Source organism: Neltuma alba, unplaced genomic scaffold (assembly GCF_004799145.2).
Source record: "Neltuma alba isolate B1F8T4 unplaced genomic scaffold, ASM479914v2 tig00003558_pilon, whole genome shotgun sequence".
Lineage (NCBI taxonomy): Eukaryota > Viridiplantae > Streptophyta > Magnoliopsida > Fabales > Fabaceae > Neltuma > Neltuma alba.
In genome coordinates this window covers 4,515-76,603 of record NW_021633332.1, presented here as the reverse complement: position 1 = coordinate 76,603, position 72,089 = coordinate 4,515, and the positions used below count along the sequence as shown (strand labels likewise).

At 32.2% G+C, this 72,089-nt stretch overlaps 4 protein-coding genes across 6 annotated transcripts; 2 read left to right on the top strand and 2 right to left on the bottom strand.

Moving 5' to 3' along the window:
• Positions 1 to 6,225: 6,225 nt before the first annotated feature.
• Positions 6,226 to 8,223, top strand: LOC114741878 (uncharacterized). The gene is made up of 2 exons (XM_028930129.1): positions 6,226 to 7,744; positions 8,018 to 8,223. Exons 1-2 carry the CDS (start codon positions 6,226 to 6,228, stop codon positions 8,221 to 8,223), a joined length of 1,725 nt encoding a protein of 574 aa, XP_028785962.1.
• An 8,762-nt stretch (positions 8,224 to 16,985) lies between these two features.
• LOC114741882 (pentatricopeptide repeat-containing protein At2g36730-like) lies at positions 16,986 to 18,736 on the top strand. Its single transcript, XM_028930134.1, has one exon. The coding sequence runs from the start codon at positions 17,140 to 17,142 to the stop codon at positions 18,658 to 18,660; it is 1,521 nt and encodes a 506-aa protein (XP_028785967.1). The 5' UTR covers positions 16,986 to 17,139; the 3' UTR covers positions 18,661 to 18,736.
• Positions 18,737 to 23,052: 4,316 nt separating this feature from the next.
• Positions 23,053 to 27,124, bottom strand: LOC114741881 (transcription initiation factor TFIID subunit 9). The gene is made up of 4 exons (XM_028930133.1): positions 27,000 to 27,124; positions 24,979 to 25,262; positions 23,477 to 23,756; positions 23,053 to 23,297 (listed from the first exon to the last, which is right to left on the bottom strand). The coding sequence occupies exons 2-3, from the start codon at positions 25,234 to 25,236 to the stop codon at positions 23,487 to 23,489; spliced, it is 528 nt and encodes a 175-aa protein (XP_028785966.1). The 5' UTR covers positions 25,237 to 25,262; positions 27,000 to 27,124; the 3' UTR covers positions 23,053 to 23,297; positions 23,477 to 23,486.
• Positions 27,125 to 40,266: 13,142 nt separating this feature from the next.
• LOC114741879 (thioredoxin-like protein YLS8) lies at positions 40,267 to 42,292 on the bottom strand. Of its 3 annotated transcripts, none has more exons than XM_028930132.1 (3): positions 42,112 to 42,245; positions 41,851 to 41,943; positions 40,267 to 40,764 (listed from the first exon to the last, which is right to left on the bottom strand). In XM_028930132.1, the coding sequence occupies exon 3, from the start codon at positions 40,762 to 40,764 to the stop codon at positions 40,456 to 40,458; it is 309 nt and encodes a 102-aa protein (XP_028785965.1). In that variant the 5' UTR covers positions 41,851 to 41,943; positions 42,112 to 42,245; the 3' UTR covers positions 40,267 to 40,455. The 3 variants fall into 3 exon arrangements, with proteins under 3 accessions (XP_028785965.1, XP_028785964.1, XP_028785963.1); XM_028930131.1 differs by having other exon boundaries at positions 41,906 to 41,943; XM_028930130.1 differs by lacking the exon at positions 41,851 to 41,943 and having other exon boundaries at positions 42,112 to 42,292.
• Positions 42,293 to 72,089: the final 29,797 nt, after the last annotated feature.

Genomic DNA, 72,089 nt, shown 5'->3' with positions numbered 1-72,089 from the left:
CTATCCATAAATTTTTAGTACATATAATATATTGTTAATCCCACTAACTATCATCAAAATTTAATATTTTCAAATTTTCAAAATTTTCATTTTAACATTCAATTTTAGTAGATTGAATTTCAACTTTGGATAGCTCTCACCTAAATTAATAATCACCTAAATGTAATAAAATTTTTATATTTAACAATCTAATAGCCTAATAAGTAATTAAAATGATTTTCTATAATTTGAGTAAGAAATAAATAAACATGAAAATATTTATGGGGATGATGGTGGGATTATGAAAATATTAGTAATCACATAATTCAAATATTTATGTGGCCATTTTTTAATTGTTTTTGAAATTATGTGAAACTTCATTCACAATTTAATAAATAATGCATTAGCTAAATTTGGAAATATCTTTACTGATTTATTTGGAGAATATATTTTAAAAATTAAAGTTTTGTTTGGGTGGTTAGTTTTCTTGAGTGGATTCAATGAAGCTATTTTTTATTGTTTTTAAAATTACTTAAATACCTATTCACAATTTATTAAATAATATATTTCTACTTTTACACAGTGAAAAAAAGGGACCAAACCGGTCGGTTTAATGGGAAAACTAGTGAACCGGCCAATGTGCCAGTTCAGGGTTAAGTAATGAACAAGGCAAAAACTGAACCGGCATAAACCTGGTCAAACCGGTGTAAATCGGCAAAAACTGGTACAAACCAATGATGAACCAGTTTAGATGATTATTTTACTATTGATCCTATTTTTTCTCATGCAACTTCTAATATTTCAGTTACTATATATTTGAATAAATTTTAATAACGATTTTGGTATTAATGATTATTAATTTTAGTTATCGAGAAATCATAAAGATTAAAATTTTCACTGTTATTATATTTTGTTAATGTTACAATTAAATTATTGTTGTATTTTTGATATTTTGTTACTATTGATTATTAATGTTGTCATATTTTGTTATTTTTAATTCAATTTTATTATTTTAATGTAACCGGTTTGATTCTGATTTGACTTTGATTTGACCTATTAATATTTGAATCACTACCTCAACCAGTTTAGTATTCGGTTCAGTTTTTTGTTCCTTACTTTTATAACTGTATTTTTATGAATTAATTTTATAAATATATTTTAGAAATTAAAGTTTTGTCTGTTGGGTTATTTTTTTCCGGATGGATTTAAAATTTGAGGAAGAAACTTGAAATTTAAAATTCGAAAACTGGTAAAAGTAAAGAATTTAAAATTAAAAAAAACCTTCAATTTATCAACAAACTCTAGCGATTATTTGTTATAGATGCTATTGTTAGGTATGAATATTTTACTTATTATTACATAAATTTAAAGAAAATTAATATTTTAATCCTATAATTTTTAACGAATTTATAATTTAGTTTCACAAGTTTTGAATCGGTTATTACTCGGTGCCTCAACTTTTAATTTTTTTATGTTATTATCTATAAATCATCTTATGAGGTAAAGATTTGTGTCCAACTTACATGACATTGCTCTCTCCTCTCTCCTAAAAATCCTATGCCAGTTCACCTCCTCTTCTGATGCTCCCCAACTTGGCGTCAGCTTTCCCTTCAGCTTTGGCCCCGTTTGGGTGACACCCCAAACCATGGTTTGGGTGATAAGTCACCCAAACACCTACTGGTTTTGGGCAAACCGTGGTTTTGGGTCAAAACCATGGTTTTGACTCCAAAACTATGGTTTTGGAAAAAGCAGAAATTTTTTGCTTTTGGAGAAAAAAGGGAGAGTGTAAGAACCTATATGATATGTATCTTGTTATTTTTTTATAAACATATTTTTTATAAACATATTTTTTATAAACATATTTAATCTTATATTTTATAAATATATATACATATTAATTATATTATCTTATGTATTATTAATTATGTTGGTAAAAAATATATTATTAACAATTTTATTCCTTCAAATTAAAATATATCATAAAATCTATTTTTTCTGTAATTATCATATCAACTTATGTCTTTTTTTTAGTAATTTGTATATATAAAAAGTGCTTCTGATAACAACTATCCAAACACTCTCATTTCTCAGAATCACTTTTTTACAAAATCTATTCTTCACAGAATCTATTCTCCAGAATCACTTTTCCAAACTACGGTTTGGTTTCATCCAAACACACCCTTGTAGGGCGCGGTGACTCCGTTATTGATATGATAAGAAAATAATGCCCAAACTTTTAAAATGAAGGTGGTTTGGCCTTTATAAGTTTTAAAATCTCACTGAAGAATAGCATTTATTTTCATTTACAAATACTTTGGAATATATGTGAGAAATAAGGTGACATACAAGATTAGGTTAGCAAACAGAGGCAGGACATCTGAATGATGGAATTTTCTTTACAGAGAAAACAAGAAAAATATGTAGAAAGCCCAGACCGAAGATAAGAATTTAATAAAATAAAAAATATTTTCTATATATATTTATGATATGTTCTGAATAGTTGGAAAAAATAATATGTTTTAAATAAATTCTTTATTGATTTCATACATAAATATTAAAATAAAAATATCAACAAGTCAACACATAATTAATACAATTTATTAAACAAAGTGAATATCACATGTGTTAATAGTAGGCATTAAAAAAAAAAAGGAGATATGTTCATCTTCTCACTTAGTAAAAAAAATTCCTAAATACTTTTAAATGCAAGTTCATGATTATAACAATCAGGATATCTTTTAAAATAAGAAATATTTTCTATATATATATGATATGTTCTAAATAAATTTATGGACAAATTAATCTCTTAGTTCTTCAACTATTAAGGGAGTGTTTGGATAAAACCAAACTATGATTTGGAGAATAACTTTTGAGGAAAAAAAAGGTTATTTTTTAGAATAGATTTTGTGAAAAAGTGATTCTGATAAAGTGAGAGTATTTGAATAGTTGTGGTCAGAAGCACTTTTTATATATAGAAATTACTAAAAAAGACATAAGTTTATATGATAATTACATAAAAGATATATTTTATAATATATGTTTATTTGAAGTAATAAATTTGTTAATACTATATATTTTGCCAACATAATAAATAATATATAAATAATATAAATAATAAATAATTAATGTGTATATGTATTGATAAAATAATTAAATATGTTTTTAGAAAAAAGATTTTCAAAAATAACGACTACGACGGAATGGGAGAACAACCGAAGCTTGTGATAATTGTCATGAGTGTTTTTGTCAAATATACCGTTGGTAGCTTCTGACAAGAATAATTATTACTCCAACAACTAATATTTCACTTCCAAAAGCAAAAAATTCTAGCTTTTTTACAAACCAAGATTTCAGTAGGAAAACCTTGGTTTTGACTCAAACCAAGGTTTTGGGAGGGAAAAAAAGTGTTTGGATGTCAGTTGGCCCAAACCATGGTTTGACACTTAAAATCACTTTTCTCCAGATCGCCAAACACCCTCTACCACCATTATAATTTAAAATTTTAACTATAACTCAGTAACTTGATCCCTCAATGTTTCATTCGCCTATAACTGACTAGCTTTTTTATCCAGACACGACAAACAGTAAAAATATTTACTCAGATGCTATAAGATTAAAAATATTTACTCAGATACTACACTTGAAATTGTTCAGATAGTGAACGAGTTTAAATTTTTACAGAAGTTGTTCAGGCCAAAAACGACTTCAATGGGACCCACATGCAAAATATGAAAGTTGTTCTTGGTCTGAACAACTTCAGTGGGACCCACATCACAAAATGGAAGTTGTTTTTGGTCTGAACAACTTCAGTGGGACCCACTATTTGTCTTACACTCCATGCGTTTTCAGCTTTCATATTTTGACCATACTATTTCTGCCTTTAATTTGCGTGTAGCTTTCATATTTTGACCAGACTATTTCTGCCTTTTCCAGCCACACGCAAAGTGTTTCTTCCTTCCCCAAATATTCCCATCAATATAGAGTAGTCATTCAATGTCTCTCACGTGTGAATACTTTGTTTTTGCATGTGAGTGTATAGTATGAATTCTATTTATATAAGGTATTCGCCATTCCCACTCATCAGAAGGCTTCTCTTCACTTCTCACATTCTTCTTTCTCTATGTGTAAGGCATTCCGTGAAGTAGGTAAATACGTTTTATCTCAACTTCAATTCTTCATACAATTCAATTCTTCTTTCTCTATATATAAGGCATTTCGCGTGAAGAATTGAATTTTATCTGCAGGTCCTTCAGTTCTTCTTTCTCTTTCCACAATTTCACGTGAAGTTGGTGGTGTGTGTGGCCTTGCAAATATTGCATACGTTTTATCTCAACTTGAGGCTTAATTTTTCTTCTGATTAAGGTACATTCTCTTGATTAATTTTTTTTTTAAAATTTTGATATGTATTTTGCTAAATGATGGATAAGAATTTTATATTTAGTCATTTTTACATGTTGAGTTTGTTTTAATTAAAAAAATGTAGACATATAATTAATTGTCATATAAAATAAATTACAGTTTACTTTTTTATAATCTGATTAAATATATATCTTTTTTTTAGTAGATAGTGTTTGAGTAAATATGTAGTCAGATTAAATATGTATTTAGTTAGATAATATTTGGTTGTGAGCATGGTAATCAAACTTCTCCTATGCCAGTCAATACGTCATGAAAAATACTTGAATATTTAAAGAAAAATTGATGGAATAATATTCCCCACTCATAAAATTTTAATATACAATGATAAAATTATTTTTGTTAAAATTACGTAAATTTATATCAAAGCATGCGTAGAAGACAGTTAAATTATTTAACTATAAAAACCTTTAAAATATTGAAAATCCAAATCAGTGGTCCAAGTTATAATTTTTATTAAATTTATAATTATTTTATTATTTGATTATGCATAGTGACTTCATGTATGAATTTCATAAATTCGAGTTTACATACCTGTCACGAGTTTACTTAAACTCGTGAGTTTGACAACCCTGGTTGTGAGCTTAGTCTAGTCTTGTATCTAGCCAATGAAAGCTAGCACTAAATGGTGTCAAAATTTTCTAATAAAAAGAGTACTGATGGTGGGGTTAATAATAATGAAAGAAAGGAGTTTTTTTTTTTTGGAAAAATTAGAGAGGAGGACCTAGAGAAAGCAATATTTATTAAAGAGGATCTTAAAAATTATAATTATTTAGGCAGACCAAATAATAAACTATAAATTTAAAAAAATCACTCAACAGTAATAGCTAATTGTTTCGTCATATTAAGTAATTATAATTTTTAAATAACTAGTGTGAAATAGTTATTAACATTTATTTTTGTTTTCAATCATAAGGATTTTTTTTGGGGTCACTTAAACGGTACCTAATATAAAATTACACAAGTACATTTATTATAAGCTTATTATTATTTAATGTAAATTTACCTTTATGTGTTAACTAAAGTATATATCTCATCAAAAGCATTTATTCGCAATATAGAAATTAGAGGTTGAAAGGAATATAATTATTCTTTAATAATATAGATAAATTAAAATTGAACATTTGAAGTATGAAGTTGGGACCAGGAGAAAAATGAAGCAGAGGCAATTTTTTTGAATAAGAAATATTTTCAAATCAATTTATTTAATCAAATATTTATCTAATTTAGTCATTAAAAATATCCAATAATGGAACATAAGTTAGAAAAAAATTTAGGAATGTAGTTGTGGGAGAATTTAATGTTTTTAAATATATTTAATCCTTCTAAATATTTATAGTTTTTAAGATCCTTTTTGATAATAAAACAGAAGTAATGATTTTAGCTAATTTTTTAATAATATTTAATTATAATTTTTTTTGAATAAAATGGAATGAATAGAAAATTATTTATTTAATATATTTGAAATATGTAATTTATATTATTAATTTTATATTGATATATTAGAATTTATAATAAAATTTTAATATGTAACGTTTATTTTTAATTGAAATTAATTTTTAAGTTATTCTAAATATTTTTTATGATTGATGTTCCACAGTCGTTGTTGATTAAAAGATATTACAGGTTACTATCTTACTTAAAAATGTAAATAAGTTTCTTAATAAATAGCCTAATTTTTGTAACTATAAATAAATGATTATTCTACTACTTTATTTTAAAAAATATATACATAATTGAATTAAAAAATAATGATATTATGGAGTTAATTTAGTTTTACAATTCATTTTTGTTTAATTAATAATTATACTGTATTATTTAGGAAGCAGAATGGATCATAGAAAAGAGTTTGTGTGTATATTTGCAAATGGACGAATTTTTAATGGCCCGGTCGGTGCAACATTTGAGTGTGATAGAGCGAAAGTAGTGAAAGTTGATCCAAATATTACATTGGATAGATTGAAGGAAGTTATTGGACGAAAACTACAACTTCCTCCCAATGAAATTGTGACAAATCTAGTGTACAGATATCCTACGTGCATAAATCCACCACAATACCAAGCATGCAATCTAGAAGATGATTCGGATGTACAACAAATGTGGCAAGTGAACCGTCGATTCTCAACTCAGTTAACATGTGCAGAGTTGTATGCCAATATAGGTGACTTGGAAGATGTTGGTCATATTGAATCACAACTAATGGACAAAAATGCTGGAAATACTCTTCCATCAAGTAGCAATCAGCTGAACATTATAGAAGAAGAATCCATGTTTAGCGATCAGATGGAAAATCTTCACCCATTTGAACTTCCCCAAGATGGTATCAACAATGGGTCATCTTGCTCTGTTCCTCAAATGGAAGATACTATGGATGAATTTGAGGACGAAGATCAATATGATTCTTATTTAAATATTGGTGATGGGAATGATCATGATGACAATGATGAGCATGACGAGATCAACCAGGATAATGAGCTAGCATCTGCTTTCTTCTCGCATATTAATGTTGAGTCAGCTATGGCTCCTGAGTTCAGTGAATTAGAAGAAATTCCACCTTTCAGTCAAAATGAAGAGTTACATATCGGAAAGATGTTTAGCAATGTTCGTGTTTTGAGACGTGCGGTCAAGTTATACTCTGTTCGAGTTCATCACACATTCAAGGTCTATTATTCATGTAACAAGTATGAAGAATATCGATGCATTAACTATGGTGAAAGCTGCAATTGGAGAGTAAGAGCTTGTAAGAAGGAAAACAGAAACTTTTGGCAAATTACAAAATATGGGGGGCCCCACACATGCTTAAGCACATCACTAACTCAAGACCATCCAAAGTTAGATGCTGATGTTATATCATCTTGTATCATAGCAATGGTAACTGATAAGCCAAATGTGAAAGTATCTCAAATTATAGAGAGGATGCAATCCATGTTTGGTTATATAGTGTCATATAAGAAGGCTTGGAATGCAAAACAATTAGCCATTGCCGTTGCTTTCGGGAATTGGGAGATCTCATATTCCTTACTCCCAAGGTGGTTGGCCGCAGTACAACACTTCATGCCTGGATCATACGTACAATTTTCAAATAAACAGTGCTCTCAAGTCAATGCGAATGGGGAACCAGTTGAAATGTTTCGTGTGTTTTGGGCATTCAAGCCATGCATTGATGCCTTTCCACATTTGAAGCCCATTATACAAGTTGATGGAACATTTTTATATGGAAAGTATAAGGGCACGTTACTAATGGCTATATCACAAGATGGTGACAGAAATGTTGTGCCGCTTGCATTTGCGGTAGTTGAAGGGGAGACAAGATCAGCTTGGACATGGTTCTTATACCATGTGCGTCATTGTATTGTAAAAGATAGAATAGAAATTTGTTTAATTTCAGACAGACATCGTTCAATTTTGGCTGCAGTTTCTGATCCTCAACATGGATGGCAGCCACCACATGCACATCATGTTTTTTGTCTACGTCATGTGGCCTCTAATCTTCACAAAGCACATGGAACAAATTGGCTAAAAGAGAAATTTATAAATATTGGTGAGATTTCTTGTGTTTTTTAATGATACAATAACTTTATAATTTTATGATTATTTTTAACAAGTTAATAATTACTTGTAGGGTATGCGTATGAATGTCATGTTGTTGACCAACAATTAGCAGAGATAGTATTGCAACATGCATCTGCTGCTAGATGGATTGGAGCCATCCCCAAAGAAAAATGGTCACGTGCATATGACGTTGAAGGTCGACGTTATGGACACATGACAACTAACCTTGCAGAGTGCATGAATGGTGTATTCAAAGGTGTTGAAGTCTACCCATAACTGGTTTAGTTAAAGCGACCATGTATAGAGTTAACAACTATTTTGTAAAGCGTGTCCAACAAGTTCATGCGCAAATTGCAGCTGGTCAAGTGTTTTTTGAGACACTAACAAAGAAGTTAGACATAGTAACACAAGGTGCATCTGGATGTGTTGTTCGAGAGTTTGATAGAATATCAACATCATTTGAGGTTATGGAGCCATACAATATTCAACTTCGTCAATTTCGTCGTTGTTGCAAGGTTAACTTGATTGATAGAAAATGTGATTGTGGAGAATTTCAAGCAGAAAAGTTTCCATGTATGCATGCTGTTGCAGCTTGCTCACAAGTAGGCATTAACCATTTGCAATATGTTGATCTGTTTTTAGGTTAGAAACCATGCAAATGGCTTACAGTAACAACTTTCATCCAATAGGAGATGAGACTTACTGGCCGCAAATTGATTGCCCTACTCTAATACCTGATCCATCAATGATTAGAGATAAAGGCCGTCCTCGTTCAAGTCGCATACGTAATGAGATGGATTGGACCACACCCAACCCACCCAACAAATGTGGATTATGTAGACAAATTGGTCATAATCGCTCTACTTGTCCTCAAAGTGTGGCATCCAGACAATAAATTATGTATTTTGCTTATGTAAAAAGAAAATTATACATATGAAGATGAAATGTAAATGGTTTTTGTAATTTTTTATATTATGTGAATATTTATTTGTTATGTTGTGTTTAGATATTTGAAAATGGCACAATATCCAGAAGAAGTCATTAACCCTGGTCCAGAGGATAACTCACTTCTGTACTTACAAACTCAACATATTTCGCAACAAGTTTGGAATGAAAATGTAAGTAATCTCTCTTAACTACTACTTATTAATTCTATGCTTTAATACTAACTTTTTTTAAAAATTTTCTCTATAGGTTTCTCGAATCCTACACACTAGACGAGTCATGCATGCTAATCGAATGATTGAGCCACCCAATCAGATACTTGAATATCTTAGATTAGCTGGATTTTATGGTGTTGCGAGGGTAGGGCAATTTGATTACGACCGGAGTTTGGTCTCAGCCCTTGTTGAGAGGTGGCGTCCTGAGACTCACACATTTCATACTACACGTGGAGAGTGCACGATAACATTAGAAGATGTTGTTATACAGTTAGGCCTTCCTTGTGTAGGAATGCCTGTCATTGGGAAAACTGACTTTAATTGGCAAGATGTTTGTGAATGGCTTCTAGGGGTTAGACCACCTGCAGATAGAATACTTGGACAACGACTACTTATGAATTGGTTGGAAGAGCACTTTAATCACTTACCTGATGATGCAGACGATGTACAAGTTCAACAATTCACTCGTGCATATATTCTCAGGTTGATTGGAGGATATCTCATGCCAAATAGATCGTGTACTAGGGTGTATTTGATGTACCTTCCACTACTTTATAATCTAGAAGAAGTTGGAAATTTTAGTGGGGTTTCAGCAGTTTTAGCTCACCTGTATAGAGAATTATGTAATGCTACTAATCCAACTGAAGATGGGATTGGAGGGTGCTTATCATTATTACATTTATGGGCATGGGATCGTTTTCCTACGCTAGCATCACAACAACCTGTATCTCCAGATCCACAGTCTAATATCTACCCTCTCTTACCTCCTTTGGGTTTCAGGTATGCCAAAATCACACAACAAATATTTCATATGTACTTATTATTGAAATTTTACAAATTTTAACACTACTTTTTTGGGTTGTTGATAATGCTAGATGGAAAAATGTAGGACAAAATCCTCGTCCAAGTGTCACATCCTTACGCCAATATAGGAGTCTTCTTGATAGAATGACCGATGATGACATAATTTGGCAGCCATATGAATCTTCTGAAGTGCGCCAATTGATTCCAGAATACTGCTTGGCAACACCTGAAATTTGGCTTGCTTCAGTTCCTCTAATATGTTTTCATATTATAGAATGGCATCACCCTGATCGTGTACTAAGGCAATTCGGTCGTCAACAACCTATTCCTGTCATGCCTGTTCATTTAGGAAATTACCATACAATACAACTACGTGGCAGAATAAGCACAAATTGGACTGAAGAATACTCAAACTTCATTGAAGCATGGAATAGATGGCCACATGATGTTGTTGATGCTCCTCTGGCACTTGGTGAACTTGATCGAACATCTGAGTACATGCAATGGTATTGGAGACATACAAGACGATGGATCCAACGTGCTAGTGGTGATACTGGCTATGTGGTAAGGTTTTTTTTTAGTTTTTTCTATCAATATCATCATTTTCTTTTATATGAAATTTTTTTCAAACCTAATGTTTTATTTATTTCAGGCTGACATAGCAGAACAGTTATATAGGCTAACAATTAATTCTCGTTCAACATGCTCTGATTGCATTGATTATCGAGAAAGAGTTGCTCGAGACCAGCGTAACATCTTACTTGCAGTTAGAGAACAACGGTTTAATATGAATTCTCAACCAGCTCCACCACCAGTTGAGCTATCCCGTCCACAAATTCCTCGAGATAGACCAAGCAAACGGCGAGGCGGTTACTTGTCTACTCAGCCACCAATTGTAAATGAAAATTTAAGTGAACAAGAGCCTCAAAATTTTAGTCATTTTGATAACATACCAGTCTCATCAAGCCCTATCACCTCTTCCAATCCAACTCATTTTTACCCTCATCACATGCCATCATCATCAACATTATCCCATTCTGACTCACCCAATCCTCCTCAATTTCAGTTATTCATGTCCTTATTTGATGATCCTGCATTATTTATCGATCAATATAACACTTCTTCTTTTGAGCAAGGTGGTCCATCAAATGAAGCATTTGTCACCCCTCGACAATCAATTTCTTTAGCCGAATCACCTTGGTTTGATTTAAATACGTCAACTACGCAGACAAATGAGACATTAGATCAAACTCAAGAAGTAAATATACAACAACGGCCACAGCGTGCGCGGAGGAGACCAAGATGTGGCACGGGGAGTCATTATTTGTGAGGTAAATTAATTCTTATTTTTGTTCATGTCAATTTAATTGTTATTTGTTCTTAATTTTATAACATTTAATCATTACTTATTTTCTTTAATCACTTTTTAATTAATATAATATTAATTATTACTATTATCATTATATAATTATTAACTCATTATTCTAATGATATGACCATTATTAACATCCCTGTAGGAATATTTATGTGGTGAGAGATTGTGAAGAAGTTGTTAGATGCTGGTGAAATTTAAAAGTTGTTCACACCAAGATGAATTTCAGCTAGACGGAAGACAAGGTTTATTGGAGGAATTGCTCTTATAGAGATGAATTTTAAACGTTGTTCAAGCCAAGATGAAGTTCAGCTGCATGGGAACCAATGTTTATTGAAGAAATTGCTCTTATTAAGATGAACTTTTAAAGTTGTTTAAGCTAAGAACAACTTTGAGTGTAGTATTTGGGGAAATAATTCCCACTATGTAGTATTTGAAGAATTTTTTTCCCTTGTTTGCAGCGTTTTGCTAAAAATTCCCTAAGTAACACAAAGCTGAGTTTGATTGCAAAACCCAAAACATGCAAAACAAAAGCCCCTTTCACTCTGTTAAGTGAGGAGAAGGCTTATGATGAGTGGGAATACATTATTAGCTTTCGACTAGAAACTAAGGATCAAATAAAATGTGAATCTGACGGATTTTTTTCTAAAAATTCTTGGAGGAGATTATCATATTTCTACAATTCAATTAGATGTGAAATCTAGAAATTTCCTCAATATACTATTTATTTTTAATAAATCTATATTAATATCTAATAATTATTAATTAAATAGAATTAATTAAATATAAATAATATTAAATAAATTATAATATTCTATTTATAATTTTAGAATTTTAGTTATAATTTTGGAATAATTAAATAAAAAGAATGCCGAATGCCTTATATAAGTAGAATTCATACTATACACTCACATGCAAAAATAAAGTACTCACGCATGAGAGACAAGGAATGACTACTCTATATTGATGGGAATATTTGGGGAAGGAAGGAACACTTTGCGTGGGGCTGGAAAAGGCAGAAATAGTCTGGTCAAAATATGAAAGCTGAAAACGCATGGAGTGTAAGACAAATAGTAGGTCCCATTGAAGTTGTTCAGACCAAGAACAACTTCCATTTTGTGATGTGGGTCCCACTGAAGTTGTTCAGACCAAGAAAAACTTTCATATTTTGGATGTGGGTCCCACTGAAGTCGTTTTTTGCCTGAACAACTTCTGTACAAATTTAAACTCATTCACTGTTTGAACAATTTCAAATGTAGTATCTGAGTAAATATTTTTGATCTTATAGCATCTGAGTAAATATTTTTACTGTTTGTCGTGTCTGGATAAAAAAGCCATAACTGACTCTTTAGCTTTCAGTTCTTGTATTGCTCTCGGAACGTGTTTCTGCAAAGGTGGTCGCATCACTGGTTTTCTATGGTCATGATACCATCTTTCCAACTCCGGAGTCTCGCTCTTGTTGCTGGATCATCATTCTTCGGGGTTCTCAGGGCCTATATGATCGTTTGAGATGGTTTGCCAGTGACCTTCGTGCATCCTCTGCTCGTGTTTGCCTCCTACCTTGGCGTATTATGGTCCGAGTTATATGCTATCCCAAGCTCTTCTCAGTCTCTTTCTAGTATTTTTATTTTCCTCCTTCGTTTTAGTTTTGAGGTGGGCTCCCATGCTTTTACGAGATTTTGCTATATAAAGGGGTCCATAAGTTTGTGTCCGTTTACTTAGTTTTAATAAATTATCTTTTTATTTAAAAAAGGTCTTTTGTTATTTCAAGTAGATTTATAATTAAATAATATTAACTGTTAATATTTTAAAAATAAAACACATAATCATATGTGATTGGAGAATTTGACATAATAAATATAAACAACTTGATATATGTAATCCATCATCAATTTCATATTATTAATTATGTCAAATCCGATGAGTAGGTAATGCTCATTCCCAAAGGGCAACATTTGGGGGATGGGCCATGTAACCTTTTTTTTAATAAAAAAGTATTTTTTAATTAATTTTTTATTTGACTTAAGTTGGTCTAATAGTTATTTTTTTAATAGTAATCAATATCCTAAATTACTTAATTTTTCTTCCTCCGCCGTCTTAAATTGTTTTTCAGTACTATTCAATATTATAAACTAATTTTTTATATATCCTATGCTCTCACACTGGGGGTGTTTAGAAGCACTCCAAAGTGCTTCTTAGAAGTATTTTTCCGTAAAATGAGACAATCTCCTCCACATATTTATTTTGTATACCGTAAAAGCATTTTTAAAATCATAATTTTGATTCTATCCAAACACCCTCTCAATCACATTTTTCAACCACACCAAATTTCCAAGGTTTGGGCTTCTATGACCGCAAATTCTCGCCGCTCCCCATCGGAATCTGTTGAATCCAGTGTCGAAGGCCGAGATTTTGTGTGCATAGGCAATCCTTCCGTCATAAACATATCTAACAGCGCAAAGAAGCTGATGCGTAATTGCAATTTGTTTTTTTTGGGACTCCGATGTGCAATTGCAATAAAGTTAAAATATTAGATTTAAAAGAAACGGTTACTAGCCGTTAGTCATTTAGGATAGAGTTTCTGTTGTATTTCTGTCAAGTTAGTTAGAATAGAATGATAGGTAGGCCTATGGTATTATAAATAGACTACAAGGATATCCTATTGTACGTTATTGATTACTGGTCCTAATTATAAGAGCCAGTTGATTAATTTGAAGAGATTAAGAAAGTAAGTTGGGTTAGTTATTTGTCCTAAATAGGTACTCTTCCGGTCCTTATTATAAGACCCAATTTGACTTTTTATTTGGTCCTAATTATAAGACCCAATCCATTTTCTCTCTTATATTTATGTATTTTTTTTAAGATAATCCTTTTAATAATGATAGTTTTAGCTAATATACTTAATTAGCAAGGATATTTTAGGAATGACAACACTTATTTATTATAAATAACCAACTTAACTTACTTCCTTAATCTCCTCAAATAAGTCAATTGGGTCTTATAATTAGGACCGGAGGATTATTGTTTTTTTTTAAATATCCTTACTAATTAAGTGTATTGACTAAAACTATCATTGTTAGAAGGGTTATTTTGGGAAAAAATGTATAAATTGAGAGACAAAGTGGATGAGGGTCTTATATTTAGGACTAAAATAAAAGTCAAACATGGTCTTATATTAAGGACCAGAAATAGTACCTTATAAGGAAGTGCATTATTCAGTCTTCTCTCTGTTTTCCTCTGTTCCCCCTCTTGTTCTTCTACTCTCCCTAATCTGTCATGTTCTTCTTTGTTCTTTCTGATTCCCTTTCTCTAATTTCTACCTTCTCTTCTTCCCAAACCTTCCCATTTTATTCTCTTTTCTTACGCGAATACGTCAGAAGCTTGGTTAAGCCCCCTCGTTGTAGTTGGTTTGGGACTGAAATGTAAATTTTGTAATTTGGTGTTACAGATGGTAAAATGGGAACCGCGAGTGATTGCCATCTATTCTGAACTATTTGAACTTGTTTATATAGGAATCTGTTATTATTTTAAAAAAAAGTGCTGTTTATTTCATATATGCTTTTGTTTTCCCCTTAAATCTCCAACAGATTGCTGATAAATTTGATGATTTTTCTGGTGTGAGGCAAATGAAGAAGCAATCAAGTATGGTGGGAGCGTGATGAGGATGCATGCTGTAAAGTAAATCTACCTCGACTCACTGTTATTACGGCAAAAAATTCTTATTTATTTAATCGACCTTTTGTATCCATGTACTGCATTTGCCTGTGTTGTTTGTATTAATCTACTTTTACTATATCTTTCTACGCAAGAGCTGATTACAATGTGCATAAATGAATAAATTTCTTTATCCTTCTTATTTATCTTTTCTTAATCATGAGGTTCCAGTGTCCTAAGGATCTGCTATTTACTAAGAATTAAATAATGCTATCAAAATAAAAAAGAGAGAGATCCGTCTTAGTGAATAGGGATGGGAAAGGATTTTTGTTCCTGTCCCGTCCCGTCTTTCCCCCCCTTTTTTTAAAAAAAATTATAATTTTTTGTATGAATTTTTTTATATTCTAATGCTTATTTCTTATTGGGTTTAAAAAGATAAAAACATTATAAAAAAATATTATGTAACAGCTTAATTATAAAAATGTAAAAACAATACTGTAAAAAAAATACCGTAAAAGAAACACTATATAATGGCTTTATGAATTATTTCATTGAGGAAGGAGATTTTGTTGAGATAACATTACAACTTAAGAGCTAAAAATACTATAAAAATAATAATTATTGTTAATAAGTAAATTGAATAATCAAATAATAATTATTAATAAATATTTTTTTAAAAATACCCCAGGACGGGACGGAATGGGACGACTTTGTCTCGTACTTGTCCCGTCCCAAAATTTTTTCTGTCATATCCTATCTCGAACTCATCAGGATCAGGATGAGACGATTAAAACGGGAGAAATTGAATACCCCTATTTGTTAGTACAAAAATGCTACGGGAAAGATTGATAAATACCAAATAACATAACTTGTTAAGTGACTGTTTTGAACTGTTTTATGACAGAATGATGAGCAATCTTCATAAAAAATAGAGCCTACTTGGAGCACATAAGTTGAGAAGACATCAGAATCCCAGAAAGAACAAAATGATAAGCTTGCATGACCAAAAAGAGAGCAGCTCATCATAAGCTATATGCTGCAGAAATGAGCTAGATAACATAAGCTGAAATGGAGAATTTATGCAAGAGGATCTTCATGAAAGAGGATCTAAAAATATCCTTGAACCTGTTTTTGTAACATAGTGCCAACAGAATGTGGCAAGAGTCTTAAAATTGTCATCGTCTATTTTGATATAAGACAACTCTATGTTAAAAAAAAAATTAATAAAAGTGACTGATTTTTTTTCTCTGATTAATGATTATCATTATTCTTTACAGTTACTATCATTATATATTTGGCTAAAATCTAATGCTTCAAGCAAAGGATGTCACAATCAAGTGATGCCTACAATTAAAAAATAAATAGAATGTCTCAGTGTATACATGTTTTAGATAAAGAAACTAGTTTGATTCATGTTGAAGGCAAATTTGTAGTCATGGTAAAGACCTCTTGCAAAATTGGAATGTATATAACCAGTATAAATTGATTATAAAATGATTGACTATTTACTGCACTTTTATTATCTTTTTTTTTGGATAAAAAAACAATTTTATTAAAATCTAGATAAAACAATACATTAAAAAAGGTTCAACAAGTAACATACAATGGGGGGGCAGAAATGATTTCTTCTAAAATATTATCTAAACTTCGATCCACACAACTATTTTCTTTATTTCATTTTAATAACAAATGAATTTTCTTACAAATAGTTAGAATGAAATTAACAATGCATTTAGACCTTTGCGGCCAGTGAATGAAAACCCGTGTTGGAATTGTGTGTTGCGTCTATATACACAGAAACAAAAACAAAATCATGGCTAATTACTGGATCCAACATAAATTGATTCTTCGGCCAAAAAAAAAAAACATAAATTGATTCATTTTACCACTGTTATTAAATGGACGATCGAGATTGAGTGAGAAAATGGACGGATAAGATTGATTATTTGAAATGACGTCGTTTAGGGTAGTAGCAGCTTTCCTTCTGCTAACTCTTGGATGGGTTTGTGCACATCCCTTCGTCAATCGCAGCTGCCTCTGTGTATAACTTATGTACGTCTCGCCTGATGAGAATGCCCTTTGGGTTATTGTGCGTTTAGTTTTTGGATTTGTACAGGGGCGATTATTTCTTCTGAATCAGATTGCCAGTTCCTTAGACCAATGATAAATATTTTCTGAAAGTTGCTTTTAGAAAGCCTATGCATGATTCGACTCTCTCCAAAGCTCCCGAACCCCAACTCAAACTTCCTCTCTAAGAAGCACCAATGTCTCTCTCTACTGAACCTATGTGCTTCCACTAAACAACTCTCTCAAATTCAAGCTCAATTACAAGTTTCTGGTCTTTCCCAAGATCCTTTTTTGCTTAGAAAGCTCGTTTATTTTTATGCTTTGTCTTCCTTCAAAAACTTGAACTATGCACGAATACTTGTTTACTACTCTCCCAACCCACCACCCGTTGCCTGGAACATGCTCCTTAGGGGCTATGCCTCCAGCCATTCCCCTATTGAATCCATTTGGGTATTCCGTGAAATGCGGAATCGAGGAGTTACACGCACTAAGCTTACATTCCCGTTCCTCTTCAAGTCATGCGCTATGGTAGTAGCACTTGGAGAAGGAAGGCAAGTGCAGGCAGAAGTTGTCAAGTGTGGTTTGGATTCTGATGTTTACGTTCAAAATACTTTAATCAATTTCTATGCTTCTTGTAAGAAAATACTGGACGCTAAACAAGTATTTGATGAAATGTCTGAGAGAACTGTTGTTTCATGGAATTCAGTTATAGATGCTTGCGTTGAGAACCTTTGGTTCAAAGATGGAGTTGGGTATTTTGTGACAATGAGAGATTTTGGGTTTGAACCGGATGAAACCACCATGGTTGTCATGCTTTCTGCGTGTGCTGAGTTAGGAAACTTGAGCCTTGGGCGATGGGTACATTCCCAAGTAATAGTGAGAGGCATGGCGCTCAATTGTCAGTTAGGTACTGCTCTTGTTGACATGTATGCAAAGTCTGGAGCTGTAGGTTATGCTAAATTTGTATTCCATAGAATGGAAGAGAGAAATGTGTGGACATGGAGTGCAATGATTCTTGGACTAGCCCTACACGGGTTTGCCAAGGAAGCCCTTGCACTTTTCCCCAAAATAAATGACTATCCTACCATAACTCCAAATTATGTAACTTATCTTGGGGTTCTATGTGCTTGTAGTCATGCTGGGATGGTAAACGAAGGGTACCAATACTTCCGGGATATGGAACAAGTTCATGGGATCAAACCCATGATGATCCATTACGGAGCCATGGTTGATATCTTGTGTCGTGCTGGGTATCTCAAAGAAGCTTACGACTTCATACAGGGGATGCCTATTGTGCCAGATGCAATTGTATGGCGAACCTTGCTTAGTGCATGCACCATTCATGACGTTAATGACCATACTGGTATAGGGCATAAGGTGAGGAAGAGGTTGCTTCAGCTGGAGCCTAGGAGGGGAGGGAATTTTGTTATTGTTGCAAACATGTATGCTGAAATAGGGATGTGGGAGAACGCAGCAAATGCTAGGAAGGCTATGAAAGATAGGGGGCTAAAGAAGATGGCCGGAGAGAGTTGTATTGAGTTAGGTGGGTCCATGTATACTTTCTTCTCAGGATATGATTCTCGACCAGAATTGATGATTGTTTATCTCTTATTAGATGGATTGATTCTGCATTTAAAGATGGTTAATTATTTGTAGTAGCAATAACTTTTGATTAATACAACATTGTTGTTTATCTATTATATTTTTTATTGGAAATGGCCAACTTTTTTCCTTCTCTTCGATCCCTTGGCTAGTTTGCTTTGAAACTCCTGATCTGTTTCTGTTTTGAAATTAGTCTTCCACTTTAGCCGGCTCAAAAATGGCTCATATTTGGCTGTCACATTTCACTGTTGGAGAAACAATTATTGGACTTCATGTCACTCGGCTCTGGCATATGGCTTTGTAGTGAGACATCTCATCCACAAAGGCTGTCAAAGATGTTCCTTTTCTCATGTCATCCGTCACACGCCAGACAAAATGAGTGCAGAGATGAACTGTGGTGTTGCAACGGAATGGAGGGAGTTACATAATGCTTCAGACCTATAACTGCTCAAATTTGAAAATCAAAATCTACTCAGATCTCATGTCTCCCCTCACTGATGCACAAAAAGGTTTCATATCCTGTTAGTAACCAAGTTGAAGCATGCGGAAGGGTGACTTGGTGAAATATAGTCTTCATTTGTCTATATTTACAATGCTTTAATGAGGTCAGTTATTTTTTTGAATCATTTTTTTACGTATACTAAAGCTAAACAGAATAGAAAGTGCGAGCTCACATCTACACTGACTCTCCTGAGGCGTTTAACCTGTTGATGCGAGACAATGCAATAGATCACCCCTTGAGAAAAGTCCTAATTGACACAAGGGAACTCATGTATGCAGATTGGGAAGTTCTTTTCTTTCATCCAGGAAGAGAACACATTAAATGTGCAGATTTCATGGCAAGAGAGGGCCATACTTCTTTTGTAACAGAGTTAGTGCACAGTGTGCCGTCTAGGTGCTTGCCTGTTTTTGGATGACAAGCGTATGGCTTGCAACTAGAAAGCGAACTGGGCAATTTTTGCTGGTTGACTAGATACTAGATCTAGTCTGTTTTGTTTCTCAAGGCTCGTATTGCCCTTGTATGTTAGAAAAAGAATTGAAAGTGCCTGCTGGTTTCACATGGGTAAAGAAAGACATAGCACTTCTGTGTAGAGTAAAAATTCATGTTCATTTGAATGGTATAGAGGGAGGTCAATATTTGCACTTCTCTGAATCAAAGCTGTTTCCATTTGGAAACTGTGATCATTACAGGGCCAATATATTGCTTATGATGTCTGTATACCATAGATTTGATCAAATATTGTTTGCAACTGCTTTTGTGTAGTCGTACAAATTCCTTATGTTGTTTATTTGTATTATTTTCCATAACTGATGTAAATCTAAATTAAACGTTCTATCTCTTCCTTTAAGCCATCCGAAAGTGTAACTGTAAGATCTCTTCTAAAAATAAAAAAAGGGTTAAATAGCATTTTTGCCCTGGAAGTTTTTAAAAAGAAGCCGTGGGTATATGAAAGTTTTTTTGGATGCAAATTTGTCTTGCAAACACTAAGAACGTAGCAATTTTGCCCTGTCCCAACAGACCCAAACAGTCAATGCTAGTTGACCGAGTTAATAGAAAGACATTTTTGCCCTGGAAGTTTTTAAAAAAGATCTGAGTATCCACAAGTTCTTTTTTCTACAATTTTGCCCTAGAAGTAGTAAAAAATGTAGCAATTTCACCCTATCCTAAATTCTCACTTGACTCTTATATACCAATTTATAGGTTACTTGAATTAGTTTAAAAGAAAATGATAAATATGAGAAGCAAAATAGATTAAAATTTTATATTTAGGATCAAATCTAACTCTCAACTAACTCTTATATTAAGGATAAAGAGTATTCATCTATATTTTTATTAACTTTTCATCAATTATCATAGATATAACATTTTTCAATTCTATTTTTTTAATATAAAAACTAGACTTGTTTATTTTACATGTTGCATGGAGCTTTTGAAATGATCACTTAAGTAAATAATTTATTAAAAGAATAATGCTTATAAATTTTCTTATATTTTTGTTGATATATTATCTTATCCTAAGATGTCACATCATCATCACTCTGAAAAAAAAACAAAACAAAAGAAACCTCTTTTCCCTTTTATCATCATCATTGGTGTTCATGAAAACATGAACAACCAACAAAAATAACAATAAAGTCAGATTAACAATTGCCGAATTTGCAGATGAAAAAATTAGTCTGGAAAAAAAATAAAGCTTTCCCCCTTCATCATGATCAGCATATATGAACATTAAACCGAGAAAAAAAAAAGAAACAAATTAAATCAAACTAGAAATATCTTTAACTATTTGGTTGATAAAGGGTGCAAAAAATGATAAGAGAATATATCAACATAAAATATAAGAAAATTTGCAGGCAGTTCTTTTTTGATAAGTTATTATCTACTTGAGTGATGATTTCAAAAGCTCAATGCAATATGTTAAATAAACGTATGTCTAGTTTTTATATAATAAATACCATTGAAAAATGTTATATCTATGATAAAAAATAAACAAAAATATACATGAATAATTCTTATTCTTAATATAAGAGCTAGTTGAGAATTAGATTTGGTCTTAAATATGATATTTTAATCCACTTTGCTTTTTATATTTATTATTGTCTCTTAAACTAATTTAGGTAACCTATAAATTGATATATTATATAAAAGCCAAGTGAAATCTTAGAGTATGGTGAAATTGCTATGTTTTTTACTACATCCGAGGCAAAATTACACCTAAATAAATTCTGGATACCCATAGCTCTTTTCTGAAAACTTTCGGAGCAAAAATGCTTTTTTAACTGAGTCAACTAATGTTGACCATTTGGGTCTGTTAGAGCAGGGCAAAATTGCTACATTTTTAGTACTTCTATGGCAAAATTGTACTAAAAAAAACTTTCAATACCCATAACTTCTTTTCTGAAAATTCCCGGGACAAAAATGCTGTTTAACCCAATTAAAAAAAAAATCTTGTATTTTCGTTCCCCGGTATTCATTTATGTCTTTGACCGAAATGACCATTGCTGTTTCTATTATTTGATTCTATTTAAATTGTTCAATTTTAATTCTAGTAATCTCAATTAAATGGTCGAAATCTTTGGAAGATGCTTCAAACTGAAATTGTATTTTCTGCTGCGCAATTTCTACACTGGGTGATGGAAAATCCAGATTCAAAGATAACTATGGATCATGCAACTGTGCACGATTTTATCAAGATGTAATCATTGTATTTAATGTGATTTTAATTATAAGGTCCTCGAGCATTTTTTTTTAATCCCTCTCTCTATATGTCGTTTTTTGAATACAAAGGCACGAACAAGCTTGAAGATTAAAAAACAACAGGTTACAACCTGCAGAATCTGACGAAAAATAACTACGTGAAATAATGCAAGTCTACCAAAAGTAGGCCAACGCAGTAGTTTCGGGGAGTCTGGAAGATATTAAGCTCAGTGCTCACATCATGAGTTCTTCTGGCAAGACAGTTAGCACATTTTAACGCTTCTTTGTTTGAATGTATGATGTCAAAGTCCTAGTTTGAAAAAAATGAGGGATTTCACATCAATAATCTCGGTTCTTTACGCAAAATCAAATAATTATTTGTTCTTATTTCACGTGATTTAATTCAAGGGATTTCTATGAGTTTTAAAAATATCAATATATCAATATGCTGATTGGCAAAAAACAATCAATACAATAACAATGAGCCTTATTTCACAAAGTGATGTTGACTACATAAACTGAATGACACTATTGTGCTTTGTCAATAATTAAAACTTTGGATGTCAGCTTTGATTAAAATACAGCAAATAATTAAATTACATGCAGCTCAAAACGCTGACGCTATTTGTCCAAGCCAATTACTGTTCATTGAATAGTGAATGGACTGATAGTGTCCATTTTCTAAGTCAGTCTAATTTGTATAATACTCCTCCGATCCTAAATATAATACCTATTTTGTAGTGTAATTTACATTATAACTACAAAATAGGTCTTATATTTAGGACCGGACACTAGCAATATCATTTTGGCAAAATACAGAATTCTTACTCTGTAAATACTCCTTCCAGTCTCAATTATATTTTAAAAAACAAATGCTTCACAATATCTAAGAAAGTTTGCTATTCATCTTCATTATTTATGGAATTGAATTGTTTTTCTTAAAATGCCCCAACTGGCAGTGATCGTCGTTTTCTTGCAATAATTCCAACTACTCATCAAATTTTAATTGAAGGGCACAATTGAAAAATACGCATTACTCGGACTTTAAATTTAGCTTGTTTCACCTTATAATTAAGATCAAGAAAATATGGTAGTTTTTGTTGAGTGGTTTGATACAAAGCTCCAAAAAACAAATGAGAATCTAGAAATCTTCATCTTGGCTTGCCCATGGTTGTCTTCCCCAATGACATTATAAACCTCACAATGTGAAAGGTAAACTGGGTCAAACTTTAATTCCATGGAATTTGTTGCAATTCTTCACTCCATCCATTGGGCACTTTTTTAAGTTAACATTTTAAATATTTTTGTTCTAATAAGTACATAACATAAAAGGAGCATAATTTTTTCACTCTCATCTGAAGTTACACTAAGATGAGCGCAAAATTCATATCTGAGCTTCAACTCATTTGCCACCGGTATGTCAGGACCTACTTGACAATTTGTGCAAACACGTACATTTTTCAATCTTCTCATCTTCTAGTCTCCGTCCGTACTACATATATGAAAATTAATATTTATTACAAAGCCACAAGTTATAGCACTTCGTAACTACAATAATCATACATATTTAGTACCGAAGAAGCCACAATCTTCTTTACAGGTCAAAACAATGATATAGTTAATTGGGTTGCAAAGGATGAAGTTACTTGCAAGTGTCTGAGTCGGACTCACCATGAATGAGTTAGGTTTTAGCGCGTTTGCCGATGGGAAAGGACACCCTTTGTTGAGGATTTTGCTGCATATCTGTCTTGTCTTCCTGAGAGGGGTTGGGATCAGCAGCTTCTTCATCCTCAGTTTCCTCCATTGGTTGGGAAGGCCTTTTGTTTGGAATTGCCAGTTGGTAGTTAGGACTGATTAGTGTATCCTTATCAGGAGGGAGAGAAATGCCAGGACCTGCTATTGATTTCGGTAACGGTATCTTGTTACGGCTACGTGCCAACTCCAGAAGCACCTATTAAGATGTAACATCATCAAATATTTTATCCTTTTGGCAAACGGAAAAGATTGCCTCTTGAATATAGTGCATGATAGAACAAGTGGAAGTTCATGACATATTTAATATCAAACATTTTTTTGGTGAGACCAGAACTCCTCTTTTAACAGTAGAGACTAATCTCACTTTAGCCACCAAGGCAGAAAGTAGACTCTTCCCAACTAAATATGCTTCAAACACGAATTGCTAATCAAATCCCTAACAATTTGTTAAATGGATGCGAGCCTCTGCCACTCATATCAACCTGAATTGGCGGTTACTATCAAGTACTCTAATAAAATTATTACACATGAGCTTCTGCAACAACTCTAGCTTCATGCCCCTTGGACAGGGTCCCAACAAACAGCAAATCAGCCATGCCCAGGCAATTAGTAACAGAAAGTTTGGTCAGTAGATGTTTCAGCTAGCTAGGTACAATCCAATCTGAAAGGTTGCGGAACAAGGAAAGAGGGAAAAGACCAAATATCATATTCATAGGTAAGATTTTCTAAAACCTAGTAAATTCTTCTATTAACAAAATTCCTTTTCATGCTTAGTGAAGAAGCAAAAATGCTTTATCTGTGGAGCGTTATGATTCTGAGTCCAACATCAGCAGACTGCACAAGAATATTTTGTTTTATTTTATTGACTAGAAAGTGAATCAGCAAATTAATCTAGCAATCAGTTACCAATGTGACTATTTCAAAAAGAGGTAGACATAGCTTCCACGTTACTTGCTTATAGAAGTCATCACCCCAACACCCCCCCCCCCAAAAAAAAAAAAAAAAAAAAACCACCAACTTCGTTCGTCAATAGCGCACACTTGCTTAGCACCTGCACTGCAAACTTCAAAAACTGGCATTGAACGACAACAAAGGAATGCATCTCATCTTGTACTTCCATGGGGAAGGAAGGACACAATGAAATTCCAATTTCCAAATCAAGGGGAAGATTCCATAAAAATCCTCTTCTTTTCTGTTGTTCCTTATCCAAATGAACCGGGGTGTTTGTTTAGCTTATTTTAAGTAATTTTGCACTTTACAACGTAAATATGTAAAAAAAAAAAAAAAAACGTTTTGTCTCATAAAGAGCAAAAATATTATAAACTAGCTTCCCAGACAGGCACTAAGTAAGAGTACAGACACAATTTTACTTTTGATGATAACTTAAAAAAGCACAACATTTATAAATGCAGAATTACCTCTCTAGGTGGTGGCTGAGAGAAGCTAAAGTTAACCTTTGACTGAATAGCAAGCTTAACATCATCACAATCAATTGCAGATTTGCTAGCATGCTCAGAATATACTTGGGCATCCGTCAATACTTCAACAACATAGCGATACCACAACTCCAGAAACTTGTGTATGACACGAGGTTCATAGTCCTCCACTCCCATTGATTTCAAGAGGGACTTCACAATTTTCGCATCCCTGGGCAAATCCTCATCTTTATCCGCCATAGTCTCAACAAGTAATTTGATTGTTCCTGAAACAGAGCAGATCCAAATCAATACATATAGCAGGATGAGTTAACAAGTCCAGTCCTACAACTCAGCCAAACCATAAAATCAGAAAAATAGCAAGAATTTTATAGAAAGTAACATATACATCTGACACATACAAGGGTTTCTTAAAGATCAAGGCCTTCAAACAAAGATGATGATGATGCCCAAAAAAAAAAAAAAATCCTGAAATCCCTATATACCAAAGCAGGATTTCCTGAATTGTAATTAAATTTTAGATTCAACAGAGTACCACAACTGCTTCATCCTCTTTAAATAGAAAATTTATGACCCAGCATAAAGAATCCTGGAAATGAAATGACAATGAGATGACATTCACTCGACCCAACTTGATGTACAAACTGGGATGAAGCCTAAACCAACAAGCAGAATTTATAATCAGTTATTTTGAAAAAATAAATCCAGATCATGAAATTCAAGCAATAACAACCTGACTGAACTTTATCACCCAAATTCATATTCAGTTAAGGCAGGGAAAAAGGCTACAACATCCCAGCAAAGGTGTCAGAGACAGAGAGAAGTTTTATGACCAGACGTTATACTCAATTAAACTCACAAAACAAGGCAAGATCACGCTAAAAACAACAGAGCTATCAGCAAGTTTTATCACCAGAATCTATGGTTGAAGTTAGCTAGATAAGAAGGATATATCATACCAAAATCATCAGAGCCAGTGGCAAGCTTTACCATTTATAGACTCAAAATTAGCTAAAAACCATGCTTGATAAACCGATACAACAGCAAAGCTTTATCAGAACAATTTATACTCTGAATTAAACTGAAGACCATGGAAAGCATATACCAAAAAACACAGAAGTTGCATCATAATAATTTCATGTAAATTAAATATTAAATATCCTGACACAAAAAATCCACTAATCTAAATGATTCTATTCTTTTTTTTTTTTTTTATTAATTCAAGGGAGCACACTCTTCAGCATTGAATTGTAACCTACAAAGCAAGTAAAAGTAATGCAAAGAAGGTAGACACTATAGAAGAAGGGGGGATCTATAGCAGGAGTGATAAATTCTCCTTTTCTTTTTATTTCAAAACAACAAATGAACACGCCAAATTCCGAGATACATGCATATTCAAAGTTCTAAACTTCTTTGTTGGTTCGCCTTTCCATATGATAACGCTGTTCTTTCAAAGGATACCACGGTCCATTCCCACGGATAAAACTGACAGCCATAAATTTCCTCCTATCAAACTCAAGGTCTGTATAGAACAATCAAGGGCTATAAGCAAAATTGTGTTCACGATAGCAATGAGACAGCAGGCCACAGCAGCATAGAGTTAAAGCAACAAGACTTTAAGAAAAAATCCACATGAACAACCATAGGCGGACCTATATTACACTCACTGATATCCACGAAATATGCATAGTTCATATGATACCCTTTTAATTTTGATATCAGATGCATTAACGGAGAAGCCTTGGTATGCCAATCGATTCAGGCAAATCCTCCAAGCCACTGAAGAATGACAATGAAAATGCTTGCAATTTGTGCTCTTCCAATTAACTAAGATGAAAAACTTTAAAACAAAGCAACAATAAATGGTGAGCCGGCGTCCGACACAGGGTTGAGAATAAACAAATGACGTGGGGAACAAATTCAAATCTAGCTTCAAAGCCAGATTGAACAAATCAATCTCGCTGGAATTTGGGAGCAGACAGAGCCCAAGGGTTCGTTCGTACCTTCTTCAATACTAGACGCAGGGCTGACAACCGTGGGCGGTGTCTGACGGCGCGCTCGACGAGTGCGGAATGCCGGACCAAAAATGAATCTCCTCCGACCAGACGAGAGCGTTTCGTTGGGGCTATAAAGGGAAAAAGAGTAACGAATCTCTAAGGGTATGTTTGGCTCAATGAGAGGAAGGGGAGGGGAGGGATTTTAATGGAAGGAAGGGGAGGGAAGGGGAGTGAAAGGATTTTAATATTATCTTGTTTGGATTTATAAAAAAAGAGGGGAGGGGAGGGAAAAACATTTTAATATGGATAATTTTGCTCTTATTTTATTTAAGGTGTGGGCATAATGGTCACAACATGACAAAATATAGACATAATGGTTACAACATGACAAAATATGGGCATAATGGTCATAATATGACAAAATATTGCCCTTTCCCTCCAAATCCTCCCAATTTTGGAGGGGAGGTTAGGGAGGGGAGGGGAGGGGAAATTTTAAAAAATTTCCCCTCCCCTCTTAAAATTTGTGTGTTGCCAAACAAGGGAAAATGATTAAAATCCCTCCCCTTCCCTCCCCTCCCTCCCAAATCCCTCATACCAAACACACCATAAAGGACTTGGGTTCCGGTCCTTTGAAATATCCTTCTGGTAATACTTGTATGCTAAATTGGTGAGGGATATTGTGCCTATTTTAAAAATATTTTAAAATATTAGATGTACTAAAAATTATTTTAAGACAATAAATGATACTAAAAAAATTGTTTAAAATGTTAGATGCATAAAAAATTTAATTAATTTATGATGTTAAGTACTACTAAAAAAATTAAAAAATAATTCAAGATAATGAGTACAACTTAACCCAAATGAACAAGAAAAAAATATAAAATAATGATAGGAAACACAAAATTAAAAAAAAAAAAAGAAAAACAAGAAGATACGTTCCAAACGCATCATTTGAAGAATGAGCATCAGTGAGTTGGGAATATGAACCCAATAATTCAGAATATGAAAATAACAACATATGACATACAAGAATAAGAGGAAATTACATCATGATTACCTCAGCCCCAAACCTATAACAATCAAACCTTGTGAGCCGACAAGCCAACGCCACAATTTCCAATCAATCTGACATAATGACTCTTGCATTAAGGTTCACATAGCCATTCTTTCTAATTCTAAGATCTCGTTTGGTACGAAACATTAAAAATAAGGGATAGAGATTGATATTAAAAGTGTAAAACTATATTAAAAAGGTGTTTAGTATGAATAATTGTATGATACTTGGGATTAGACAAACTCATATATGTGGGATTGGAGAATACCGTAAAAGAAGGTGGTATTCTCCAATCCTATCTATATGGGATTGCCTAATTCCATGTGATAAAAAATCACCCATGCTAAGTATTCTTTTGGCATATATTTTTAACTCTAATCCCAATTCTTATCCTTCATTTTTAATACTCCGTGCCACACATGGCCGAAGGTCCTATTTGGTACATGACACTGAGGGGTTGAAATTGGTATTGAGTTAGGGAATGACTCAATTTGAAACGTCTGGCGTTGTGAGATCTTTGTCATTACATGGGATTGCCCAATGTCATACTCATGGGATTCACCAATGCCACCCTCTCCTTTGGTGTTGTAATTTTAGTCCTAGGATTAAAAATTTACTAACTAAAATATCTTCTAAAATTTGCTTAATGCCATACTCTATCTATTGTCTTTTTCGTTGTCCTTCATCTCCACTAGCAACCGTTGTCAGTCGACAACATCATCATCTTTCTCACTCCCGATTTCATCAAGCGACCTTCTTCTCCTGCAACATCTTACTCATGATTTTGTCATCTCCGTTTGTGGTGAGGTTGACGCCAACAATGTCTATATGATAAGAAATAAAAAACTAGACCAGACATAAAATCAGTTGAGGTAGTAATTCAAGGGCTAGTGGGTCAAATAAGGATCAAACTGGTCATTTTAAAATAATATTATTTAACTAAAAATAACAAAGTATAGTAACATTAATAATCACTAATAACAAAATACAAGAAAATATAATAATAGTTTGATTATAACAATAACAAAGTACAATAATATTGAGAATTTCAATCTTTATGATTCCTCAATAACTAAAATTAATAATTATTGATACCAAAATTAACTTTAAAATTTATTCAAATATATAACGACTAAGATATTAAAAGCTGAATGAGAAAAAATAGAACCAATAACAACATAATCATCCAAGCTGATGATCATAGCAGTTTTTACCGATTCACCCTCAGTTTGAATGGGTTGATGTCGATTCTGTTTTAGACTAAGCCATCACTCAAATCAGACCAACCAGCTAGTTTAGTCTGATTTTTTTTCCTTGTATGTATCTCGCGACGACATTCTCGGAATTTTTATCAATAGGCTACAATTGGTAAAAGAAAATCTGCAAATGCTACATAGTGAGAATTATTTTTCCCAATACTACAGTCAAAGTTGTTTTTGGCTTGAACAACTTTTAAAGTTCATCTAAGTAAAAACAATTTCTTCAATAAACATTGTTTACTATGTAATTGAACTTCATTTTGGTGTAAACCACTTTTAAACTTAATCAGCCTTTGAACAACTTCTTTACAATCTCTTACCACACAAATATCCCTACAAGGATTTTAATAACAATCATATCATTAGAATAATGAGTTAATCATTATACAATGATAATAGTAATAATTGATATTAAATTAATTAAAAAGTGATTAATGAAATAAGTAATGATTAAGTTTTATAAAATTAATAATAAATAATGATTAGATTGACTTGAACAAAAAATAAGAATTAATTTACCTCACAAATAATGACTTCAGGTGCCACATCTTGGTTTCCTCCGCATACGCTATGGTTGTTGTTGTATATTTACTTCTTGGATTTGATCTAATATCTCATTCATATGTGTAGTTGGTGTATTTAAATCAAACTAAGGTGATTCGACTAAAAAAATTGATTGCCGAGGGGTGACAAATGCTTCATTTGATGGATCACCTTGCTCAAAAGGAGAAATGTTATATTGATCCATCAATAATGCAAAATCATCAAATAAAGACATAAATGACTGAAATTAAGGAGGATTGGGTGAGTCAGAATGGGATAATGTCGATGATGATGGCATGTGTGTTAGGATTAAGGTTTTGATGATAACAAAATAAGTAATTTGTGTTTCAGTATGATTGATCGATCATCTAATCGATCAAGGACTTATCAATAAGCTGATAGATAATATCTCTGTACAATCAAGTAACTTAGTAGAAACTTTGATCGATAACTTGTTAGATAATGTGTTAATCGATCAATTGATTGATCATTGTTAACTTAGTTAGGTATAAAAAAATATGGAGTAAATTATCGATCACTCGATCGATAATCAAGATGATTGAACATCAGTCAGATAAAGGGACACAAATCTGATAGGCATTTATCGATAACCTGATCGATAAATAGATTATCGATGAGAAGACAGATAAATGGTAATGCGTTCTACTCATTCTATGTTTTGCTTTAGTCACCATTTATTGATCAGTCATTTATCGATAATATGATAAAACATTGCTTCATAACTCTACGTGCAGGTAATTATTTCAATAGCTTATCGATCACCTGATCAATCAACAAATTATCGATCACATGATCAATAATCAGCACATTGTTTTTAAATCATGATTCTTCGATCACAGGATCGATAATCACATTATCGATAATATGATTGATCACCGCACTTCATATTTGCTTGTTTTTTCACATAACGTGATCGATAAATCAGTTCTTTGATTTTACAAGAATAAACCTCTTTATCGATCACTTGATTGATCATTCATTAATCGATCACCTATTCGATCAACCTACATAGCCTGTGTTTTCACTTAATATACTTTTGTTTATTGTTTATCAATAAGGTTATCCATCATCCATTTATCGATAATATATTTGAAAAATTACTGCTTTAAATTCTGTTCTATAATACTTTGTTCATCGATAACCTGATCGATCAACAAGTATTCGATCACTTGTGCGATTATGAGGCGATTTCAGTTTAGACTTTAACTAGTCATGATGTTTCTCAAAATTTATCATCTATTTCATTCGAGCTTTTCTTAGCCTTCATGATTGTCTTAATTCTCTATTTAAAGAGATTCAAAATCAAAAGTGACCTTGATCTTCTTTTTCTATGCATACTAGTATGATGTCACTATTTCCTTTTATCGGTCACTTGATCGATAAATCATCGATCCATCACTTAATCGATAAACTTAGTTATTTGTTTTAAAAGCTCTTACTCTGAATAATTGATAACTTGATCGATCAAGCAGTAATCCATCATTACTTCGATCAAGCACGATTAGTTATTGCTTAGCACATTTAACAACTGATTGATTCTATCTGTAAACTATGAATATTCATTTTATCATTTGTTCGGTTCTGCTTTTGATCTTACTCTGCAAAGAAAAACTTATTGAATCAATGTATTATTGCAGATTACGAAGAAAAACCCAACAGCTCTCCAACGGTTGTCTAAGTAGCCTGTAACCTACCTTGTCAGAAGCATTAATGGCGAAAACCGTTGCAACTGGGAAAACACGCAACCGGACTCTCAACGGCTAGAAGCTCTTCCGTCTAACGGTTACTAAACTACCTCAACTATAAAAGGCACGAAGAAGCATTAAATGAATTGATTGAATGCGCGAGCTACCTTCTGTTGATCATTTACTGTTATATTCAATACTCTATTCTTCCATATACCGAACTTCAATGATTATCATTTATTCACTCTGTAAGAGAGTTTGTACCCTTCTTCATTAATCACGGTTTGTGTGAAACTCAAGAGTGTAGACTCTTAGTGGGATTGTAACCTTACGGGTAGTAAGGGGGAGTGATTGAGAGTATCAATTACTGTATTGAGGTGCCAAGAGCCTGATCAATCTTGAAACATAGTGGAATACTCAGAGGTGTTCTGAGGACTGGACGTAGGTCAAGTGGTTGAGACTGAACCAGTATAAATCCTGTGTCCACTTTTCTACGGTGAAATCTCTCTAACTTACACTTTTTGTTTCTGTTAGGTCATTGTTTTAATTTCACAAATTTTTTTATAACTCACCCAATTCACCCCCTCTTGGGTGAGACTGCCACTAACAATGTGATGAGGGTAAAAATGAGTTGGATTGGAAGAAGTGATAGGGCTTGATGATGAGACTGGTATGTTATCAAAATGACTAAAATTTTGAGGCTATTGTTCCCTTAAATTTTCATTTACAATTGGTGGTTGAGTAGACAAGTAACCGCTATGCTATTTGCTTGGTAACTCAACTATTAGTGGAGCTAGTTGAGGGTTCTTATTAAATCGTTGTTCTCTAATTGCAAGGAAGATGTTACACTAGTTTCAAACAATTCTTTCTCAATAATCAATGCAATCAGAGCATGTTGAACGAGATTTAATTGTTAACCTATATAACTGTTTTGCTATATCAGCCTAAAGTAAATAAAATATCATGTTGAAAATTTTTTCATATAAAAGAAAATGATGATATTGATTAAAAAAAACTAAAAAAAACCTTATCATATAGCCAGTATTACCACTAACTTGTTAGATCCATCGTCTTGTGTGTCTCTAATACCATTGCATATACTCAGATGTTCGATCAAGTTCACCAAGGGCCAAAGGAGCATCCGCAACAGCATGTGTCCATCCATTCCATGCTTCAATGAAGCTTGAGTATTATTGAGTCCAATTTGTAGTTATTTTGCCATGTAGCTGTATTGAATGGTAATTTTCTAAATGAACAAGCATGATAGGAATAGGTTGTTGACGATTGAATTGCCTTAGTACACTTTTGAATACACCATGATGCATTCTACAAGGTTAGTTGTCATGTGTCTATAACATCGACCTTCAATGTCATATGCATGTGACCATTTTTCTTTTGGAATGGCTCCAATCCATCTAGCAGTATATGCATATTGCAATGCTATCTCTGCTAATTATTAGTCAACGACGTAACGTTCACATGCATATCGTACAAGTAGTTACTAACTTGTTAAAAATAACCATAAAATCATAAAGTTATGATATCATAAAAAAACACAAAGAATCGCACCAATATTTATAAATTTCTCTTTCAGTCAATTTGTTCCATGTACTTTGTGAAAATTTAAGGCCACATGACGTAGACAAAAAACATGATGTGCATGTGGAAGTTGCCATCCATGTTAAGGATCAGAAACTACAGCCAAAATTGAACGATGTCAGTATGAAATTAAACAAATTTTTATTTTGTCTTTTACAATACAGTGACGCACATGGTATAAGAACCATGTCCAAACAGATCTTGTATCCTCTTCAACTACCGCAAATGCAAGCAGAACAACATTTTTATCACCATCCTGTGATATGGCCATAAGTAACATGCCCTTATACTTTTCATATAAAAGTGTCCCATCAACTTGTATAATGGGTTTTAGGTGTGGAAAGGCATCAATGCATGGCTTGAATGCCCAAAACACACAGTGAAACATTTCAACTGGTTTCCTATTTGCATTGACTTGAGAGCACTGTTTATTTAAAAATTGTACATATGATCCAGGCATGAAGTGTTGTATTGTAGCCAAACACCTTAGGAGTAAGGAATATGAGATCTTCCAATTCTTGAAATCAACAACAATGGCTAATTGTTTTGCATTCCATGCCTTCTTATATGACATTGTATAACTAAATATGGATTGCATCCTCTCTATAATTTGAGATACTTTCACTTTTGGCTTGTTAGTTACCATTATGATGATACAAGATGATATAACATCAACTTCTAACTTTGGATGGTTTTGAGTTAGTGATATGCTTAAGCATGCGTGGGCCCCCATATTTTGTAATTTGCCAAAAGTTTCTGTTTTCTTTCTTACAAGCTCTTACTCTCCAATTGCAGTTTTCACCATAGTTAATACATTGATATTCTTCATACTTTTTACATAAATAATAGACCTTGAATGTGTGATAAACTTGAACAGAGTATAACTTGACTGCTCGTCTCAAAACATGAACATTGTTAAATATTTTTCTGATATGTAACTCTTCATTATAACTGAAAGGTAGAATTTCTTCTAATTCACTGAACTCAAAAGCCATAGCTGGCTCAACATTAATATGCGAGAAGAAAGCAAATGCTAGCTCATTATCCTAGTTTACTTTGTCATGCTCATTATTGTCATCATTATCATTCCCATCACCAATATTTAAATAAGAATCATATCCATCTTCGTCCTCAAATTCATCCATAGTATCTTCCATTCGAGGAACAGAGCAAGATAGCCCATTGTTGCCACCATCTAGGGGAAATTTAAATGGGTGAAGATTTTCCATTTGATCGCTAAACATGGATTCTTCTTCTATAATGTTTAGCTAATTGCTACTTGATGGAAGAGTATTTTCAGCATTGTTGTCCATTAGTTGTAATTCAATATGACCATCATCTTCCAAGTCATCTATATTAGCCTACAACTCTACACATGTTAACTGAGTTGAGAATCGACAACTTACTTGCCACATTTGTTGTACATCTGAATCATCTTCTAGATTGCATGCTTGTATTGTGGTGGATTTATGCACGTAGGATATCTATATATTGGATTTGTCATAATTTCATTGAGAGGAAGTTGTAGCTTTCATCCAATAACTTCTTTTAATCTACCCAATATAATATTTGGATCAACTTTCATTACTTTCACTCTATTACACTCAAATGTTGCACCGATTGGGTCGTTAAAAACTTGTCCATTTGCAAATATATACACAAACTCTTTTTTATGATCCATTCTGCTTCCTAAATAATACGTTATAATTATTAATTAAGTAAAAAATAATTGTAAAAGTAAATTAACTCTATAATCTCTTTATTTTTTAATTCAATTATTTATATATTTTTCAAAAGAAAGTAGTAGAATAATCATTTACTTAGAGTTATAAAAATTAGGCTATTCTTTTATTAAGAAATCCATTTACATTTTTAAGTAAGATAGTAACTTGTAATATCTTTAAATGAACAATGACGGTGGAACATCTATTATAAAAATATATTTAGAATAAATATATTAATATGTTAAATTTAATAAATTAAAAAATTAACTTAAATTTAAAATAAACGTTATATATTAAAATTGTATTATAAATTCTAATATATAAATATAAAATTAATAATATAAATTACATATTTTAAATATATTAAATAAATAATTTTCTATTCATTATTTCATACATTCCATTTTATTCAAACAATATTATAATTAAATATTGTGAAAAAAAAAGAGCTAAAATAATTGTCTTTGCTTCATTATTGGAAAGGATCTTAAAAATTATAAGTGTTTGAAAGGATCAACTACATTTAAAAATATTAAATTACTCCTTAATTACAGTCCTAAATTTTCTCTAACTTATGCTTCATTATTGGATATTTTGAATGATTAAATTAGATAAATATTTGATTAAATAAATTAATTTGAAAATGTAAGTTTTTTATTCAAAAAATTGCCTCTGCTTCGTTTTTCTCCTAGTCCCAACTTCATATTTCAAACATTCAATTTTAATTTATCTATATTATTAAAGAATAATTATATTCCTTTCAACCTCTAATTGTTATACTATGAATAAAAGCTTTTGATGAGATATATACCTTAACTAGCATATAAAGATAAATTTACATTGAATAATGATAAGCTTATAATGAATGCACTTGTGTAATTTTATATTAGGTACTGTTTAAGTGACAAAAAAAAATCCTTATGATTGAAAACAAAAATAAATGTCAATAACTATTTCACGCTATTTATTTAAAAATTATAATTACTTAATATGACAAAACAATTAGTCATTACTATTGAGTATTTTTTTTTAAATTTATATTTTATTATTTGGTCTCCCTAAATAATTATAATTTTTAAGATCCTCTTTATTAAATATTACTTTTTTTAGGTCCTTCTCTCTAATTTTCCCAAAAAATTAAAAGAAAAACTCATTTCTTTCATTATTATTAATCCAACCATTAGTACTCTTTTTATCAGGAAAATTTTGGCACCATTTAGTGCTAGTTTTCATTGGTCAGATAGAAAACCAGACTAAGCTCACAACCAAACATTATCTAACTAGTGCATATTTAATCTCACTACATATTTACTCAAACACTATCTACTTAAAAAAAAGAAAGATATATATATTTAACCAGATTATAAAAAAGTAAGCTACAATTTATTTTATATGAAAATTAATTATATGTCTACATTTTTTTAATTAAAAGAAACTCAACATGTAAAAATGACTAAATATAAAATTCTTATCCATCATTTAGCAAAATACATACAAAATTTTAAAAAAAAATAATCATGAGAATGTAGCTTAGTCAGAAGAAAAATCAAGCTTCAGGTTGAGATAAAACGTGTACAATATTTGTAAAACAGCATATACCACTGATTTCGCTGAACAAAAGTGTGGAAGGAGCTGAAGAACTTTGAGAAGAATTTTAGAAGTAACAAGAAGAAAGGCAAATTTAAGTGGGAAATTGCATGCATTATATAAACAATAATAGAATGTACACTATGCACTCACATGCCAAAAAAATTACTTACTAAGCGTGAGCTGAAGACATTTGAATGACTACTCCCTAAGCCCCTATACTGATGGGAATATTTGGTGAAGAAAATCAACCAAGAACAGCTATGCATCTGTGGTTTGAAAAAAAAAAGCCTGTGGGTCTAGTCAAATAAGAAAGAAAGAATCACGTGGAGTGTATTAGGGTAGAAGACATAGATTGTGGGTCTCATTGAACTTGTTCAAATCAAGAACAAGTTTCATTTTGTGAGATGGGTTCCACTGAATTTGTTCTCCATCTGAACAAATTCTACACAAATTTAAACTCGATCATGGTCTAAACGATTTTCAGATATAACATGTCTGAAAATATTTTTGATCTTATTGTATACGAGTAAGTTTTTTCCCTGACTGTTTATCATATTTGGGTTTAAAAGCCCGACATTCTCTTCTTTTGTGACTACAAATCTGTTCGAGCCTGGAGTTGCGTCGAATATGGACCATATTTCCTAATCAAAATGACTAGGAACTAGATCTGTCTTCTCCGATTTGCCTCCTAATTCGTGAATCTGGTGTAATGAACCCTCGCCGCAAAATTACAAAATGCATGGACCCGGGAAATTAGTCAAAATTAATCCCATATCATACCAAACATAATTTTAAAATCTATTCCTAATCCCAATCCCATATGTCTAATGTTATTTTCAATCCCAATCCCAATAGTTTAGAATTTAATGCTTCATACAAAATAGGGCGTGAGGGTTAAACCTCACAAACCCTCACCTATTTGTTCCCTCTTATCATTCAAACATTTTGTGGCATATCAGAGCTTTACTTATCCTTCAACGACAATGGAAATCACCCAACACTTCATAATTCGCCAAAAAAAAAGAAGAAAAAATCTAATATCCAATCTAGAATTATATTTATTGTTACTACCCATCCTTGAACAACAACAATTAAGTCAAAAACCACAAGAAGGCCTGCCAATTCCGACTTCATAGATATGCCAAAAAAGTAAGAATTTTGAGAACTTAATGGTAACACAAATCAAGTCAAATTATCGTGAAAATTTAAAATTAAGTTTTTTATCACCTAAATTTTTAATCGAAATAGTTTCTTTGCCAAATATGGTTTAGATGGCCCATAACGAAAATCCTCTAAAAATTTGAAATAAATATCTCAGACATGTAAAACTCGACATAACTTGCAAATCAACTCTATAATCAAGCTCCAACAAGCATTCTAAGGCCATCCATAATCAACTATCAAAGTTTCAAACGAGAGTTAACTCCAAAATATGAAATTCCTTTTCTAACAACTTAGGCTTTGGTCATTCAATTAATCTATCAAATGTTTTCATTTTAATTGCTAAGGTAATTTACTTTAATAAATATATTCTGTTTACTTTAATAAATATATTGTGATATTTTGCTTCCAATTCATTAAACTTCCACTCCAAGAGAGTTCCCTTGATTAATGCTCCATTAATTAATTATAAAAATGGGAAGTTAATAACCAGGGGGTTTATTTTTGTTTTCTTTAACATATATATGCTTGTTTCCCATGAATGATTAATTTGATTGGTCATGAGCAAAGTTCTTTCCACAACATGTTGTGCTCTTTGGCTGAATCCCAACTATTTTGACCAACGCATGGTTAGTGCATCTAAAAACCATCGCCCATGGTTTTTCTGATATGTTGGCATTGATATCTATATAAGGCTAATTTTACCATGGGGTATGCCGTCTATCCATATAGATACACACTTATGGTTAAAGCATGGTTCAAAAGATGGTGAGGCTTATACAGTCATTGTCACAAAAATTTTTGTCCATAGTCAGAAGAAAAGGTGACTTGGATTGGGATTAAACCTTTCATAAATATGGAACTGGATTTAGGGTTGTAAAAGACAAGGTGAACCATAGTCCATTCTCTAGATATGAGGCTTGATCCCTATTATAAAGATTTACATTTTGCTTCTTGAACTTGTTGACAAGTTTTCTTTACCTTATGTTTGGTATGAAGGAAATGGAAGATCTGAAAGATTTTTATGAGTTCAATTTAAAAAATTAGATAAGTGAGGTTTTAAAATTTTAATAAGAAGAATATGTAAGATAAAAAAATAATAAAAACTAATTAAAAGCTTTTAACTCCACTTTTTTAATTTTTTAAATTAAGTTCATTAAAGTTTTTCCTCCCATACCCTCCATTTCCTTTATACCAAACAGAGCCTTAGTAAATTGGCAAGTAGACATTATTAAAATGAAAATTTTGTTTATAGTTTTGACAAGTGCATTTTAAGTTATAAAGCCACCTTTAACAAGCATATGGAACCTTGCTGACGAGTTCCTTTTTATACTTTGTTAATTAAACATTAAAATGACAACTTCACTTCCTATTTTGACAAATACACGTCAAATTATGAAAGTGCTTCCCATGTTCAAAAGTTTTCCTTGGTAAATTATATTAAGAAGTGAAATGACAGGTTAGCTTTGGACAAACAGAGTTTGAGAACTTGAAACTAAACTTATAACTAAGTAGTACTATTGCTGGCCTCATGGTTATAATTCTTTTTAGTTAAGGTTATAGTATTTACTGTTGATAACAGTAACTAATCCCCTTACACCGTAAACTTTCTGAAAGGACTTTTTAATACTACTCATGAGACCCTCTCTATCCACATAGTTAGAGATCAAGTCCCTAACTGGATGCTTAAAAAACCTAGTTGAGTGCCAGCTGCGCTGAGCCTCCTTTCTTTTTGGTAAATAGGGATTCAAATTCCTCATAGTTCCAATGCTGACAGGTTGGTTGATTGAAGAGCATTTTGATAATTGAACAACAGAATTTAATTATAATTCAATCCCTTGGTTCTTTCATGATACCCATTCATGCGGATATTTCGCTCCTCCATGTTCTCCCAAAATCAAGATCATAATATTATATGGTCATCTTTTAATAAACGTTTGATATTACGAATTACAAATTAGGAAAAGTATATAATTGTGAAAAGTATATGTTACTTCTGTTGAATCACGATGTGCAGAAACCAGGCGCATGCACAACCAAATTCATGATAAATTTCAAACTATGGCATGCAAATAGTTCATACTTGATTTTTGCACAAGGTAATAACAAAAAATTGGAAATCAACTATGCTAAAACACAGGAAACTGCTGCCCCCTTAATATAATTCTTTTTTCGCAGATAGTGTATTGAGTGATCATCTAATAATCTAATAAGATATTAATTTCCAAATTCGAAGACAAAGCCAGGATCTTTGAAATTTGCAGGTTTTTTTTCTTGCCGCTGTGGCCATGAAACCAGTCCTACTCAGATGCTACATCAATGACTTTTGGTCGAAAGTTTGCCCAATCAGCATTTTTGACAGCCAAAATTAACTTTCTATTAGGCTTGAATAAGATTGTACCATAAAAATTAATCCTCGGTGCAGCTTAACCGAAAAATATTTGTAATAATAATTTAGAATATCAAGCACACTTCCCTGTTCAACGTTAATATTCTTCAAAATTTTAAAATTAAGAAATAGATAATTAGACGATAACTAAGGATAGTCTATCTGTTTTCCCTAAAGTTTCCAGATACCCTTTGACTGTAAACATCCTACAATATGTAGAATTCACAACAAACTCACTGGACAACAACTAGAAAGTAAACTAGCCAGAGCTAATATAATATTGTAGTGAAGAATGTTCTCAGTAATTCAAATCACAATCATCAACTCAGCAGCTACTGAAATGTAACACAAGATAAAGGCTCATTTTTACAGTGGTTATTATCACTCAAATGTTTTAGTAGTTCCCCAAAATCCAAATCAATAACTTGAATCCTAACTCAATAGCGATACTTTGTGGAGTAATCTTTAGGAGATATTACCAGACCACGTCCCTTTCTGGCACCCCTATAGACTGTCTCAACAATATCAATGAACTCTTGCTTGTCCTTGAGAGCCCAATTAATCTTGTTGTTGTTCCCAGTTCCAAGGTCTATCATGATGTGCTTGTTCCTGAAGAAGAACATCACAGTGCATGGGTCATAGAGCTCATACATTGTGTTGAAATCAGGAACCTCCGAGATGTCCACCAGGTAAATTACTGCAAAATTTTTAATCGTCTCAGCAACTGACGCCAGTACCTCATCCATCTGATGTCAAGATATATTTGTCAAATGATTAGGTAAAAATTGGCATGCAGCTTTAGATCGTGGAATTTAAAAAGATATCAGAAATTAGCCATAATTAAGCCTATGAATATTATGCAATCAGTAGTTAAGTACGATATAGCAGTAACGACCTGGAGCAAAAAATAGTTTCATTATGATTATCAGCAATGAAACATGTCGATACTTTCAAAACGGGACGGCTTCAGGAAAATAAATCCTTGATCCTCTCAAAGACTAAGCATACCAGTCTAAAGCTATAAAGAGAAAAGCAAATGCTTTTAACTCAAATATACACAGAAAAATCTTCAAGGTCCTTCAACATATGAGAACTTTATTTAGCATAAACATACCAGTCCATTTTGTAAGGCAGTAAAGGTTCTTTTTCTTTTGGTCTGCGGTGAAGGTCTTAACTAGGAGCAGTTGCCTACTTTCAATAGATTTTTGCTTTTTGAGTTCAACACATTCACCCTCACGAGGCAGGAAGAAGTACAAATAATTACCATTATAATTTTTTAAAAGATCTCTAAGCTATTCTTTCATTGTTCTGCTTTGCCGTTACTCTAGTCCTCATCATTTTGTTTGTGTTTTCCAACGGATTTTCACCTAGAAATCATTGATTTGTTTGGATTAACAAAATCGGCCCAGGCTGTACTAATTGGCACTGTGTCCATTTAAATCAACAGCATCAATCTATACACGAAGAAGCAATAATGATGGATTAAAAATCGATATGCCTCCTCACCACAAAATGATTCAGCTTCTCTATTTCCAGAGACGAAGAGACAGAGAATCAACCCAAAAGAATAATTGCGCGCGCCTATCCAAACTCACATCCCCAGTGAAAAAGCCAAAAACTAAGACAGCACAAGTGCTTCAATAAATTAACACGTTCTCATTCAGGAAATTATTTAGCAACCTGGTAGCAGTTTTAATCAGCATGCGAATCTCAAAAGAACCGTTCTTTTTGTAATTCTTGGGTTTGCCTGTAAGCTATGACAATCATTCTCAAGAATCAAAATGCAGAGGAATCAACACAACAACCAAACTGAATCCAATCAATATGTCTACCTTATTTCAGGTTCTAGCTTATTTCAGAGGAATCAAAGGTAGGCTCTGTGTCTACCTTATTTCAGATTATAGCTTCCTTCGTCAATTGTCATCCTTCAAAACATAAAAACAAATAAAGATGAACAACACATAAACAGAGAGATTTGCGTTCATTAATTCACAACCAAAAGTTAAGTCACCTTAGATTACTCCATGAATCATCATCTGATTTGTGGTCGTTGAATTTAAAATGAGATTAAAGAAGAATGAATTCACAGATACCTGCATACAAGTCTCGTCCCAATCATGACCAAAGCGGATAACGACGACGCGTTCTTCCTCGGCAAGAATAGCCTGATCAACGGCCCATCCAGAGTGAAGGTGCGGCAACAAGTACGACATTCTCTCTGTGTCTCAGCGTGGATCGCCGGAGCACAATGTGCAGCTTTGTGATTTGGTAGGCAAAGAAGCGAGACCGGATGCCCGCGGATTTATATAATGGCGCCAAACACCCAAAAGCGAAGGGTCTAGAAACAACCAGTCTCTCCACACGATCCCACACGATTTGGCCGAGAGCGTGCGCACGACGCAAATGACTCGAGAAATACAACATGGATTTGGCTTATTTGGTGGGGGCGTTTGAGCGGAGAATAAGTGCGATAAGTAGATTTGTAAAATTTGAGAGTTGTTTATAATTATTTTTTATCAATAAGATTAATAAGTCAAAAGTTTTTTTTCAAGCACAATTATAAAAACATTTAAAACTTATTTTAGAATTTACTTTATGACTTGTGTAAAAACAGTTTTTAAGAATTAAAAACTATTTTTTATTCTTGTTTTTATGTTTCTCTTTATATATTTTTTTATGTTTCACAATCAGTTTTTAGTTATTTATTTTTAATACTCTCTTAAACGAAAATAAGTGTTAACAATTTTTATAGTAATTTTAATTTTTAATATTATTTTTTAGTTTATATTTATATAAATTGAGTAGAGTATATCATCTAATTAATTATGTAATATTATTTGACTCAAAAATTTTAACATTACTATAATTTCTAATTTAAATATATTTTATTCAGTAAATATAACCTCTTCCTGTTAGAATAATTTAAAATTATTATATTTTATAAATTTATATTTTTTATTATTTAATAAAAATCATACCTGTTTTAGTCATTATACAAACTAGATTTATTTATTCAATTATAATCCAAATAAATTTTTTATTTTACAAACTAAATTTTTTTAAAATCAATCTAAACGTATTACACAATCTAACTTTTATCCAATCTTATTTTTTTAAAAGTCAGATTAAAAAATTTATTTTTTCTACTGCCAATCCAAAGCGATCTTATATAATAAGTTCTGCACCTCGGATGATTAAATATTTTAATCGCCAATCCAAATTCTCTTATGTTTTGTGAGATACGTGCTTATGAAAAAAAAAAAAAGTAACTAAGTTTAAAATTAGAGTAAAATACTCTAAGTATCTTTTTAGTTTGTATTAATTGTACAAACCTCCTATCTATTGAAAAAGCATAGAATCTAGTCCAATTAGTTAGTCTAAAACTATTATTTTTAACTGCAATTTATATTAAAATAAATTTATTTACTATTTTACCCCTCATTCTAATAAATTCCTAAATTATATTTTTACAGTTAAACGAATTTTATTCAGTTAAGACAAACATTAAAAAGTTGATTAAAAATTTAAATAAATTTTTTAATAAATATTATATAATTGACTAAATATATTTATAAATTTTTGTAACAAAGACGTGATTAAAAGTTTTGAATTATAAATTTAAATAGTTTATAAAAAAATTTTAAATTTATATCATTTAAACTTCATGAGAAACAAAAACTATTTATTTGAAATATATTTTTAAATTTAAAAGAAATCAGAGTAAATAATTTCTAATGAATGTGATAAAAAATTAAAATTATAAAATCTTATGATTTAAACCAAAATTAGCAAATTTTATAATATATTAGAAATTTTAAAAATATAAGTACTACAATGATTTTTTGATTTTACAAAGAACATTTTTTGGAAAATATAAATGTCTAAATAATTATTGTGTTAAAATTAGGGTATTTTGGTCAAAAAATAATATAAAGTGAAACATAACATTTAACTAATAGTTTGAGTACATGAAAATAAAATCTTAACTTTAAAAGAAAAGTTTATGTAACATATGTTTTAATTTCAATTGACGTTTATATATGTTTTTAAAATAGTGAGGATATTTCTTTAATTGAGATAAAATAAAAAAGAGGTTGTTGTATTTTACTCTTAAAATTATAATTATTAACTATTACTAAGAATTAAAAAAGTCTTTTTGAATATTCATTAAATCAATTATACTATGACAAAATTTATCAGATTAAGTTTTAAAAATAATTTTTTCCAGCTAAAATTTATGATTTCAAAAAGAGTTGGAAGGGATTTTTGCTTGGGAAAACTGTGGATCCCTCCTTAGAAAATTAATAGAAAAATGACCTTTGAAATGACGAGTTGCATAAAAGAATATAAGTTACACATAAAGAAAGTTGAGTTGCACATAAAAAAAATAATTTGCACAAAATATTATTTAAATACAAGAAACTCATTTGCATATAAGGAAGACAACTTACATATGAAAAAAAAAAAACAGAAAAAGAAGCCTAGAATTGTAATATCTCAATTCAGGCACCTAAATCTTCAAAATGATAGAGGAGGAAGTAAACCCAAATTAAAATTTTGAAATTAAAAAAAAATTATAAAAATGCCTATTTATTATGTTTTTAAAAAAGTTTGGAACCCTTCTCCTAGACTAGCCACAGGCAAGTTAGCTGTCGGTGGAAGGTTTTTTTTTATGAGGAATTTTTTTGAAGGAAGAGAGGAAAGTGGGGTTAGGGAGTGGTTGCCAAAAAGATAAGTAACTATTAAACCAAGAAGCTTTTTTAATATTACTATGTGGGAAAAAAAAAAAGTCAACTCATTTATTTTGATTCCAACTCATGATAACAATTTATTATAAATAATAAATCTTACTTGTGAAATAAAAAGTTTGGAATTGAGATTAACAGCATATTTTTTCATATGCATAACATATGAATTAATTAAAAATGACAACAGTTCATTTAGAAATAACAAATCCTGATTGTGAAATAATAAGTCTTGAGTTAGAATTAACAACACATTTTTCTGATACTTTTCAATTATAATATTTATAATATTTATAATTTATAAAAATACTTTATCTCCAATTTATAAAAAATATAAAAAATACTCTTTTATTATACTAGTTATAAGATTTATAATTTATAAAAAGTATTTTAATTTATATTGAGTTATATATTATATATCAGGAAAAAATCTATTATTAATCTCAACTCGAGATTTATTATTTCACAACTAGGATTTGTTATTTCTAAGTGAACTGTTATCATTTTTAATTGATTAACATGTTATGTATCTGAAAAAAAAAATTGTTAATCTTAGTTTTAGACTTGTCATTTCACAATTAAGACTCGTTATTCCTAGATAAATTATTATCACAAGCTGGACTTAAAGCAAAAGAGTTAACTTATATAAATATATATATATATATATATATATATTGCATAACAATGTTAAGAAAGTTTCTGGGCTCAATAGTTACCTATCCCTTTGGCAACACTTGGTTGGGGGATTAAATCCCCCCCCCCCTCCCCCCAAACGCCGCTTTCCTCCTTTTAAAAAAATTTCTCATAAAAAAAACTCTCACCAGCAGCTACCTCGTTGGGGGCCATTGCTGGAGCTTTGCCGCCGACAGGCAGGCAACTAAATGCGAGTGGCCAGTTGCCAACGAGGGCTCAAGTAAGGGGTTCCAAGCTTTTTCAAAAAAAAAAAAATAATAATAATAAAGGGACATTTTTATAATTTTTTTGAATTTCAAAATTTTAATTTGGGTTTACTTCATTCTCTGTCACTTTAAAGTGTTAGGTGTTTGAATTGGGATATTACAATTTTAAGCTTTTTTCTCTCTATCTTTTTCCCCTTACACATGAGGAAAAAATTAATGCACAAAAAAGAAGTTTAGTTGTACAAAGAAAAGATGTGACACAAAGGAAGATGATTGAATGTAAGGGAAGATGGATTATGTAAAAGAGGAGTCAAGTTACACACAAGAAAAAAGAAATTAAGTTATTAAGAATCATTTGCTAATTACTTTTTCAACGAGGGATTAATTCCCAATTCTTCCTTTATACTTTTAAATTATTCTCTCAAAGATAAGAATAATGAGTATTCTAAATTGTCCAGTAGTGCAATGTTTCTTCTTGGAGTATTACCTTCAGTCCTTAATATAAGAGATGTTTAACTAATTTGAGTAAATTAAAAAAATTAGTTAAGTTAGTTATTTTTAATAAATAAGTATTATCTTTCCTAAAATACCCTTGATGATCATGTCTATTAGTCAAAACTATCATTTGATGAAACCTTTTACATATACAACTACTATAAGAATTACCTTAAAAATAGATAAATATGAGGAATAAAATGGATTTTAGTCTTATATTGAAGACTAAATTAAAAGTCAAACTAGTTCTTATATTAAAGACCAGAAGTAGTATTAAAATGGGCCAATTCCATTGGTCATTCCTAAAGGTTAGTTAACTGAGAAAATTATGAAAAATTTCTCAAAAAATTATAAATAAGTGTACTCTAAATATATTAATATCACATGTTCCGAAAATTATAAATAATAACAAGAGAGTAATGTTAACTTTTTATTCTCATAAAACAAAATGCCATTTTAACAAATCAGTTTCAATTGACTATTAAGTAATTGTTTAATCATTTAGAGGCCAGTAACCTTGTACCCACTGTGGTCGGCCGGTCCCTATCCCATCCTGCTTTGAGCAGGATCAGGATGAGGATGAGATAACACCAGGACAAAACTAGACGAAAAATTACCCACAAGACACCCTAACTTAGCCATTTATTTATTTATTTTTAATATTGATTAGTTAGTTAGTTGATTTAAGGCCCGTTTGGTTCATAACCATTGCATCCTGTAATGTAATGTAATATTACTTACATAAAGAGTGTTTGGTAGGTTTTATTAACAAGGGTGCAATGAAATATTTTTAATAATTATTTAAAATTAATATGTAACTAAAAAGATCATTTTACCCTAGCAAATAATTCCCTTCTCCCTTTGACATTCTCTCCCCTGTTCTATCAACTCCATCTATTCTTGTCACGCAAGTGGAGGACGGCAAATGGGCACAGCGCGCACGGTCGTTTTTTCTCCCATAGTTTTTGGTCTCATCTCTCTACCTTCACTGATCTCTCCCCCTTCTTGTTTGTGCTTTTCTCAATTGCGCAATTGAGGTCTGCAACATGAAATAACTGACAACATTTGAATTTTTTTGGGGTTAATGTACAATCTGGGTTTAATACTCATTTCTCAGATTTAGAATTTGAGTGTAGGACATTTTTTGAATGAAAGGATGATCATTTCTTTTGTGTTTGACATTTTTTTCAATTGGCAATTATTTTAAAATGAGTAGTTCATAAATTTCATCGATCACTCGATTTGTTTTCTGGTTTTCAAAGGGATTGGACTTCATATTTGAAGATAGACAAAGTGATTCTGAAGACAATTCATCTTTTGAAAGTGACGCCAAGAGGAGAATAAAAAGAGAGTGAAGGAAGAGAAAAGAGAAGTGCATAGGCAGCGCAAGGATTTTGCTGATGAAGGATGAAGGCATAATTGGGATTTGGGATTTTGTTGATGAAGGATGGAGGCACGATTGGGATTTCGTTGGTGAATGCACATTGATATGATTTCTTGATTTGTTTATGAGGGTAAACATTGTCATTTCATTATGTTATTGAGGATAAAATTGATATTTTAAAAAAAAAATTATTGACATGCAATGAGTATTCACAAGAGTTCCCTTAGGAATGGGTATTAACAAAAGAATATGCGATTAATTTTACCAATGCAATTTTTTTTTAAACCATCAATAAGTCTAACTGAACAAGCCATCTATAACAATGCTATAAAAATTACCATTAGTCTTCTGCTTTGCCCTTAGCTTTCAACAAATCGCATTGGGCTCAGCTCACATTCACGCTTAACACTCTATTTGCTAGCGTCTCATATGCTTAAGGATGTAAATATGATGGGCTTTACCCTTAATGAGTCGGACCTATCTTATAACCGGTCAACTTGAGTTTGATCTATGACCTGTCATAAATCTTTTTAACTAATTTATGTCAGGCTAGAAGCATTAAGATTAAAACCCTTTTATCAAGTTTATTTCCTGAGATTCGAACTTATGTTCTTCTCTTTACGGGGTAAGACCACTTACCATTTCAGCTAATAGCTTGTTGATACAAGAAACGTGATTCAAAATACCTGATCATAGATTACAGCTATTAAAATGGGCAAGTCCATCGGGCTAGCCCATTTAAGTCTTTTTAGGTGAAGGGGCGAGCTTGTATTTTAGGAGGTTTAAAGGAAAATTGGACTTAAAAGTATAAGCCTTTTAGAGCTCAGAAATAAAAGGGCTAGCCCATTAAGATTGAGGCCAACCCCTTCAAGCTCGTCTATTTTTATTTTTATTATCAATATGTTTCTATAATTATGGATTAATTTTTTTATGAACAAGTTTGAATAAGAAAATTATTTAGAAGAACTAATACTTAAGTCAAATAATTGAAAAGAATTATGTGTCTTAAATTGCTGAAGAACAATTAAAATCAATTTCCAATTCTTTCACGGATGGCCGCTGATATTGTTAGCATTCCAATCATTATAGTAGCTAGAATCTTTCTTTCCCATCAATTCATATATCTTAACAAAGTATATAAATTCTCTTATTTTGACAAATGTTCGACTCTCGTTTTTACTCATAACTATTGTATAGTTTTATTTTAGATAAGGATGACAAAAACAAAAATACTATTGCATAGTTTAGTTTAGACAAGGGTGATAAAAACAAAAATCTTGATATTTTGTCACTGAAGAAGAGAACATTTAGAGTGAAGAACAATCAAATATTGTTGATTTTGATGATAGTGATGAAGATGAAGATGAAGATAATAATCATATTGATTTTGTTAATATTTAGCTACTTGGTTTTTATCTTTCTGCTTTTCTTTTTTTATATTTAGCTTTGGTCTTTTTGAGTGTGGACAATAGTTTATTAGTGTTTGATGTTTTTTTTTTAACTATACACCATTAGTTTATTTCACTAATATTTATAATTTGAATAAAATTGTTTTGAAGATTTATTGTTTTATTTTTTATTTCAAGGTAATTGAAAAGAATTTAAGTTTTGAAAAATAACATAAAGGGCCAGCACTTTTAGGCCCTAAACCATCATGTTTGAGGGCCAGATTTTAATAATATGACAATTTTAAGCTATGCGAGCCATAAATGGCCGGTCTTTTTAGGCCCTAAATCTTCTGATGGAAATCTTTTAGTGTTGGCTTAACTCTTATTGACAGCTCTATTACACATCAACAAGTTGAGAAGAATGATGTAATTTAGAGAAATTAAAAATATTTTTTTTTAAATTGTTAACTAAAATTATAAGAGAACCAAGGCCCACTTGTAACTATTTGATTTTTATTTTTTGGCATAAAAATATTGAAAAAAATTAATAAAAAGTGTTATAGAAATTGTTATAAAAAATTATTATTATTTAAATTCAATGAAATTATAAAACTCAGCTTTCTCGCCGAAATCAGCTGGAAAAAGGGGTATTTACGGAGAAGTAGAATAGGAGAGGGAGCATGTCGACATAGGCAAAAGAAAATGGAGAAGGGTTGTTAAGAAGAAATTAAATGTGAGGGTATTAGACGCCCTCACAACCCAGTTCTTCTGCCAAAGAGAAAGAAAGAGAGAGCGAGAGACAGAGAGAGTAACTGTATGCTTTCCATTGTTTTGAAGGATGAGACAAGATTTGGAGATCATTTAAGTACACAAAAATATTTTTTTTTATCAAATTGTCTCTATAAATATTTCCTATTTATTTAGAACTTTATACTAATAGTATTATTGTAATGTTTAGAAAAAATTTTGTGATTTGGATATAGATTGTGTAGTGAGTTTTGACAATATATGACCGTAAAAATTTAAAGGTACCTTATTAATAAATTTTAATCTATTTATATGTGTTCATCAATCATCGATTGTGTTAAGAATTTTAAATTAAGATTTTAGCTAAAAAAATTTATTATTCAAGATATATAGAATGCTTATACTGATTAAATTAAAGTTAAATAATGTATTTAGATTACTTAATATATTATTGGGGTTTCAATTAGGTTGAATATTGAATATGTTAAATATACATTATTAAAAAAAATTTTAAGCTTGGAACTTATAAATTTAGAATTTTATGAAATTAAATAAAATTAAAGTGTATTTATAATTCAAAGGAGTTGTTTGGGTTGAGAAAAAATTTTAAAATGAGAGTAGAATAAATAATTGAAATTTTAATGTGAGATTAGAATTTTGGGTAGTAAATATATATATTTATTTAAGTTATTAAATTTAAATATTATCTTATAAGAAAATTTTTATCCCCAAATAATATGGTATCTATTATAAAATAGTTAGATATGTGAGAGTTAATATGTTTATATAATTTTAATTTAGAGGATAGTTTTAGAATCTTAGGATAATTCTAGAATAGTTTTGAGTTATATATTAATAAATATTTATGTGTAATTTTGTAGACTCCTGTTGAGAGCTTTGGAATAATCATTGTGATTATTTATAAGCTAAAGAGTAGTTAAGTAACTTGGAAAATTCTTTCATGTACATATGTATTGTGTATGATTATATTGTGGATTACTATTTTTAATTTAATTATCTCAAACTAAAATAAATGAAAATATATTGAGTTTTTAAATAAATAGAATTATAGTATACCTACTTTTATTTCAAAATTTATCCTATTAATTGTCATCTTTACTTTATTAAAATTCTTTCATACACATATGAATTTATCCAAATATTATATTAACCCATTAGGATTTGTAGTCAAATATTTTTAAATATAATAATTGAATAACATAATGAGTTGTACTGTTAATTTATACTGACATTTTCTTGTTCTCTTATTTAAAATAATAATATATTTACAGAGTTATTTTTGATGTAACATTATTTGCATATGACACATATATTGTTGGGTTAAGGATAAAAGGAGATGTGGATGGACATACAATTACCAAGTGGTATGCCCTCACTAAGTGTACAGTAGATGGCGCTTGTTATGGCCTCTTCTTTTATATTTTTCTTTGGTCAGGAATTCATTACAGTTATGAGACATTTGACACCTCTTTATTTTTATTTTCAAAGGAGATGAGCCATAGTTTGAACTTGAATTCTATAACTTTCGCTAGATATATCTTAAGTATTAGTGAGCTTGGAATAATCCAGTAAAATGAATTAGTTTCTTTTACCTATAGCTTAGCAGTATAAGGATGGATAATAATATAAGTGAGGTTGTATATTACATTATTTTTGGATACATTGAAAATTGAGATTCATATATTATTGAATTAAAAGTAAAATTGAGTTGAATGTAAAAGTTTGTGGTATCCACACACAAACAAATATGTATATATAATCGAATTTTTGTTAATTATATATGGTTTGCTCGTGTAGATGAGAATTTTAGTAGTTATTGAAACATTATATCTCATCCTTTATATTAACACTTTCACGTAAAGGATCTAATAGGAATAAAAAAAAGGCACCTATGAAGTGAGCCAGAAAGGTTCTATGCTCCTCAAATACATGTTATATTTTATTTTATTTGCTGTAACAATAAGACTTCAATGTTTTATTTTAAGGGTGATGCGACAAAAATACCCATGAACATTATCTATATGTGCGACTAGCACCATAAACAATTCTTGAATTCAAATATACTTATAATGATTCCAAAAGAGCTCTATTTTATCACAGCCGTAAACCCCACTAACACTGACCTATTTTAAATTGTGGGGCCCACTTTTCTGTCCTTGTGTCATCCAAACTGGCTTGTAAGTCTGAAATAAACTCAAGGTTAACCATGAAAAGTGGCAAGTGATGAGAAAGCAGGATTGAAGACAGATGTCTCCATTCTTCTTTGAAGCCATTATTGAGGTCAAAGGTTAAGATTAGCTAATAAAAAAAGTAGATGGCGTCATCTTCTTCTTCGACTATGATGTAGATCTCTCTTTAATAGATAAGAGCGATGCTACATGGGAGAAGAGCCAGACATTTGGTGAAGAGATGAAGGGTGTACATAGTATAGTAGGGGTATTTAACCTGTCCAGTTACGATCCATCCTGGTGTTGGTTAATTCGGGACGGAACAAAAAAAAATTTCAGGATGGGACAACTACGGTCCCGGAGTTTTTTTTAAAAAAAATTATATATTAATAATTATTAGATTATTCAATTCACTTATTAATAATAATTATTATAGTGATTTTCAGCTCTTAAATTACAGTGCTATCTCAACAAAATCTTCTTCCTCAATAAAATAATTCATAAAACTATTATACAGTGTTTTTTTAAGTTTTTTTTTAACAATATTGTTTTTTACACCTTTTTTATATGATATAATTGAGCTTTCTGCATAATATATTTTGTAATATTATTATCTTGAAAAACCCAATAAAAAAACAAACATTATAACATAAAAAAATTCATACAAAAAATTATAATTTTTTTTCCAGAAAAAAGGAAACAGGACGTCCAGTCCTGTCTCGGATGTGGCCCAATCCCGTTGGGACCAGGACAGAACCGGGACAAGGCAAGAAACAAAACAAAAATCCCATCTTGTCCCTGTTCTTTAGAACGGGACCAGGACATGCTCATGAATAGCCCTACAATATAGCATTGCTAGTGCAAAGTGACAAAACAGGGGATGAAAATCAATAAATATGCCATAAATTTAGATCAAGGTCACCTTCATTCTCATCTAGGAAAAATTGCAGAATTTCATATATATATATATATATATATATGACCAATAAATATGTGGAACACGTTATTTTCCTCTACTAGAAGAGACATATAATGCAACTTCAGCTCAATTGCATTTTGTTACTGCAAATGATTCATCAAGTAATTAAAATGGATTCTCAAAATTCAAAGCCTTTTTTTTTTTTTTAATAAAAGATGTTACTAGCCATGAAGTAAAGGTAAGAACAAGGAAGGAAAAAAGCTAGCTGAAAGACCTACTTCGAACAAGACTAATTAACTTCATACAGTCATCTAAAACCACTTTGGCATTCTTAGAAGTGCTAGTCGGTTGCTGAAGAAACCTGAGTAGCATAGTGTCTGATGTTTGAATATACAGAGCATATACAATAGGAGGTCTGATATAACAAAGAGCCACTTGTCATAATATCTATCTTTTGTCACGGAAAGAGCTCATATCAGTTCACTTCTAAGATAAATCCTCAAAATCATGCCCTTCCGTCGGTCAGCTTTGTACCTCCAAATATTAGAGATAACAATTGTCCAATCAGGTCTTAAGACAGTATTATTCAGAGGGGCCCCTACTTGTTTAGTCTTTTTGGTCCTTCTGTTACCAACATATTCGAGAGACATTCTATGGGAACTAGAATTAATGGTAGAGATAACATGGTAGGGGTCGACAATGATACCTTTCATGAGCTGCTCATTACGAAAGTACCAAATATTGTACAGAACACAGTAAACATAATATCCCACTACACCATCAACTTGAGATAACAAGTTCTTCAACCAAGGATAAAAAGGTTAGCATTGGTCAAGATCAGATTTGAAGGATATGTGGGATCCAAACCATATAGCTCTTGACCAAGGATAGCGCAAAACTAGATGTTCTAGTGTCTCAGAGGCGGAACAGCTGAATAAGCAAGATGAATCCACAATCAAGTGGTGTTTACATATCACATCTTTCATAGGTAAGGTGTTCTGGATGAGTTTCCAAATAAATAAAGCAACTTGAGGAATAAGATGAAATCTGCTGATGATTTCCCATAGATTGTCATGTGGTGTAATCAACTCATTACGGGAAAGAAAGATTTTATAACCATCAGCAAATGTATATTGCCCATGAAAGTTCAATTTCTAGGCTAGTCTATCAAGATGATTAAACATAGAGAATGAAATTCTCTTAATATTTCCCACCGTTCCTCTGTCATATAAAAGATTGAGAAGTCACGGGTTCCAGCATCCCTTGTGATGCAGTAACAAGTCGCCTATTGACACTATTTGTTGGGAGCAGCACCTGTAGAAAACTGTTAGTCCAAGTCACGTCCTACGAACGCTGTCCTTAAAAGCTATTCTGCAACCACTGACAAATGAGGAAGTGGCACTTCCCAAGATTAAACGGAATAGTTGGATTTCCAGCTGCATTTGCCTTCGGTGGCCCATGCTTATGCGTGCGAGATCCTTCTTATCCTCTAAGCTCATTCATTAGCCCAAGAACACAAGCTTGTATTTATGGACTTGTGCCTTTACTCTCTTAAGCAATGTGGGACTTGTCCTTTTGACATACCCACACAATTCCAACACTATTGTCAATGGTCGAGTACATTGTAAAGGCCACCAGAGGTGGCTAAAGATGTTGATTTGTGAACCACTTCCCAAATTCCAGTTCAAATTGTTGACCATGACATCTTTCACGCTATAAATTCCTTTCCACATGACAGATTCAGTAGATCTTTTCAAAATAAAATCCTCCTCTAGATCAAAAACATATTTTGGACCGAGAACTAAGGAGAGTAAGGAAGTACTTTTTGATAGTCTCCACACATATTTGGCAAGCAATGCTTTATTAAGTTCTTCCGTTCTTTTAATTCTAAGGCCACCCTAGTCCTTAGGTAAACAAAGTTTATCCCAAGCCAATCAATGGATTTTTGGCTTGCTAATCCTAAAGCCCAAGAAAAAGTTAGTGATTTTCATATCTATTTGATGGGCCACTATCATAGGAATTTTAGCACAAGAAAGGAGATAAACTAACACTGAAGAAATTACCAGTTTGACTAGGATCAGTCGACCTGCTTGGGAGAGTAATTGAGATCTCCATAATTGTAATTTTGTATCAATTTTCTCCAAAATTTCATGATGAAGGGTTGATTTATCTCTACCTAAATCAACGTGATGGCCCAGATATTTGCCCAACTTCAAGGCAAAATTAAAACCCAAAACATTTGTCAGTCTACATTTGCTTGAATGTGAAACATTAGGGCTGAAGACAATAAGAGACTTACGCTTGTTGACCACTTGGCCTGCTAGTTTGCCACATTTGTGCAACACAACTCCAACCAGTTGAAAAGATTCTTCATCAGCCCTCACAAATAAGACTGTGTCATCAACAAATAATAGGTGAGATAAGGCTAGGGATCACCGTGAAATTTTAAAACTATGCCACCGACCACAATGTTGTTCCTGTAAGATCCAAGCAGATAAAACATTAGCACATAAGATATATAGATATGGTGACAACAGATCTCCTTGACGAATGCCACAAGCAGGGTTAAAAGACTATAAGGGAGCACCATTAACTAGGAATTGATAAGAAGTAGAAGTAACATAACTCATAATCATTTGTATCCAATTTTGAGGAAAGCCCATCTTCAACAGCACCCCATGCAAGAAATTTCAGGATAATCTATCAAAAGCTTTCTCAATATCAATCTTGATAGCATACTAGCCATGTTTTTGTGACATCATAGATTACTGTTTGGTTAGGGCTTCACTTACAGCCAGGACATTGTCAAAGATAGCCCTTCCATTAACAAAAGCATTTTAAAAAGGTGATATAATTTATTACATGATTGGCTACAATCTTTCACACATTACTTTAGTAATAATCTTGTATAATACATTACATAAACTTATGAGTCTAAAGTCATTGAAAGTCTGAGCACTCCTCACCTTCTGAATTAAGGCTGTTAAAGTTTTGTTCAAAGGAGAGGGGACAACTTTGTCATGGAAAAAAGTCTACACCATATTGAAAATATCATTTTTAATAAAGGACCAATAATGTTGAAAAAATTTAGGATTAAAGCCGTCAATTCCTGGTGCTCTGTTTGGCTTGATGTGTTTCATCTCCTATTCAACTTCTACCAAGGTTAAAGGAGTATTTAGAGATTGAATTTGGTCGTGAGTCAACAAAGGCAATATTAATGGCTTGTAGTTGATGCTCAACTTCCACTAAAGGTATAGACCACATAAGAGAATATCTTTTAGTGAAATGATCTATAGCCAAAGCCATCAAACAAGGTTGCTCATTTATCCAAATATTATGGCCATCTTTAAGGGAATGAATGAAGTTGAACGCTTGATGTTTTTTAACCAGATTGTGATAATATTTCATGTTTTTGTCTCTATAAAGCACTTTATTGATTCTAGCTCTTTAAGCCCACAAAATCTCCTCATATTCGCACCAAAATTCCAACTTAGATCTTAAAGAATTAACCCAAAAGCTTGCATTTTAGATATTTAGATAATTTTGCAAATTCCGTAACATAGCTTCTAAACAATCTATGTTATTTCTAATCTTTCCCACTTTTCATTTGTTCCAAAGCTACAGCTCTTCCTTTAAAGTTTCTAGCCTAAACATGATAGACCAAAGCGGATGATTGTTAGAAATGGAAGACCAAACGTTATGGACTAAATCAGCACAAGCAGGGAATTTAAGCCAGAAGTTCTCAAATCTAAAAAGCTTAGCAAATTTGGGTCTAGTATGATCCAAGCTGAATAAAAGGGGGCCATGGTCAGAACTAGCAATAGCAAAGACTTCCACTAATGAGTAAGGGAATGGGTAAAACCAAGATTGATTACAAAAGACTTTATCAAGTTGTTCCTAAACTACATCTTGACCGTCTCTAAATTGATGCAAGTGAACCATGACCCCTTAGGTGGGAGATCAAAAAGGCCAGCTTGCTTTAGAAAGTTTTGAAAAGCACCCATGCCTTTAATCAAATTAATTTTACTGAGGTTTTTAGAAGGATAAAGTACTTGATTAAAATCTCCAATTAAGGCCCAAGTTTGTTTATATCCTCATAGAGGCTATTTAACCAATTCCATAAAATATAACGGTCAGAAAAGGAAGGAAAGCCAAAGAAGCAAGTTAAGTAACAAGAAACTTCAGAGTTGATATTCACATCAAAATGAAACTAGTTAGGAGAGACATCCTTCATCGTGAGACCAGAGCTTTTTTCACAACCAAAATACAGCCTCCACTTGTACCTATAGTATCGTAACTAGCAACTAGGGAGAAGCCAAAAGTAGATAGTAAGCAAGATGTAACGTACTGAGTTTTACTTTGAATTTTAGTAGCCCTTTAAGCTTTATTTTTGGGGATAGTTTAGTGTTTAAGCTTGAATCTTGATTCTAGTTTTGGATTTAAAGTGAGTGGAAGGGAGTAGGTGAACAATGAACAATCCCTTTCGGGATTTGTTCACCGCAGCGAAGTGGAAGTTCGCTGTGGTGAATCAGGGAGTATAGGGGAGATCTCTCTCAGGAAAAATTTCTTGTTGCGGTAAAGTTAGGGGGATGCCGTGGCGAAAGTTGGTTGATGAGTAAGAGTTCCCTATCAGGAAAAATTTCTTGTCACAGTAAAGTCGGGTTTCCAAGCTAGTAAATCCCTCTCGAGGTTAGTTAGTTACGGCAAAGTCTTGGGTTTATCGCGATGAAATGTTCATGTCTTTAAATCTGAAGGAAGGGTCTAATGTGCGAAAATCAGAGTTTCTGAAGGTGGGAGTTAGAGCTTTGCTAGGGCTTCGCATTTTTGGCTTAGAGAAGGTGTTTGTAAGGGTCCATTGCCTCGATTAGGTGGTTTTAACCTCTAATCTACCCTTTGTCTGGGAAATTTTCAGGATTATATAGAGGAACCCTAGAGTTTTTAGGTTCTATTAGAATTAAGAATTTTTAACCGATTGTTTTGAGTTTAAATGATTGTTGTGGGTTAGATTAAGTGTTTAATTAGTATAATTTTCTTGGGTATGGAGATTTTGAAGTTTTGGAGTTAGGATGTATGGAAAATGGAGGTTTATGATTGAGGATGATAATATAGAGGTTGAATTTGAGTTTTATGATTTGAGTTATGTCAATATGGACTAAATTGATTATCTAATCGATTTAGAATGTTAATAGAACTTGAATTGTCCTCTTTAGGTGTCTGGGTATTGAATTCTTAGAGTGAGTCTTTGAAGTTTTGAATCCTAATTGATGTTTCGGAAGGGAGTTAAAGTTATAAGGGCTCTTGCGGCTTTTAAAGTCTTGCTAAGATGGTTTGGCCTTTTGTAATTAGGTAGAGATTGGGTTAAGGTTAGGAATTTTGAGTCTCCAAGTGTTATTTTGGCCACTTTATTAGTTTGAAAACTAATAGATAGTGGTTGTGCGTTTGTGTGGTCGTGTAGACTGGCTGTAAGTCTTGTTGGTGCATGGGGCATCATTAGTAGTTTGTAAATCCTTACTCAGGCAAGAGGTAACAACTTTCCAATTCTTTGCACATACTATTATGATATTGTGAGTAGATTTGTTGTTTTCTCACTTTGAGTAACAATTTGTGATCTAAGTATATTTTGTATATTGAAAAGGAAGATTTTGTCTTGTGGGGTTTGTATTATATTGAATGTTTTTGGAAAATTTGGAAGATATGCCTCCTATTGAAGTTATTTTTAAAATGTGGACTTACCCTTTGGTAAATTGCTTAAGCATAATTCACGTTTGGAATTTAGTGAGAGATATGATTGACACTACCACATGATAAGACCTCTATTACCACATGATGGTTAACTCTTTACGTCCCCCATAATGAGGGATAAGCTGTTTGGCTCCTTACATCCCCTATATTGAGGGATAGGCCAGGTTCGGCTCTTGAAAATCTCCTCAAATGAGAGATAAGGTTGTTGGGTTGTATCATTGCACTTGCATGAATTTTGTGGCTAACATTTATGGAATTACTTATTAGTTACCCCACTTGACATCTCATGAGCACCTATTAGTCTATACTTTGAATTAGAGCTTGGTTACTAGGACATTAGTCTCACCCCGTGGTTTAAATATTTTCAAGTGAAAGCTCTAGGTGTGCGCTGCTAGGGAGGGACATAGAGGTGTGAGCCACTTTAGTAGTAATTGCCTCTAGCCTGTGTGCTATGTATGGTTGATTGTATATTGCCACTTATAGGGCCATTTTGAAAATATTCTTTTTTTTTAATATAGTGGTAGTGTAAACTGGAGATATTTTTTAACTCCTTATTTGGTTGGCTAGAGACTGTTTCTGATGTTTTATGAAACTTTGGTCTATGTTATTAGAAAATAGGATGGGCTCATGTTTGATATCTTTTGTTACCTGGGCCAGAGGCTCAGAGACTCAATAGAATGGAATGAATATTTTTAGGTTGCATGCAACTAATGAGGTTTCGGCCCATAGATTTGAAGATCAGTTTTAAATTTAATGTTAATTTTTTCCTACTATGATAGTTTTTTGTAATAGTTTTTTTTTCTACAATAGTAGTGGTTAATTAACAAGTTTTATTTACTTAAATAAGAAGGAGTTTTACACAAGAGACCCTATTTACAAGGATTTTGGTCTCCATCAAAAATACCATATTAGGTTTATATTTACAAAGTAAATGTTTTAGATGTTAAACTACCGTGGGCTTAACTAACCCACAACAGTTCTAGCTTAAGAGCTTCATGGCACTTAAGGAGGCTTTTGAAGGCAAGCCTCAATAGCCTTGAGAATAGAGATTGCCCTTACCTGCAATATATTATTTTGTAGAAAATGAGACCGATCATCTTTTATCTCAGAAGCCAAGCTCTCATGTAATCCTTTTTTTAGCCCATCATCATCTCTTACCTTTCTTTTCAAACTAGTACCTTCATCAACTACTAGCCATACATCGGAATGGAGAAGAATGCGAGAAGATGATTCTGTGTTAACATTCTCATTGGTAGGCATGGAGAAATCCATTTGGGTCCAAATTTACTAGTATGGCATTTTGTTTGATCCTATTGTCCAGGAGTCATCTACTTCTTGTGGATTAGGAGCATATAATATGAATGAGCCCAGTTTATTAAAGTGAAGTGTGCTTTCAAAATGGGCCAAACTTGGGTTGGGTTGTGACAGAAGAGTCTCACCCGAACAGGTGGAGGCAGAGTGATTCTCCACAACCCTTGGTTTGACACACCTAGAATAGGCTAACGGTAAGGAGTCTTGTGGAAATGGTTCAGAGCGGAGGCCCAAAGCTTGAAATACCTGAGTTAGAGTACATTGTTGAACATCTTGATTTTTAATTAGAGTAAGAGAATCCAATGGTATCATTACAAAGGGAGAGGTGCCACGTGTTGTTCATCCCTACATCAACTTGATTAAAGTCAAAGGTTTCACACAGCTCTAAAGAGGAGGTTTGCTCAAGACAAACAGTTTCCTGTTCCAAGTGCGCATTCTTGCTGGCAGACTATGTGCAGGTACATCTTCTCTTGGAAGGTGAAAATCATCATGATTCTAAACATTTCCCTCACGTAAACCCTCTAAGCCGTGATATAAGTCAGGAGCCACATCTTTTCTGTTATCATTATTATCATTGCTTTCTTGCCCTCTACCTAGATCCAATTAGGCAAATAGGGATCTAGAGGAAGTTTTTGCACATCATCAATATTTTCCCCCAAAGAACTATGAGCATCTCTTATATTGTTGGAATTATTTAGACTCAGCTGAGAGGAGAAGACTGAGAATTATATGACATGGAAGCAGGATAGGGTAGGAGAGGATCATCATCATTGTCAAAATCAGAGTCATCCTGAAAATTGATAATACCCTCAGGGGGGTTAAATGCTTGATCAAGATGATAGATAGCAAACAGAGAGAAATCCCATATCACTTAGCATTCATGATCATCCTCAATCACATGCCATATATGAGTGTTTTCCTAGTGCAAGCTTTGTCACGAAAAGTGTTATTGTTTTTGGAAATATAAGGGTACCTAAAATCCTTAACATACTAAACTCCATAATGCTGGTGCGCTCAAAGGTGATATATTGCTAATGCATCATGCACTTGATGAAATTTCCAATTATTGTGTCCATCAACATGTCCAATTCACCTGCATTGAAAACAAAGCCTGGAAACCAGCTCATAGCGGCACTTTAGCCAAACTCATCTTAATGACTTAAGTCTCACCCTCAATATTACTAAAGGAAGGGCTGGATTAACTAACACTTGTATATGCATGAACTTGACATTGTAAGAAAAGGATATCATAATATCAAATTTACGATATTCCCTAAGTAGGTTACCAATCACTTCAGCTATTGTGGTGGTAAAGTAGTTTGGTGGTAAGCCCTAAACTTGGACCCATAGGGCAATCATTATGGGTTAGTGCTCACCAAGGAACATATCTAATATCCAGGGCCTCATCTCCATTAATGTACTCTCCACTGACCAAGGTCCATGAAGGAGGACATAATTTCGGTCATCATCATTCTCAAACCAGATGAAGTAAGCATTACCAAAGTTGTTGACAATGCTAAAATCACCCTTTAGGTGCCATGCAAACTAAAGAGCTCTCTTAACCTTCGTGATATCTAAAATCTTCACGTTGATAAGATAACCAACAAGACATTGTCACCAAAAATCATCTGCTTCAGCATTTAAGAGCTAATCTAATGCCATAACAAGTCCTTGAAGCATTAGTTTATATTGCAGAAAAGGAGGACCTGTATTTGTATCATCAGACTCTATAGGTTTGTTCCAAGAACTACTCTGCGGTGACCACTAATAGTCTTGAGAGTCATCTCTTGAGTATGACATCTTGAGAGCTTTTGTGATAACTAAAAGAAAGGAAGATATGAGACAAAGGAAGTAGCTATAGAAGAGAGGGCTAGGCATGTAGAGATTCAAGAGAGAACAGAGCATGAAAGTGGAAGCAAAGAGAGAAGTAACTTCTTCTCGCTCAACCCAACAAGTGAGAGAACTTGATTCAGAGCCAATTGAAAACTATGAAGAAACACACAAATATGACATCTAATGCTTCAAAATCAAGATAAATCTAACAGCTCAAGGTGAATAGCAACATTATTCAAAACATAAGGACTTGATTCACTTCATCGTAGCCAAAGCCATAAGCATGGATTGAGGGGTTCTTGCTTGCAATACCCTTCATGTCACTGATTTTAAATTTAATGATAATCAAATATAATTCTTTTTCCACATAAGCATGGTAACAAAGGTAAAGTCCTGCTTCTTCTATTACTATCAGTACCCACAACCTCATCAAGAGCTAGTCGCCCGCACTAATGTCATCACTTCCAGATTTCCATGTATTATAACATCCTAGTTTTTATTTATAGTATATAAATAACATTAGAAGGAGTTTAATGCTTAATAAATGAGATTTATTCTCTAATTTATTAAGTAAAGAAATTTTACTTAAAATAGGATTAATGAGAATAATTAAAAGTAATGAAATTACTAAATAATAATAATAAAATGGATAATGGGGAAAGAAAAGAAAATGCAAGAAAAATAGAAAAAGGGGGTTTAAGCTGTAATTTTGTCTCATTTTAATATGAGGTCTTTAATTGGAATTTATCCCACAAATTATATTTTAGTCATTGTAGGGGGAGAGACAGAGTTGTCTTTTCTTTCTCCTTTCTCCACACCCCCACAGCGCCGTTCCACTCTTCTTTTTCAGTAGGGTTTTAATTTTTACTGATTTTTTGGTAATTTTTTAATCAAATTCATGAACGTTTTTCTACTTATGTAAATCTATCTGATGATAGTAACTTTATACTGTTTAGGAAAATTTTTTGGATTTAGGATTTGGAGCAAGTATTGAGTTTTGATGATAGATAAGTATAGTATTATAAAACTATTTTAGTAGATCATTTCTACTAGCTTAGTTTTTATTTATTGATTCACCAAATATTTTTAAATTAATTATTTTATTTAAACAGATATTTACTTGTGAAAACTATGATATTTCTACTATGAAACTTTTGATTAAATTATTTACTTAAGTGTATTTGATTATAGTGAATTTCTAATGGTTTATTTTTTAGATAAAAATTTGAGATAGGATTTTTTTAATTTAAATATAATAATTTCAGATTTTTAAAAATTTGAGAAAAATCTTTATTAAAGTAAATATTTTGAAAAGTTTAAATAAAATTATGGATTGTTAGGATATTATAATTTTATGCTAAAAGATTTAATTATGGGGTATGAGAGGCATGGGGTTTTAGCATAGAATTAGAAACTTTAACTTATATATATATATATATATATATATTGGCTCAAGTAATTGATTAAATAAATTGTGTATTGATATGTAAATATATTGATTCTATAGATTAAATTATTGGATTGTTGATTTGAGCACAGGGTTAACCTTATGGTAACCCTTTTCTTTGTGGGCGAGAGGTAACCACTTTCCACTTGTTATTCATACTCGTAGATTGTTTGTGATTGATTTTCAATTATACGAGATTTATGAAATATTATTGAATTATGATATGAGTTGTGAAACTATGTTGTTATTGAAATTATCTTGTGGGACTTTCTTTACAAAAATATATGTGTTTATTATTGTGATGATATGAAGTGTTTATGAATTAACTGAGAATTGAAAATTCAAATTGATTTTGACATGTTGATGATTTATTATGAATATAATATTTTGAATATTGGTATGTGAGGAGTGGTGGATGTTGATGATGGGAACTGTACCAAGGAATATATAAGGGGGTGAATTATATACATTTGAAGATATAAGGTGGTAGGGCCATCAGGTATGCACTGATTGGTCTTTTGGCCCAATTACTCATTATAAGACATTAACACCCCACTAGTATAATAAAGGAGGAACCCATAGTCCGGTCTTGTGCTATATGGATTTTGACCGGTCCATATCACTTGATCAGTGAACTTGTCTAATTACCAGTTACATGGATGAGGATTCAGCCAATGGGTTCAGTCAAAGGATAAAAGGTGAGAGGATATAAGGGAGGAGAGAGGATTATCGATTTTATTTTGTTATATGCTTTGACATTATGAAATTTGCTTGAATATTATGAATTTGCAATTGTTTCACTTGACACCTCACGAACACTTACTTGTATGCTTAATAAGTAGGATTGTTGGTTATTGAGGCTTTTGTCGCACCCCGTTGATTTAACACTTTTCCAGGTGATAGTTTCCGTTTGGATTAGTCAGGGAAGGCTCTGGAAGTTTGAGCTACCACTATAGAATTGTAGCGCTTCCATCCTTTTGATTGTGTTGGATAGATGTATATTGTCAGAATAGGGCACATTCCACATACTTTGATCTCTTTTGAGATTGGTTATTTGGATAGTATGCTTTTGATTAAACTATTACTAGATTGCATGCTGGTAGAAGGCTAGAGGCCTCTAGGTATTTGCATGTGATTTTTTTTATATTAGTTGTGGACTCACAATGATCTTTGATACTAGATGACTTTTGGTTTTAGAAAGTTATGAAAAGTATTATTCAGTAATGTTGTGTGATGGGCTTATAGTTGAAAATAACATTATGGGTTTCATAATACCCAAAACCCTATTCATTGTAAATTTTGATTTGCACGCATTTAATTTAGAAAAGCTCTTTTAATCATGATAGACATATTTATGGTGTGGTTTAACTTTTTTCTATCATGGTTAATTTCTTCTTTTTTAAAAGTATAGTAGTTTCGTTGTTATATGTATTAGGAAAGTTTTGCTATGATGATCATCTATCTGTCAACTAAATGCCCTCTCTGTTAAAAATAGTACTAGCTGAGGTCTTTAATATAAGAGGTACTTGAATAATTTGAGTAGATTAAGAAAATTAGTTAAGTTAGTTATTTGTAATAAATAGATGTTATTTTTCTTGAAATATCCTTGCGAATCAAGTGTATTGGCTAGGACTATTATTATTACAAGACTATTTTGAAAAAAATAGATAAATGTGATAAACAAAGTAAAAATCAAAATAAAAATCAAATGAGATCTTATATTAAATACCAGAAGTAGTATTATTTAGGATCATAAGGCATGTGGTTATAAGGATCCATGGCCATTCGAGGAACATATGAACATAGGTGAACTGACAAAGAAGATAACAGCAACAATGATGACAGCTTAGAAGGGGCTATTTGACACAAAGGGGAGATAAGTAAGTTGTTGTGGGAAGAATGGGAGAGAAAGTGAGAATGAAGATGGGATATGGGCCAATGGAATTTTACCAGTGACGATGAAGAAAGCATGGGGTAGTGCTACTAGCAGGGGGAGAGAAGGGGGGGGGGAGAGAGTTTGGGAACTATCAAATTGTAGCATGAAAGAAAAAATAGAGAGGAGAGAGGATAAGGTTTTGACACTTGGCACACTAGGTGGGACGTGGCACATCATGGATGTTGAGTGGGACTCACAAAAGCAAAAAGTAACGGTGTGATTGAGCGGTAGGGGCTCATCCTTCCTTAATCAAGGTCAGGGGTTCGATCCCTGTTCGGGCATGAAAACTGTTAAATCTCTTGGCCAGCTATCCTACCCTTTGAGGTGCCTACAATTAGCAAATCTGGATTAGTCTGGGTTGTTAATGTACCTGAAAGATTGTCTGCTTAAGATACCAGATAAGGTCACTCAAAAAAAAAAAACAAAAAGCAACAGACGTTCAGGGCAATTGATGGGTATGGTATTTTTGGTTTGTTTAGAAAAGTTTATGGTGCCAGATGCTATTTTTAAAAAAGTCTATAGGTATATTTACACTTTAATCCTTTATTTTATTTAAAGTTATTTCAAGGATTTGTTTGAAGAAACACTTATAGGCTATTGAAGTATTTTTATTTAGCATTTGGTTAATAATGTGAGGTGTTACATCGCTTGACGAGCTTAATAGACTTTTTAAAATTTATTTAGAATAACTTATAAATAACTTTTCAATCGTGATTTATAAAATATGAAATAAGAATGTGATAGAAGTTTTGTTCCAACTAACATAAGACATTATTATGAGTGATTCTAAACGTGAGTATAAGGAGCTTAGACTTGACTTATTAAGAGAAAAAGGCATTAAAAAAAAAAAAAAGGCTTGGGCTTCCTCCTATTCTTGTTTTTAAATATAAATTGAGCCAAACACAAGCAAGGCCGAAGTCTCTGACGGTTCTGCCCTATTTTCATCCCTTGGTCTGTGCCTCCAAGTGCCGTGGTCCCACGGAGAGTCGTTTCCTCCTTCCTCCCGTGGCTCTTGTCACCGTCATCCACAAGACCATTCACCTTAGCTCATCACCACTGTCATTGGATCGGATTTTTTATGATTATGCTGTTGTGAAATGGTTTAATTTTTCATTTTTTTAATCCAATATTTCTGGGATTTTATAGAATCAACCGAAACTCATATTGGTTTGATAAAAGTTAGGACTTCATCCATGAATGATGAAGAATATCCACTTCGTTGGGGAGGGGGGGTTTTTTATAGTTTGCATACCCGCATGATCTGTTATTTATTTCTCGAATCATTACAAGTTTAGAACAACACCATATATAAATCTGTCATTGATCCCAGTAAATCTGATTGCTGTTGATATTTGATGTATGAATCAAAAAGTGGGGTTATTGAATCAGGAAAAAGATAGAAACTTGGCGTCTAAGGCCAGCGTAGGTTTTCGGCCAAAAAAAAAAGGCCAGTGTAGGTTTGAGTAACATGGAAAGGTCGCGTAATTCATATATTAAGATAAGCAGTTGGTCCTTAATGTAAGACCATTCTCACCAATTTGAAAATATTATAAAAGTTAAATAAATTATTTTAAAGTATTATATTTATTATTTTTCTCTCAACTAATTTGACTGGCTGATAAGTTGATTTATAATTTACTTATACATTTAAGTAATTTAGAGAGATCATGTAATATTTACTATAATTAAATAATTTTTTATTTTCTTTAATTTACTCAAAATAATCAATTGAGTTTCACATTAAGTACCAAAGGCAGTACATAGAATTTCAACAAGACAACCAACCCACTGAGACAATACCGATTATTGTGGGATAATGGGTGATTTGGACAAATTAGAGAAATATTAGAAATAAATATCTATTTATTTTAGATATTTTCTATTTTATTTATGTTATGTTCTGATTTGTTGAGTAATCCTCAAGTTTAGGAGTAGTGCGGTCTGATATTTGCATATTAAGTTAATAATTTTATTTATTCATCCATTATCTAGGTAATTATTTCCCATTATGTAAGTTGTGGATGATGGGAGTATATTTTCGGGAATCATTAGCTATCTTTCTGTCTATAATTATTAAGTTTCTCCTCATTATCAGTGAAATAAAATATCAATTCCGTAATTTGTAGATTCTTTACTTGGCTATTAAGTTTATTTAGGTGAGATTCTTGCATGGCTAATCCTTAATGGATTGGCTGAAATATTATACAGTATTTTAATTTGGTTCTTTAACTTTAAAAAGTACAATATTTTCTGTCTTTTAACCTTAACCGTTAGATTTAAATGACGATTTTTTGTAATAATCATAGTTATTTTAAAAATTAAACTTAATATATTAGCACTTGAAAATGTTTTATCAATATTTAAAATCTTAATGTCATCATTTTTTGTAAATAATTTTAGGGTTAAAAAACTAAAAGTATACTTCTTAAAAATTAATTAAAATCCTATATATAAAATCAAAGATTAAATGTATACTTTAGCCTAGTAAATTTTATCCCTAGCTGTTAGAGAGTGAAAAAAGTGAGATCCTTATTTCATTCTCTACTAAATTTATCTTGATATTTCCTTTTTCCTTCAGTATTTCAGTCCGGTCTCTACCTCAATGAAAGCACAAAAACAAAAAGAACAAGTCTAAAGAAGCGGGTGTATGGCTCAATATATACATGTGTGTGTGTACAACATACTGATGTTACTTCTACTTATTCATTTGTACACTTCTTCAGCATCATTGCTATTGTCTTTTGATATCAGGTTGCAATGATTTGTAATAAAAAATCTCACACCGCAAAAATGTCGAAGTTAGCTGACAAGATTGCTGAACTTCAAGCGTAATCCTCACTTCTCTGTGGCTCAAACTCAAGATCTTCTCTGTGTGCACGTGCGGATTTACCAGTTGAGCCACAATAAACTTATTAACTTATTATGTAAAATTAAATATATATATATAAAATATTATTTCACACAAACAATTATATATACATATATATTATTAAAAACTAAAAATATACTATATGATAATTTTAATCATAACTATTTTAATGAAAAATAATTTTTAAATATTTGTTTTATAATGTTTTATTTAAAAAAATATTTTTAATATAATTTAAATTTCTAACGACACTAATTTGAATTTTAAATCATAAATAATTCTTTTATAAATATTTTATAAATTTATTTTTTAATTAACATTGATAAGATATACAATTTAATGATATATATATTATATTACATTATATTATATTATCTATATGTGTTTTATATATTTGAAGAAAATCATTTACAATGAGTCAAAAAATCTTGTTATTTAAAAAATAACTACTATAATAAAATCTAATAAATTATTCTATATAAAAAATTAAATGATTTGAATAGATTATGATAAGCAATATTCTCCTACTTTTATATATATATATATATATATATCCTATGTAATTTATTTTCTTAAAATTCTTTGTATATACCATTTGTTTTTGTATTGAAGACCAAAATCAATCTATATCATGGGTATTAATTATATTGTGATTAAATTTTATTGTTTAATGATTGAAATTCAAAATTCACTTCAATATTAATTTGCATTCATATAAATTTATTTTTTGGTTTTGAATTTCTATCATATATTATATATTTCAATATATTTTACATATTATAAAATTATTTCTTTCTTATATCAGTTTGTACATATAAGAAATTTATTAATATTCTTATTATATTTTTTAGTTATTATTAATAATCAAGAGGAATTTATTTTAACAAAATATAAACAAGTTTTCTAAGAAATTGTCTTTCTATTTTTAGTATATACATAATGATGACATGAATGATGACGATATCTTCATTAACACCAACTCCACAAGTATATCAATTTATTTTATAATTAAAAATATTTTTAAATCATTATATTCTTAATTGTTATTATATAATTTTTGTAAGATTATAATTTAAAATAATGAAATTTAAAAATAGTGACTGATTAGCAACGAAATTGCGACGGAATAGATAGCGACGGAATTAGTGACAAACAATTTAGTGACGGAATTAGCGATGGAAATTTCTGATGGAAAAAATTCCGTCGCTAATTTCGTTGCTAAATATTTCTTGACAGATTTTCTGACGAATTAGCGACAGAATTTAGTGACGAATAGAAATTACATTGCTAATAGTAGCAACGAAAAAATTCTGTCGCTAATCCATCGAAAAAATTAGTGACGGAATTTCCATCGCAATTCCATAGGAAATTAGCAGTGGAATTTGTTTTCGTCGAAAATTAGCAACGGAATTTGTTTCTATCACTAATCAACTATTTTTTTTGTAGTGTAAGAATCCTTGGGCTTTGGTGAATTTCTAGGCAAACTAGGGTTATTTCCCATGAACTTATAACTCAAGAAGCTGACCTACTCTTTACTTGTAGCGTGTTGTGAAGCAGTTGAGAACAGATTTGGACCGGGTAAAGAAAGGAAAACCTCTTTTGAAGAGTGCTGAAAGAAGCAAACTGAACATAACTCTCCATATGCGTAAGATGCCTTTCTTTCTTCATACCTTAGGCTTTACTTGTTTGGTTTTATGATATGCAATTATTGTTCAAGTTAATATAATTTTTGGTTTTTCAAGTTTCAAGTTATAAACTCCGCCTATATTGTATAGCCGGTCCCAAGCCCGGATAAAGGAGGAGGGTTGTGTTAGACCCTCGACAGCCAACGTAAAAACCCGTCGAATCTCATGAACATGGATCAACGAAGTAATTACACTAATGCTAGGTCGTTGCCCAGAAGTGACGCGCTTTATGGCTCGAGTACAGTGAGAAATGAGCTAGAGCCGCTGCATCGTCGTCCGGATGTAGTGTTAAATGAGCGAGGGCTACCGCACTCTCTTGGACGGAGGCGGCTAAAGAAGTTAGTTCATGAGACTGAGATTAGATTTGACACTTGGAATATTGGGACGCTGAATAGGAAATCTATGGAAGTAGCAGGAGTTATGAGGGACAGAAGGATTAATATCTTGTGCCTCCAAGAAACCAAATGGACTGGAGAAGCTGCCAAGGAACTTGGAGAGTATAAACTTTAGTATACAGGAAAGGTGAGTGTAAGGAATGGGGTTGGTATCATCGTTGATGGAACATGGAAAAGAAACGTGGTAGAGGTTAAAAGGTTTGAGGACAGAATAATATCGTTAAGAGTAATTGTTGGAAAAGATACTATCAATATCATTAGTGCCTATGCACCTCAGGTTGGGGCAGAGATATACCTTAAAGATAAGTTCTGGGAAGATATGGAGGGGTTGGTTCAAAGCATACCACTCGAAGAAAAAAAATTTATCGGTGGGGACCTTAATGGACATGTCGGTAAGGAAACAGGACAATTCAGCGGGGCCCATGGTGGTTTTGGTTTTGGGGAGCTTAATAGTGGAGGACAATCTATTCTCGACTTTTCTCTTGCATATAATCTTAAGATTGTCAACACTTGTTTTAAGAAGCGAGAGGAGCATTTAATCACGTGCAAAAGTGGTGTCTCAAAATCACATATTGATTTCTTTTTGGTTAAGAATTCAGACAGAAGATTATGTACTAATTGCAAAGTGATTCCAGGAGATGGGGTGACTGCCCAACATAGAGTACTTGTTCTTGATGTACGTCTTAAGAGTACCAGGCAAAGGTACCATCAAGTAGTAAAACTCAGGGTTAGGTGGTGGCAGTTAAAGGGTGAGAAACGAGAGTTATTTAAAAGGACCCTTGTGGAGGAAGGGATTTGGGAGTCGCAGGGAAATGCAAACATGATGTGGGAAGAGATAGCTACAAGGGTTCGTTTGGTAGGTAAAGAAATTTTGGGAGAATCCAAAGGTCCTGGTTAGAGAGATAAGGAGATTTGGTGGTTGGATAAGAGTGTGCAAGAGAAAGTCAAACAGAAAAGAGATTGTTTTAAGGCCATACACTCATGCAATAGTGTAGAAAACCGGGAAAAGTATTAATTGGCTAAAAAAGAGACGAAGAAAGTAATGAGCGAAGCACGTACTAAAGCTTATAAAGGGTTTTATCAGGAGTTAGGAACAAAGACGAGAGAAAGAAATATTTACAAGATTGCGAAGCAAAGGGAGAGGAAAAAGAGAGATTTGGACCAAGTAAAGTGTATAAAGGATGAAGATGGTAAAGTGTTAGTTACTGATGGTGATATTAAGGAAAGATGGGAGGCCTATTTTTACAAGTTGTTTAATGAGGGAAGCAATTATGCGACTCAAGACTTACAGGACTTGCTAATTAACGAAGATGATCAGAATTTGGCTTTCTACCGCAGGATCCGTATCGGAGAGGTTAAGGCAGCTCTCAAGAAAATGGACAATGGAAAAGCCGTTGGGCCTGATGATATCCCTATTGAAGTTTGGAAATGTTTGGGAGATGAGGGTGAGGTGTGGCTAACCAAGCTTTTTAATGAAATTTTACGCTCTAAGAATATGCCGGATGAGTGGAGGAGAAGCATTTTAGTTCCTATTTACAAGAATAAAGGAGACATTCAAAACTGTGCAAGCTACAGAGGGATAAAACTTATGAGTCATACAATGAAGTTGTGGGAAAAAGTGATGGAATATAGGTTGAGGCTAGAGACTTCTATTTTAGAAAACCAACTTGGATTTATGCCAAGGAGATCCACTTCGGAAGCAATCTATTTATTAAAAGGGTTAATGGAAAGATATAGAAGTAAAAGAAGGGATTTACATATGGTCTTTATTGATCTGGAAAAGACTTACGATCGTGTGCCAAGAGAAGTAATGTGGAAGGCTTTGGAAAAAAAGGTGTACGGGTTGCTTATATCAAAGCCATACAAGATATGTATGAGGGGGTAACTACCGGTGTAAGGACGCCTAGAGGTGAGACAAAGGACTTCCCTATTCAGATTGGCCTACATCAGGGATCCTCTTTGAGTCCATACTTGTTCAACATTGTTCTGGATGTTCTAACTGAATCTATTCAAGAAAGAATCCCTAAGTCCATGCTTTTCGCGGATGATATAGTTCTCATGGCGGAATCAAAAGAAGAGATTAACAC

What these genes read in the sequence shown, in the direction of transcription:
- LOC114741879 (XM_028930130.1), bottom strand. Translation starts at nt 42,231, where the DNA reads ATGTCGTACTTGTTGCCGCACCTTCACTCTGGATGGGCCGTTGATCAG. An exon ending in GGGACGAGACTTGTATGCAG is followed by an intron (nt 40,765 to 42,111) that starts GTATCTGTGAAT and finishes TCTTGACATCAG; the next exon opens with ATGGATGAGGTACTGGCGTC.
- LOC114741881 (XM_028930133.1), bottom strand. Translation starts at nt 25,236, where the DNA reads ATGGCGGATAAAGATGAGGATTTGCCCAGGGATGCGAAAATTGTGAAG. An exon ending in CTCAGCCACCACCTAGAGAG is followed by an intron (nt 23,757 to 24,978) that starts GTAATTCTGCAT and finishes ACATCTTAATAG; the next exon opens with GTGCTTCTGGAGTTGGCACG.
- LOC114741878 (XM_028930129.1), top strand. Translation starts at nt 6,226, where the DNA reads ATGGATCATAGAAAAGAGTTTGTGTGTATATTTGCAAATGGACGAATT. An exon ending in CTTATACCATGTGCGTCATT is followed by an intron (nt 7,745 to 8,017) that starts GTATTGTAAAAG and finishes AATTACTTGTAG; the next exon opens with GGTATGCGTATGAATGTCAT.
- LOC114741882 (XM_028930134.1), top strand. Translation starts at nt 17,140, where the DNA reads ATGATTCGACTCTCTCCAAAGCTCCCGAACCCCAACTCAAACTTCCTC.